We start from the raw sequence: 72,089 nt of genomic DNA on the forward strand, positions 1-72,089 counted from the left end.
ACTGAAATACGAAAAGTTCCAGTATAATTTGCTGGATTATGGAGCTCATGCGTATAAACTTTCAGCATTTTATGTTAGAACTCCAACACATTATGCTGGAAACTCATTTGTAAAAAATTCGAACTCCAGCATATTAAGCTAGAATTTTTGTGAATTTTTAAGAGTCTTTTTGTTCAGATTTTAATCTTACATGAATAAGTAGTTAAATTTGGATTACTTTTAAACTTGTGGCTACTTTTCAATTAGTAGTTGTAAATCAAACTATTCCTGATTTTTTCCTATTTTAGGAGGACTTGGGAACTGTGCATGGGAAATATACTCGTGAAAAAAAGGAAGAGAATCTTACGAAAATATCCAAAATAAGCCCAAACTACCAATCTCTAGCTATTAATCACACACTTACCAAAACTAACCAAGCATATACAAAAATTAAAAATTAGATAAATAAGGATCTTGTTCTCCAAGAATCAAACTCAAATATCTCCTTCCATATTTTTAAGCGTGATCAATAATATTAGATGCAAAACAGAAAGGAATTTTCATAGATGCGGTAGCAAACAAGGTGATGAAACACAAGGAAAAAAAATATACAAGATTCAAATAATCTAAGCAAAAAGGAACATATTTCAATATGTATGGTTGAATTCATTGAAAACACTCAATATACAAAATTTGAGGAAGACTAGATGTGATTTGGACTTATTTGCTATCAAAATTCATAGTTAAATCGAGTTTTAAAAAATGTCTACAACACATGTATCTAAGATGTATCACGCATGTATCCCATACACATGTATACATGGATATACATGTGATACACATTTGATACACATATAATATACATGTAATACATAAATGATACACAGTGTGATATATATATATATATATATATATATATATATATATATATATATATATATATATATATTTCCATGTTTATCTTCTACTTCGAATTTTCAATTCAAACCACCTTAAAACTCTACCAAATCATCCCAAAATCAAGATTCAAACTCCTTAAGATGTATTCAATTTATTCCTACAATACCCGCTCAAATGAAAGCAAAAAGTTTGACCGTTTGTTGGTTACAAATAGCTAATTAGATGATATTAGTAACATTTGATTAATATTGTTAATATTTTATGAATTGGCTAACTTTGATACTAATTTGCTTATGATCTTGCATAATCTGTAGTTTCTCAAAAAGGATTGAGCCAGCCCAAGTCTAACTGTCTTCTTGATGGGTTGAGAAAAACAAAACCTAAACCCTTACAAATAAACCCAATGCTAGTTGAACCTACTTTCACCAAACACAAAACAACCTGCCCCTGTCACTCTTACACAGCGGAATATTAGCTCGCCACCTCGCCGAAATCTCTGCCAAGTCACAGAGCAAGGGCGGCTCCATAAAAGTAGTGGCTAAAGCCAAATTTTAATAAGAGGTTTAATACCTTTTTATTAGTAAATATACACACATATATGCAAAAAAAAAATAACCTTGCCTTTTTTTTCAATACTTGTTGTTTATAGTATATATTCTTAAATGACATATAAGTCCTTAACTTTACATAGTAATATTATTATTTATATTAAAAAGGGGTAATTTAAATTAATGAGATGTTAGACATGTATTTGCAATATGGTACCTTTGATATTGTTGTAAAAAATATATTTACTAATATGAAGATTTAAGTAGTTTAATTTGTAGTTTTAAAAATATTTTACTGTTAAAGAGTAGACATCTTTCTTTCCTTTTTATATTTTTTTGTACTTTTTTTTAAATTTTTTCTATAAATATTAATATTGTGTAACTTGAAATAAAATTATAAACTCCATTATTAAAAAATTTGGGGACATAAATCAAGGCTTTACTAGTCTCCTACTAGAGCCATTTGCCCACCCCTGATTTTCTGAATCAAATTTGTAGAGTCTCAATTAAGATAAGACAACAATGGTAAGAACATTAAAGGCAGTAAGTGTGTCATTCAGTTACCAAATGTGAATGAAGATGGTTGAACAATACGTTCATAGTGGGGCAGTAGTTTATAAATAATTGTTGATCATCAATGAGGGGCGACTCAACAAAACTGGTGGCCCAAAACTAAAATATATTAAAAAGAACCTGAAACTTCTTTTATAAAACCTACATGACTTTGATCTAGTGTTGAGAGCGCAACTCATGATGTATGAGTTAGGCGCACGTCATATGATATTGAATTCTTCCTTTAAGTGAAAATGGTAAAGGGGTGAGCCCATTATTCATCGGGGTTTGAACCCTTGCATCATTTGTCTCGTAGATTTCTTAATTAAAAAAGATGAGACACAAAATAACTTGTTTTCTAGTATATAGATAAATCAAATATGACAAAAAGGAATAGTTAATCTATAGAATTTGAGTTAAAATTAAAAAGTAAAATCGTGAGAAACATGAAAAAAGACTATACATAAAGAATGAAAAATAGAATTGTTGAGAAGGTAAATATATCATTTAATTCAGTGAGAAAAAAATTATCCTATTAACTCACTCAATCCTACTTTCATCAAATTTTAAAAATTATTAAGATTTTGAATTTTTTATTAAATATTATATAAATATAAATTATAAAGTATATGGAGTATTAAGAGGGTGTTTGGCTAAGCTTATAAGCACTTTTTGGCTTATCTATGCGTTTTGGTAAAATTAAAACTGCTTATAAGTTAAGTGCTTATGAGCCAAAAATAAGTCAAAAGTCATAAGTTGGTCTCCCAACATATCAAATTTCAGTTTTTAAGCACTTTAGATTTGACCAAAATATTTACTATTCTATCCCTAAAATATTTCTTTTTAAAATAAAATTCTTCGTATACTCAATTCTTCAGTTGTTTATTATTAATTTCAGCACTTTTATTCAAACACATAACTACTTATTTTTTAAATTAACTTCAGTATTTAAAAGTGCTTTTCTAACACCTAATGTTTATCCGCTACTTCACTAAGCCAAACGGACTCTAAATATAATAATATAGTAGTGCTTCTTATTAAGGGCCTCACTTGCCTTACTACCCTACAGCCGCCCTTGTCACAGAGTAATCGTCGTCCGGACTTGCGTTACCCTAGAGCCGCCCCTGTCACAGAGTAATCGTCGTCCGGTAGAAGATGAGGCCGATATTGATGAAGGGCCACGAAAGGCCATTGACGTTTCTGAAATACAACAGAGACGGGGATCTGCTCTTCTCTTGCGCTAAGGACCATACCCCTACCGTTTGGTTCGCCGATAACGGCGAGCGTCTCGGCACTTACCGTGGTCATAACGGCGCTGTTTGGTGTTGCGACGTTTCCAGTAATTACCCCTAACTGATTTATTTAACATTATATCTTGTTTTGTTTGCTTATTAGCTTTTTTCTAGTATAGGGCCTGTTTGGTTTAGATGTTTGATTGATTCTGATTATTTAGATGAGCGATTATCAGATTATTAAAGTTAGAAATCAATCGCCCTTAGGGATTTGATCTAGTGGCAAGAGCGCAACCCTGATGCCTGGGTTAAGTGCACGGGTTCGAACCCTGTTACAAAAAGCCTCTTATTTAAGAAGGGTAGAGGGCGCGTTGATTATCCACTGATTAGAAAAAAATAAGTTTGAAATCAATTAATTCCCTAGGGTATTACTTAATGGTTGAGGCTAGAAGTAACAACGGCGAGGTTTTATTCAGCTATAGAGGCTCAATTTACCTAGTGGATTAGTAAAGGTGAGAAAAAGGCATCACAGAAACCGCGGCATTCAAAAAAAATTAGTTATTAATCAATTTCGTTGACAAATAGTTGATTATCTCCTATTAAGTGATAATTAGTCTAATAACCAAGCATTGATTTTGGTCAGGTGAAAAAACCAAAGAACATTACCATTTCAAAAAAAAAAAACAAAGAACATTAAGGGCTTGTCCAGGTTGTAAAAGAAACTGAGATGATCATTGTTTGGTTCTCACATATTAAACTCACTTTTGGCTAAACCACTTAGATTTTTCTAATGAATGCGATTACTGTAGAGTTGAATATCCAATAATCATCCTGGGCTTGTCTTACTGATTTACTGCAAAACCAAGTTGCTTCAGTCGCTTAACTTTTGGAAGTCATTTATTTTCTTTTGTTTATGATGGTTTATTGTCCTCTTATCTTTTACTTCTTTCCTTACCCAAGTAGTCTTTTTTCTTAAAGAATATACAGCTTTCTTTCACAGATCTCTTTATTTCTCTACATTATTTTTCTTCATATTTTCTCAATCTAAATACACGGAATTTCTTAGTATTCTCTTTCTGTATTATATCCACTTTGGTCATTGAAAATTTAAAGTACTAAAATAGCTATAGCTCATTAGTTTTGTCAGTTTTTAACTTAAAGAGCTCAGAGGTTCAATACTTGCTGACATGTTTTCTTTTTCTCTCTAAAAAAGTTAATGAATATACAAAGTCACAGAACGAGAGAACAAATGAAACTTTTTTGTTTGTATTTGTGTGTGGTAAAGGTTTACTATACTATGGTAAAATGACTATCTGTGGTTGCTGACTTGTTGCTCGTTTGCTAAAGGGGATTCGGCCAGGCTAATAACAGGAAGCGCGGATCAGAGTGCAAAGCTGTGGGATGTCCAAACTGGTACCCAACTGTTCACATTCAACTTTGATTCCCCTGCTAGGTCTGTTGATTTTTCGGTTGGTGATAAGCTCGCAGTGATCACCACTGATCCTTTTATGGGACTGCCATCTGCTATCCATGTCAAACGCATCAGCAAAGATCCCAGTGACCGTAAGTTTCTGGAACTCTAAGGGTGATCTTCTGTTGTGTTATCTTGTTTAATCGCTGGGTTGTCTTTTTGATAAGTAATTGCAGGAATATATTTGTGATTGTATAGTATGTGTTATCTTTGTTTTCTCTTTTCTTTTTAATGAACTGAATTATTGTGAAAGCACTGAGCGAGCTGTTTTGCTATGAAGTTTCAGGTATCTTGTGCACAGGTATCATGTCTCCACTGTAGCCATTCTTAAGCCCATTGTGTTAACTTTTCAGAGATGTGAAGAGTGGACTCTTTTATGACCTTCAGTCAGAGCTGTACAGATGCATTTTCTATTTGATTATGACTATAAAGCACGGAGCTAATTTTAAATGACTTAGATATATTGTGAATAGTTTCTCAAGTCACCAATAAAGTAGCTATAATAGTTTTGCCGATTCTTAATTAGTTTATCGTGTTGTGTTATCATTGCCATCATTTATCAGGTGTTTTTCTATTTTTTCTTTTGTGCTGATATTTTGGTGGTTGAGATTGTTCCTGGTATGGCTGCAGTGGTTATTAATGTTGAAGAAAGCTTGTCATTATAAATTTCTGCATATGACTATGTGGTTATTCCTTACAAATATCAGCATATGACTAGTTGTTAAAATATGTCGATTTAATGTGCTATTCTATTTCTCACTGACTTGCCAACTCAGGCCACCCGGTTCTATATATGTCTGCCCTGACCCCTGTTCTCAAGCTGAAAACAGAGCGGAGACTTAACCTGCATAAGGTTCCCTCTTGGTACTGATTCTGCCATCAGTGACAGCAGTTTCAAACCCCAACTTCGATACTGGCACCTACTTTATCCATCAATACTTGCCAAAACCAATATTAATGCAGAAATCCCACCATTTCATTTATTCTCTGTGATCAGTGCAACCAGAATACTGGAATAAAACTATGTCCACTCATTATTTTCAAGTTTGGAGTACCTCTACCACTGGCCACTTAGTCCCGTTATCTACTATATGTTGGTTTTGGAGCATGATACAATTGGGTATGTAAAGTGAATTTATTGATGCATGTTGGAAGCTGATGATGTACAGAGCTACTCCCATACTTACTCCACAGAAAGCAGCTTAAAGAAACCAGATCAATTGTCCTGTTACAATTACTTCTCCTTTCAACTGTAGAGTTACTAGTGTTATTTCTGACTTAATAAATAATTTATTGGGGATATGGAACTTGGTGTGGGGTCTTGGGGAGGCAAAACAGATCACATTTATTCTCACTCGCCCCTTTTAAGTTCATTTTTGGATTTAAAAAAATTCCTCTAGTCAGTTTGTATTCCCTCTTTGTTTTCTATCCAATTCATTTATCATTAATATTTGACTAATTAGCTTTTCGTATTTTCCTTTATGCTACGTGAATCAGAACTTGAGAATTGATAACAATTGTCTTGTAAAGAAAGTTATCAAAAGCAAAAATGACCACCATAAAGACGTGTGCGGTTAATGCACAAGTGAATGAATATCAGGGTTTTCCTTCTATTCAATTAATACAAATGAGAAAGGATACGTATCATTAGGGAATGTTTGTTGTCAAGGGTTAAGCCAGATATGCTTCCAGAGTTGTCAACTCTATGATCTAATGCATTGATATGCTTTGGACTTCGAGATGACGATTTATACCTTTTATAGTTTTCTGCTGTTTCCCTGGTGGTTGCTCTCTTGCTGTGACCCACTTTATCTTCCATAATTTGGGCACTTCGTGACTTTCATCTCATGATCTTGACATTCACAGTATCTAATAAGTCATCTTCTTATTATTTTAGAGGTTGGCGAATCAGTGCTCACATTAAAGGGTCCCCAGGGAAGAATCAATAGAGCTGTGTGGGGACCCCTGAATAGAACAATCATAAGTGCCGGTGAAGATGCTGTAATACGTATCTGGGATGTTGAGGTACGTTGGTGCATTTCAGCATCATGGAAAAATATGCTGGCAATATGTGAAGTTCAAAAGATAATTTGTCTTATTACTCTAGATATTTTATTTAAATTTTTTGAACAGTTAGGTTCTTTGGTCAGGTAGGCCTGCTTTTGCTCTATTTACATTGCACTGCCTGCTTTTTTGTTTTGTTTTTCTTTTTTAAATTTTATTTAGTTTTGAGCCGAGGGTCTATCGGAAACAGCCTCTCCACCCCATCGGGTAGAGGTAAGGTCTGCGTACACACTACGCTCCCCAGACCCCACTTGTGGGACTATACTGGGTCGTTGTTGTTGTTGTTTTAAGATAGTTCTGGCTGTTTGTAAGCTATTGTAGTGGTCTGATGGTCTTTCAAAATCTGCAGACAGGAAAGATACTGAAGGAGTCTGACAAGGAAGTTGGTCATAAAAAGGGTATTACATCGCTACAAAAGTCAGTAGATGGTTCGCACTTCATTACTGGTTCCCTTGATAAATCTGCAAAGGTAGCTCCTTATAGCCCTTGGAAGTATGGCCAGTGTTTCATTCTAAGTTCTTGCAACTCACTGGCAATATACTTCCATTTTTTATTTTTAGCTTTGCACGCCCAAATTACACTTTGTTTCTTTCTTTTCATAGTTCCTCTTAGTTACTAATCTCTCTGCTGATTTTCCAGCTTTGGGACATCAGAACTTTAACTCTTATCAAGAACTATACAACTGAACGACCAGTGAATGCTGTCACAATGTCGCCGCTTCTTAATCATGTATGTATTGACACACTCCTTAACTAATACATTGAATGGTTCTACTGTACAAATATCTGTTGTCCCTATGTAGCGTGCTTTGTTGTGCGACGTGTTAAAATTTTCAAATATTCATGTAGTTATCCTGCATCTTTGAAGATAATGTCTGCCAATTGCAGCTCACTTTATGTTAATAGTCAGTGTTCTAAGTCTTTTATGGAGTCTTTTAAGCTCAAATACAATTTTTGGGTGGAGAGTTACAAGTCCACTATCACAAGAGAATGGATAATCTGTTTATCCTGCTGTAGATCTTTAATCCTGGATATTTCTCTTGTGATATCACTGATTAAAAAATACTCACAAAAAACAAAAATGGATGTCTCAATTTGCACCGGTTTGCTTTTGCTTGTCTAAAAATTTGGTACCATGTTTGTACAAGCAACAGTTTCTCCGATGGCTTCTGTAATATTTCTTAAAGTATCTTTCTAATCTAATGCTCCTCATTGTCTATAGGTGGTTTTGGGAGGTGGTCAGGATGCTTCAGCTGTCACAACTACTGATCACCGTGCTGGAAAGTTTGAGGCCAAATTCTATGACAAGGTAAGCAGAGATGCTCTTAGTGTTAGGAATGATCTCCCCCACCCCGATAAAGAGAAAAAGGAGAAAGGGTGAGTTTTATTCGGTTTCGTAACATTTCGGAGTGTTTGTAATTTCTATCTGGAAATGCATCAGATTCTTCAACAAGAGATAGGAGGCGTTAAAGGGCATTTTGGACCAATAAATGCTTTAGCTTTCAATCCTGACGGGAAAAGGTAACTGATCATTCCATGTTCTTGCATCTCATATGTGGATGTGCTCACGTACTTGTGCCCATTTTTTAAGTTGACTTGGAATCACGTGTTCTAGATTTTTAATGCAATACTTTTTCTAAAAATTGTGTTCTTGCCTTTTTCTTTATGGGGTTTTTAAGATATCTTTTCTCGTCTTCTCGGTTCTTTTTGTATTACTGCTACCTCCATATGCCAAAGATGAAGTTGTGCTTTTCAAGAATTAAGTTTAATAAGAATGATAGTGGTTCCTAATCAGTTTTTCTTTGAATCGCATGTATATGGAAAAGTAATGATGAATGAATAAAAAGGTTCCTGTTCAAGAAAAAGGGGGACTTTTCTTAGGACAGCTTGGAAATTTAGGCAACCATTTTTGGACTAGAAGAGTGAAATTTTTTGTTTCAATGTGCCAACTGCCTGTTGGTGCCAGTGTGGCAGTCCTTGATGATTCTCTTTATTTTCTCTCCTTGGACGAAGTAATGAGTTTTGGATCCTTTCAACTAAAAGGTGAAAAGAGGAAAAGAAAGACATCATATTTGATTGGAACTCACTTTTGTTAGGACCATGGTTCCTAATTTTATATTAGGTTAAAATTGAGTTAATTCAATTGTTTTTGCGATCATCTACTTTATATAAAAGCAGTTAGATTTGGATTTGTGTTTGCTTCCATGTTGTACTCTCTGTTCCCCTTTCTTATTTTGATCCTTTTTAATTTTCCTTGAAGTGCTTTTAAGATTTATTTTGATTGAAAAAAAGTTCAGATATTTGTCAGGGACCTTTGCAGTTTTGTTAGAGATTTGTATGTCAGTGTATGGTACTAAGTTTAGTGAATCTCTAGTTTAGACTACCTGTAATTTGTTTTACAAGAAAAATTATTTAGTATTCTAGTGAAATTGGCCTGAATAAAGCTGAACAAATAAAGAGAATTCATGTAATTGATTCTAACTAGTTTGAAATTGAGGTGTAACTGAAAGCACATATTAAGATAAGCTTACAGTAAGGCGAAATCTTGTGTTTGGTGGGGTTTGCAAATTTGATGCCTCCTGTCTTTTGGTAGGAGTTTTTGTATGGTAGGAGTATTATCAAGGAAACTCTAGTTGATGTTTGGTGACTGCATTGTGGTGGGGTTTTGAAAATCTGATGCCCCTGTTGCTATTGTTCGATGCTCGGAGTTTAAAATTTTCATGGTGTATAAATTACTGAGAACTTATGTTGGTGGATGTGTCGAACGGAGCTAAGTTGTCCATGTGATAACGCAGTGCGAATGGTTCTTAGGAACTCCAAAACTCAATCTTGTTTTCTCCAATGTTGGAGAGAGCACAATGGACATTGTTTCCATTAATATCTATTTGATCTTCAGCAAGTTGGTGAAGTGTAGTGCTGCATGAGAAAAGTAATGGAGCAAGTAGTTGTCTTTGGTATTTTTTTAGTTTTGGTTGGTTTGTCACGTCTTTTCTCAGCTGTGGACATTGATAACAAGCGGTGAGCTTGTGGCATCTCTCTTTCCTCACTTTGCAACTTTTAGTATCTCGTAGCTACATCATGCCTGGTGCAAGAATATAGGCTCAAGCATAGTGGACTAGAGTTCTTGACGTTAGCATTTTTTTTGTGCACAACACAAACATATATATCATTTCTCTTGTAGCTTCAAGCTCAACAAGTGCATGTGCGTACTTCTCTTCCATGATCACTAGTGGGTGTCCATCTTATGTTTGATTGGGGTGAGGAGATGATGGGTCGAAAGAGGTGAAGTGAGTGAAGAAGGGTAGAGGTGAAGGAAGTAAAAGATACATAGGAAGGCCATAAAAATGGATCTTTGTTTGATGTTGGACAGATCTTGAAAGAGGTTTCATGTTGTAAAAGAAACACATACACTAGAATATAGAACACTATGTGGGATGATACTGGGGGTATGTTGTTGTTTACACTAGAATCTAGTACAGAAACACAAATGTTTTTTGAGTTCAGAGTAGAACCTCTTTCAGCTTCCTTCCCCTTTTTTGGATAAGGAAAAAAGGATAGGAAAGTGAGGTACTATTCTGGTCCCGAAACGTGTCTGTCACTGTTTACCATCAATCAATTGCATCCTTGAGGATTACAACTTCAATTGGTTAATAAAAACTGAAGCTCAAAATGAGATAGGAGAACATACTACTGCGACCATTATTCTATTGTAGACATTTGAAATCTGCTATGAAAAGAACAATAAAATATGCAGACAGCTCCTTTGAACTTCCTCCTTTGCAGTTGCATCCTAAACCTTGTGGTAGGAAAAATGATATCTTGATGTCATTCTCAGAGGTTCATGTCATGGTCCAGCAAACATGTCTTTATTGTTGTCCTGATCTTATCTTTTATCTGATGTCCGCTAACGCCCCAATGTGTGCTATGCTGCTTTCCGCTTTCATTTTGTCATGTTAAAATGTGTTGTTTCTAATTACCTGTTATATCCTCGTTTACTTCTAGATGGTATAATGTTGATCAATTTCCATGTATTGAAGTATGTTTTAAGCCTTTGTGATGACCAGGTTAATTGATTCTTCCATCTTGAGTGTCATGTGAACTCCCTATTTCATTTTGCAGTTTCTCAAGTGGTGGTGAAGATGGATATGTGAGATTGCATCATTTTGACCATGATTACTTCAATATCAAGATTTAGATTTTGATAAGGTAGGTTTTGGGCAGTTGAGCTTTTTTGGTGTCCAGTAGAGAAGAATGGTGCTTATTGATGTTTCTCTGGAAACATCTTTTAGATTATGTCCAATGAATTTCTTGTATACTGTTATTGTTGCAAGCTATGTTTTTCAGGTTGGAGAAAATAACATTTTCTTTATGGATAAGTTAAGCAAACATATTTTTGTTGGGTTATTCGAGGGGCAATTTTTTCAAGGTTACACTTGCAACTACACAGCTAGGAGGGATCTGTTTATGAAAAATTTCAACCTCAGCAAAATGTCTGAGTTTGCATGATTTAGCTTTATCCCACACTTAACTAAATAGGAACTCTTTATGTAGCTTTTCTCTTCTTTTTCTGCTCCTTTGGTCTACAGCATTTGTTTAGGGTGTAACTTTTATTACTCTTCTCGAGGTCCCCTATTGTTGTGCTTGATATTTCAAAAGTTGGAGATGATGTCCCAAATTCCTTCCCGGTTTTAAGATACCGTTGCATCGATACTTTTCTGATGAATGGAGCATATCCATCTTTACTCTTTTATTTAAAAATTTGTTTTCTTTCATATTAAAGATCTTTCGTTGGTTATTTGTTTATTGTTATGATCATTAAGTCTGAGTAATATTGGAATATATATGAATAAAAGATTGCTGTGAATTTATGCAGCAAATAATGGTCATGTAACGGTGGAATTACTCACAAAAACGTGTTCGTGAATTATAGGTTTGTCCGTTGGTCAATTCTTGTTAAACATCTTGGCATCTACCAAATTATCATAGCTGCAAGCGACCAGACGAGACTGAATTTTTGTTTTAAGTGACCAGAGAAACCTGAAGAACAGAAACAAATAAGAATTGAAACCGAAAAATCTAATTATATGTTTTGATTGATTTTAAAACTGATATACTAGGAGCCTGTTTGAACATACACAATTTTTCCTTTTTTTCTAATTTTTTTTTTGAAAACAATGTTTGGTTATTCTATTCTTACCAATTTTTCCTCTTTCACTTAAAAATCTAAATTTGAAAAATTGGTCCTCACCACTTTTTCAATTGACAATGATAATTTGCTAGTTTTTAGTTTTACAAATTTACTCTATATTTTAAAAATTTTAAAGTGACCCATCAGTCTTTATCTTTGGCGACTAATGATGGAACATCAGTCCTAGTTGATACTTAAACTCTGCCTATTGAAAGTTTGATTATATGGTTATGAGAAATATATGGCTATGCTTGCTTTTGCACCTTCTCTGTGTGTTGGTAGAATTAGAAAATGTGATATTAATTTTGTATCTTCCGTGTATTGCAGTAAAGCAGAATATGATAACAATTAAACAATAGCATTTTGATTGTTTATTTCAAGTAAGATAATCGAATTGTGGTGGTTTTGATATTTTTTACAAATTGTGGGGTATAAATCATGTTTCATAGTTTTGAAAAAAAAAGACATCCAAATATGTTGCAAAAATTATAACCAAACACAACTTCATCTTCAATTCAAATTTTAGTGAAATTCTAAATTTAATTTTTTTTTTTGGAATTCATGTCCAAACGCCTACTAGGATTCGATTATTTTAAGGTAAAAACTCAAAATCCTAAGCTAACTCCTAACTTGAGGTTTATCTAGTCTAGCTCTCAATTCAAATCATTTCCCAATTTAATTGAAAAAGTCGTCCCACTCCAGCTATAACCGTGTACAACTTTTGAAAGCCCTTGTCACAAACTCAACCGCAGTAGAGTTTCTGCAAATATAGCAGCGTAAAGGGTGTGCTTCTGCATAAGCATGTTAGCATCAAATAGATGAGGAACAAAAATAAGACACCATTCACCTGAATATCTGTTAGCATAGATAAGAAACTAAAATAAGACAGCATTGGCGATCAGTCCAAATACTGTGTATCAAGCACCTATTAGTGCCTAACTGGATGATACCAAAACCCGGGTTAAGAGCATTTACATAAAATCAGATCTCGGGTGTACAGATATTACCCACTAAAATATATTCACAGGAAGGGGTGTGCATCTAACAGAGAATCTTGTATTCCTAGTGCCTTGAGAGCAAAGAATGCTTGATAAAATTCCCATTGGTTAATCTACAAATGCAGATCATCTAACAAGTTACTTCTACATGCTAATTCCCCTTCATCCAAGGGTGTAAGACGTATCCTTTTCACATTGTGTTGAGCATCTGCTTCTGAGCCAGGACCACTACCAATGAGCAGCAAACGTTTACAGGCAAGGTTTCCATTCCCATGGATATCATATAGGTTTTCCTGGCAAGAGGTGACAGGACCAGTATCACTGTTATCATGTGTCTCGGCAGAGCATTGTGCCAAAGTGATGTCCAGCAGCTCGCCAGAAGCGGCTTCGCCATCAACCAAACAGTCAATATTATTGACAGATGCAGATTTTGGATGATTAATTTTGTCATCTGAATTCATGTTTTGATCTACTCTGCATGGTTCTACAACCTCAACTTCCAATGGATTTTCAGAATCGTGGACTGAAGTAGTTGGTGATGAGTCTTCCTCGTCCACAGCTTCGACAACTGACACTCCAGGTATCCAGGAAGCTTCAGCAGTCAGAGACCCGGATGAATAGGATAAAGCACAGGGTTCAGATCCACTACCACCCAGATGTTGGAGACCAGTCTCAGTTGATGCATACACAAGGTGCTCTCTAGCTTCTACCTCTTCCTGTTTCAAAAAGATCAACAACTTTGTGACTTCTAGCAGAGTTTCAACACAATAATACTAATTCAATGTGATTTATGGATATAATGCATATAAAATAGAATCAGACCCTTTAGAAAAGTGGAATGATACAACCAAAATCAGTCCATCAGAGATCCAACTTAGATTGGACAACTAGCTAATATCCAAGCAAAAATAAAGCAAGCAGGAGCGGTCAACAAGATGCATTGTAGATTACTCCTTTGATGTCCAAAAGGTGAATCAGTATCATAAATGACCATGATAACAGAACACCGTCCATTTTTAAGGAATTCTCAGAAAAGGGAATCTTTGCAAAAGTTTTATATAAAGACTTGCATTATATATATCTCTCATCCAAGCACGTGTTCAAAAGTAATTCCAAAACTAACACTAAGATTCTTACATACATAAGAAACGATGTCAGGTTGCAAGGCTTAAAAAATAATTCTGATGCCTGTATGATTAACAGAGCTTCCGTTCACCTGCCATCACCTCTCTGTTCCTCGCTTGCACAGCTGTTTCTCCCTCTCCCTCTCCCTCCCTCCCCCTTCTCCCTCCCTCCCTCTCTCTCTCTCTCTCTCTCTCTCTCACACACACACACACACACACACAATTTCTCTCTCACCCACACAGACAAAAACTCAATCAATGGATTCAAGTGCATCTAGGAAGCATTTTTTAAAGCATTCAATCATTATGTTAATGTGTCCTCTAGCTACAGGCGTATCATTTAATGAAAGAGAGGGGCTTGAGGGGAAGAGCTGCAACTTTGAAGAGCTGGTGTTGGTGAGGGTAAATATGGGCCATTAGGAAAATTGGCTTGGGGGCTTGCAAGGGAGAATCAAAAGAACTGACATTTAACATTTCAATTTGCTATTGTGACATGGAAGGCATGATAGTGACAATATAACTGTTAGTTTTGAGATAAGTTTCTGAAAAAATGTCAGTTGGAACTCGGAATCACAGAAAAAATCCTGGAATTTTTTGATAATATCAACTCCAATTTTAACCTTTACGCTGTTTTTGAGACAAACAATTTGTGTTATCAACTTTTACCATTTCAAAAAAAAAATGTTGACAGTTATCAAGTTATTTAAAGCATAAATTGTACAAAGATAAGTTCATTCAAAAGTACCAAAAGATGGCTAAATCACTGGCGCTATTGGAATTGCTGAAAATGGACTCACTCAATTTTACTGTACCTCATCCCACTATGATGGATCCAATTTTCTTTACAAGGAGTTGCACATTATTTCTTTTTGGTGATATTATCATTTTACTGAATTTTGCTGCAAGTGTTTAAACTAATAGTTTTAAATGCCACACATCAAATTTGAAAAAAAATCAAGTAATTATTCAGCCGCGCATAAAAGCAGGTGTTGCTAAGGCCATTTATACACGCACCAGCCCCTAACTCTTGGTATAACATAGGTTAGGTCGTTCGTCTTGCTAAACCGGCAATATAGTGCAGGCACCACGTACACCTCAATGCCCATAACTTGTTCTTAGAGAAGACAACATTAGACAATAATGCATATGACAAGCGACACTAATCGTTAAGGAAAGTTTAGATGAATATATAAGAATATCAGGACAGGAAATTAGAACTTTAGTAGAAGAATAAGTCACCAATTGAATTAGAATCTTCATCTGAATTAAAAAATTTAAAAATGATTTTTGAGCTTGTTTGACATCGCTTTTACTTCATATGTTTCAATTAATTGAATTTTCAATGCCTTCTTCAATATGATTATTATATTTATTCTTACTTTTTAGAGATAACTTTACAAACCTCCCCTGAGATTTCAGCATATAACACATACCCCCTATGGTTTCAGATATTACACAAACCTCCCTTCATTGATATTTAGTGTAATAAAATTATTTTATAACTTAAATAATTTAGTCCTTTATGTGCTAAATTTTTGTTTTCTTCTATTTTGTGTCAAAAATTATACTTGAATTCTTTTCACTGGAGGCATGCATTTAAACCTCCCCTCTTTTAACTTCTATGTAACAAAGCTATCATTAAATTCACAAGTCGCAAAGTTATCCCTTATATTACAATTTACTCTTTTATATAGAGAAAATATGTTAATATACTTTTATTAGATTATAAATCAAACCATATCATTCAGTTTCTTCAAATAATATTTGGCTCGTAAAAGATTAAAAAAATAAGGATTACACATAACACTGATAAAAATTGTAAATTAAAACATAAAAATAAGCTTAAAAAGGAAAAGAAATTTATCGTTCACTAAACCATAAATACCTTTTAGTACCCAAGGATATTCTAAGAACATATTCAATGAAGTAGCTAGCTTTTTCTATGTTATGCATCAATAATCAGTATACTGCTCGTAGAAGATAGCACCACCCTCTTTCTCATTTGAAACCAAAAGGAAAGGGAAAAGTGAAAGGAAATAGGACAATGATGATCTTCATGATCTGAAGATTACATTATAACCATAGGTACTTATTTTTATGTTTATGTCTACCAATTTGAGAACTATTAAAGTAGTTGCCGATATATGACTACATACCTGTATTGGTGGCAATGAACTCCTGAACTCGTTAAAAGATGCTGAGTGACCAAAGCGCATGTCAAGCAATGACTCTTCATCAGATTCAGGCTCAAAAGATTCGTTCAAAACAAGGCCTGAATCACTAGCACAAACACCCCCGAGGGAGGAAGTAGGAAATGGGTTTATCTCATTAGCTTGAGAACATGGTAAATTGTCTGAACTCTTTGATGAACGAAATTGCTCAGATACTAATTCTACAGCATTTTCATCATAATTGCTCGTCTTGAGACCACCTTCAGGAAAGCAACTGTCACTCGCACAAGAGGGAGAATTTTCTAGAGAAAGGTTCTTGAGGAGGTTACTGATTAGTCTTTGAATTGCACTGCGCTTTATAGAAGGCTCATGAGGTTGAAACCAGTTTACACTTAGCTGAATTCAAAAGAAAGTAGAGTAATTATTAGGCATGAAAACTCATCAACTCAAAGAAACAAAATTCCAAAAATAAATTTCCAAATCATACAAGCAAGAATCCAGAAAAGAGTAACAAATGCAAGAAACAAACACATAAACAGCATAATAAAATAATCGAAGTCACTAAAAGAGAACTGAGAAGAATGATGCCAGAGAAGGGAAGAAGAAAGGAAAATTAGTATACCAATCCGAGATCTAAGGATATGGACTTTGCTAACCAGGACGAATGCTAGACTAAGCAAGGTAACCACTATACTATGTCAGCTATGTGGAAGTAGCAGAGAGCTCTGTTTAGACAAGACCAAGTTCCTCAATTTGGAAAAGATCTATTTTCTTCATATTCACAGCAGGGACAGTTCTTTTTCTAGATTCTCCTTTCTTTCCCTGGAGATAGTTCGATTCTCATGGCACAGATGTCTGAAAGATATAAAGAGTACCCATAATCCATTCATAAGTAGTTGCCTCCTTCATCTCTTTCCGGTTGCTCTTTCTTCTCTATAACTTGGGATAATGGGTGGTCTCAGATGGTGCAACCAGTAGCATAGATAAGTCCAGTAAAAAAATTTAATGCTCAGTATACTCTAGTTAAGAGAGAAATTAAGAAGTGCACCAAAGTTTTCATTTAACAATAAAGAGGAAACTCTAAATAACCAGAGTACTATTGTAAGAATGCACAATATCTTCTCAGGGTCACTTGCTCGTGAAAGCAAAATAAGGAAGAAGCAATCTGAAGCAGCAGCACGCTTGATGCAATATAGTACTAATTACTTCCTTACTTTTAGTTAAGTAAATCACCCCACCTTGAGAAAGAAATTGGAGTGGAGTTACTCTCCTACTCCTAGTGGGTTTTGACACACAGGTAATCTCCCACCCATCAAAACCACATTTAAAGAGACAGGACTGATTGCATTTCTGAGCTTGTTTTTGTCACAAATTGGAGAACGGGTTAGTGGCTGTTCAAAAACATAGGGTGGTTATGCACCTATTGCCTGACAAAGGTAATGAGCAGATTCCCATAAGACATAAGAGGGGATAGTACATTATTTATTCACTAACGCAGGGAAACCAAGTTTTTGGGCACCACAAAACAAATATTAACTGCAACCAGTTAATGCCAAATTGTATATCAGGCGCACATACACGCAAAAAAAACACAGTTATTAACGGCTATTAACATGTATCAAATACAAATAAGATAACAGAGATGTAAAGGCAGCTCAACATTTTTGTCTCACATTAATACATATCAGACATAGAATTCTTCCAAGTGGTCTCAAAACTATCTCACTGAAGAAGGTTTCTATTTCTGACTCTACATTTCCCAGACTGGTTAAAAGATTCAACAATTAATACATCTTAGGATAGGCATCAAATCAGAATAGAGGAAATCAAAAAATTAATGTCCATTCATATGCAATAAGTGATTTAAAATTGTGGAAGACAACAAAAATTGAAGAACTTTGAAGAATAACACTGAAGTGCAAATCAAGCACTACACTTACAAATTCATTGTGGTAGTTCTTTATCCTGTATGGACTGATACAAGCAGGATCTTCCGCCAAAAAGTGCTCCACATAGTGTAGTAAAAAGAGACCACAGTCTGATAGATTTTGCTGTTGTGGTAGCTACAATCGGTGAAGAGAAAATGCAAGTAAGGTGGTATTCTCTCCAAAGATGCACTAACAAAGCATAAGAGTCAAGAAATAAATAATTTCTTTGTGAAAGAAACATTAGAGAGCTTAAATTTTTATCAGCTAAGTGACAGGTGAACCAGTAACTTGGGTCCAAGAACCTGCCCATCAACCTCAGATTTCTCTTCACAATTCACACTAAACATGCCCAAATTCTTGATGCCCAAATAGAGGTAGCATGACTCACATCCTATGCCAAAGAGAAAGCATTGGCTCCTTAGTCTACAACAAGACAATCAAAAAATATTGCTTACCACCGGTTTTATAAAATGTAGTCCTATGTCCAAAATTAATAATGATTTAGATTTTTTAGTAGGTGTCTTGTGTTTATCATTCGCAGAATGCATTGAGTGAGGAAAAAGTTACTGACTTAAGAAGCTGTCACACTAAGCGCATTCTGCAAAGATAGGGGAAGTCGTCACATTTGGTACTACCGATGTGAGATATTAGTTTTAATTTGGAAAAGGGACCTACGGGTGATTTATTTTCTTAACAAGCCTTTAAACCCTGGAGTAAAGGTTTCACGTTGAGCAGGACCAAGACACAATACTTGGAGTGCAAGTTTAGTCGTGTGGCTCATGAAGAGGACGTGGATGTGGGGCTTAATACACAAGCCATCTCTTGCAAGAAAGGAAGTTGCAAGTACCTTGGGTCAGTAATCCAAAGAAATGGGGAGATTGACAAAGATGCCACACATCGTATTGGAGCGGGGTAGACGAAATGGAAAGTTGCATCCGGTATTTTGTGTGATAAGAATGTACCATCAAGACTTAAAGGTAAGTTCTACAAAGTAGTGGTTAGACCGACTATGTTGCATGGAGTAGTCTTGACTAGTTAAGAACTTCCATGTTCAGATGATGAAGGTAGCAAAAATGAGGATGTTGAGATGGATGTGCGGGCATACCAGGATAGATAAGATTAGGAAGTGAAGATATTCGGAACAAGGTAGGTGTGGCCCCCGTGGAGGACAAGATGCGGGAAGCGAGATGATTCGGGCATTTGAAGAGGAGAAATACAAAAGGCCCAGTAAGGAGATGTAAGTGGTTGGCCTTGGTGGATCAGAGGAGAGGTAGAGGTAGGCCAAAAAAAGTATTGAGGAGAGGTGATTAAGCAAGACATGGGGTTGCTTCAACTTACAGAGAACATTACCTTGATAGGAGGGTGTGGAGATCGAGATTAGGGTAGAAAGTTCGTAGATAGTCGAGCGTTTTCCTTGCCCATACTAGTAGTACAAGTGTTGGTCTTGTATTTGCTTACTCTTAGATTTCTATTACTACTTGTTATTTCTTTTGCTTCAGTTTTTTTGTTTTTTTTTATGACCGAGAAATCCGTCTGGGGCCGATCCTTTGGACCAACCGCAACCTTCGAAACTCGGTGGATAATGGGTCCGCCCCTCTACCCTTCTCCACTTAAATACCAGGCTTTGCTTTGCATGGTGTGGGGGCTTGAACCTGTGACCTAAGACACAAATCCACCGCCCTTTGCCACTTGAGGTAGGCCCTGGGGGCTCAGCTTTCTTATTATCTTGCTGGTGTTACTTATTGCTACTGCTTCTTTTTTCATCTTTACTTGAACCGAGGGTCTATCAGAAATAGCCTCTCTATCATCTCAAGGTAGGGGTAAGGTTGCATACCCACTACCCTCCCAAAACCCCACTTGTGGGATTACCCTGGGTTTGTTGTTGTTGTTGTATCATCCATTAAATCATTGTGTTCAAAGCACTAACAATGATGACAACTTTAATTACGCAGAGCAGTAATACAAGAACAATTCTCTAAATGCAATTATGTCTGAAGTTGGTAATGAAATCAACTTTTATAATAATTTGAACTTCCACGCAAGAATAATTCTCTATATCCAAGTAGGTCCAAAATAGGGATAAAATCAACTCCTATAATAACTTGAACTTCTGCTCTTCATTTAGAAGTGTATATGATCTTTTTGATACGTAATATGATACAGAAAAAGTTTTGAAGAAAAACGGTAACTTCTCAATTACCTGAAGAAGCAAGCAAGATATCTTAGATCATATGGGACAAAGGGTATTTTCCTAGTAACAAAAAAAGGGTATATGTTGTTTTGTTCAGACTCTTCAATTACATTTCTCCTTTGCAATCTATATATTATTAAAACGAGAGGAAAAAGCATCCACATTAAGCTAAGTGGAAGCCTCACAATAAGCCACTTAACAATTTAAGACAAAGTTAGTTAGTTTCGGTAATAATTAGTTTCTTTTTTAATTTAAATTTTAAAAAATTAATTATGCATTATGTAATGTGAATAATTAGTTACTCTTTTTGAATTAACTATTTCTTTTACGGAAACAGTAATTTTATATATTGAAAATTATTTATTCTGAAACCTATTCAATTTTAAATTGGAAAGTTCCCAAAACAAAATATAACTTCTTCTATTATATAAAAAGAACAATAGTGAAGCATGAAGTCAAGCCAAGTGTCATAGAGAAAATGCTACTTCACACTTTAAAAGCAAAATTTAACTAGATTTTATGACAAAATCTAATTTATATCTATAGTTAGATTTATAGAGATAATTTGTAATGCTAAGAGAAATTGAAAGCTAAAATATAAAATCTTTAATATTCTTATTAGATTATATCATTTCAAGATTTTGTATATATTTGAATTGATATACAAAAATATTTGAATCGAGATAAAACTTATAAAATTGCATCGAGAGACAAAACATATTTGAATTAATTTTAAAAAAATACATTCTTCTCTCTTCCCCTATTTATATTGGTCTCGCAAGTCATTATCAATTCACACAAAATAAAAGATATATAATAATGAAACAATTACAAGCAACATAGTAAACTAAATTAGAACTTTATATTGAAAATAAAATAGAAGAAAAATCTAATTGCTTAAAAAAATATTAAAAATACTTATACATTTTATACAAAATAATAAAAGAGAAGATAGTTTGGATGAAGTAAAAAATTAAAATTAGTTTTAACTATGAATTTTTTTTGAGTCATAGATTATACCGAAAGTAGAAAATTTAAGAAATGAAAAAGTACATAAATAATACTCAATATATCATTGATAAATTCAGAGTCCGTTTGGACATAAGAAATTTTTCCCCTTTTTTCAAAATTTTTTTACTTTTTTTTCGAAATCAGCATTTGTTCATAAAATTTTCAATTTTCACTTGAAGATGCATTTTGGAAATTTTCGAAAATTTGAAAAACTCCAAAAAGTTGTTTTTCAAAATTTTCACTCAAATCACTCACAAAACTTTAAAAACAACCCAAAATTATATTCATGTCCAAACAAACTCTAAATTTCAAATACTATTTTCACTTGAAAAAAAAAATCACCCTGTTTTGGAATTAAACAAGCTTGAAAGTGAATCCAAGTGGTAGTCAAGCTTGATATGAAGATAATATATTAAAAGGATGGTAGTCAAGCTTGATATGAACCAAGTGGCGTATCAAGAAAAAGTAAAAAAATATAAAATGATGAGACTTATTTAAATTTGAGATGAGAAAGTAGTTTTTCATAAAACCAAAATCAAATAATATTGAACAATCAAAGAATTTCAAGTGACTAATAAATAAACTTACTCGCAGGAAAAAAATAAAAATTCATTATAAAATTGTAGAGATGAAACTTATTTAAATTTGAGAGAGAGTATCTTTTGAATTATGATGAGAAAATTCATGCAAATAAAATAACTAAAACCATAATAGATAAGGTCAAAAATAAAAAGATATAGAACAATAAATGAATTTCAAATAAAAGAGTAATAAATTAATAACCAACTTTCTTAGGAGTAAGAAATATATGTTATCTATATTATATTAAAGGAGGTAATAAGCAAGGACATTAAATCTAAAGGCATATTAATAAAAAATTCACATGATAGTGCAATCATACTGAGCAACGAATAAAGCAATAATGATAATCGAGGAACAAAAGGAAAAGAAATGGTATAAAATATTACAAAAAAGATTTATTAGAATTTCAAATCAGAAAGCGTTTTTGAGTTATAATGATAAAAATCATACATATGTAAAATATCACGTAACTCAAATCTTAATAGATAAAGTCAAAAACCAAAAATATTAGGCAATAGAGGAATACCAAGCAATAAAGCATAATTTAAAAGATAGTTGACTTTAACAAATAAATCTTAAAATCAAAATTTTAATAAAAAGTCAAATGAGAAGAAAAACTTAATCTCTAGGCATAGACTACCAATTAGTAAAAAAAATCGGTAGATTTATAACTATTAAAAAAATTAATTTATATTTTGGACAAATTCAGATGAAGGCGTACAATGGAAAAAAAGTTTTAAGAAAAGTTTTAGGAGTAAGAAAATATATATCTATATCTATATTATATTTAAGAAAAGAATTAACAAAAATATTAAGTCAAGAAACAAGCTAAAACGTCATAATAGCAAATGAAATAATACTAAATATAGTAGGTTATGTAACAAAGAAAAGTGAGGAACTGAAAAGTTATTCGATGGCCATATGAATCCTTTTTCTAATTTCATAAGATTTTCTTCTTGGGCATGTTTCACCGGATAAAAAAAGGGAATTGAAATTTAATTCAAGCAATATGATATAATGTGGTCAAACAAATTAGCTCACACAACATAATTTATATTCCCCGCGCATCGCGTGGGTGCTATACTAGTAATGATGATAGGAATATATTCTTGTTTCATCAAAAAGGGGTCAGGTACAAGAGATCCTAAAAAAATACCAATGGAGGATGCATAAGTACCAAAGGTGGAACAGAAAGAAAGACAGATTACCAAAATCATCAACTTGGTTGAACCTTTGTGGACACAAACCCAACTTAATCTAATTTGACAAACAACAACACCTTAAAAGAGGTGCTTGACATTGATAACTTAAAACATAAGGGACTTTTTTTCTTTAGAATAAGTAACACTCTTATCCCAAGTTATCTTAAAGGTCTTAGACACAAAAATATAAAATTACAAATTTAACTCCGATGTCATTTTCTTCTTCGAAGTACAAATTCTTTCAAACCACGGCCTTTGCCATGGTTGGCCATGAACTTGGACAGATAGTAGTAATCCTACAGACGAAAAAACATTGGAACCAAAATTCAATGCATCAAAGTGATTCTCTTCCATTAAATTTGTACAAGTAAAACTCTCCTCCCAAGTTACATTAAAGACCATAGATACACAAATCACAAATTTGGCTCCAATGTAATTTTGGAAGTACAAATTCTTTCAAACCACAGCCTTTGACGCGGTAGGATATGAACGCTTGAACAGATTTTAATGATATTACCGAAAACAGAACTTTGCTACCAAAATTCAATTTCATAGTGATTCTTGTCCAATAAATTGTCATACATCCGATGCACTTTACCATTATACCATTCCCCCTCAATGAATTTTATATCAAAACGTTTATATCAAGGAGTCCATGAGGGTGATGACAACCACAATTCTTAACCAACTAGCATCATAATCAACTAGAGACCATGTCTCTAACACAGAAAGGCAATATCAAAGAAGGTAAAATTACATCATCTCATAAACTTGAAATTTATTTTCTCATACTGAACATTCAAATTCCTCATATGAGACAAGTTTTGTATGGGAATGCAAATAATTTATAAGAATGGGCAACGAAACTTCAGGTTGTACCTCAAGAGAGAGAAATTTCAAATTTCGAAAATTTGAGGAGACAACTTCAGGCGTTTCCTTTGTCCTCTCTTTCCATTCCTCCCAGAGGTAGCTGTTATTAAAAGAGGAAAATAAGGCAGCATTGAAGTCAAATTCAATCAATTTGATGCTATCTACAAGGAAAATAACTGGAAAGTAAGATGGAAATGGCAACACTCATTAGATTCTGCAGCAGCATAGAGTATTGAAGCAGTACGATACAACTTTCAAGTGCCTCTATGCCAGCTAAACTTTGAATTAACTTGTAACATTCAGCCTCTGAGGAAGTAGAAAGATTGCATTGTTTACATAAAACATCTTTCAAGCATCTTTTTTATCATTAAGTCTATCTTCCCCTACTCCTCTTCGGTTCAGGTTGGGTAGCATGAAGACTTAAGTGAGAAGCAGATGATTCTGCAGGGTATATAATTGTTCAGAAAAGTGATTACACTGAGGCACGACTAGAGAGTTCGAGCACGTCGAGGTTCCTATCAAATATCGGTAGAATCAACAAACAACTGATTCTATCTTAATAGTTGCTCTATAAAAAACTCCAAATCCAACTACTCCACACCTGATGAGAAAAAAAAAAACTTTAAAGACAATCTCCTCAAATGACTGCTACTTATTATTATAGAAAAAATATATAGGTATTTTAATTCCAGTCACAACTCTATCTAGTATCACATTCTGAAAGGTACAATTGGGTTCAAGATGATATTAGCTCTAACCACTACCCCTCAGGTGACCAAAGACACCAATCTGCACCGGAATAGCATTGACGCAAAGCAAATGGGGAGAAAGAGTTGAAGTACCACAGATACCTTCTCAACTTCTGTACTTATATATGCTTTTAAATGGTTGTTTTTCCAGGTGAGAAGAAAGAAAAGAAGGCAACATTATCTTTCTTCTTATTTTGTACTCCCCCTTTCACTTTTAATTGTCCACTTTTGACTTTGCACTCCCTCTAAGAAAACATAAATAAAGTATATATTTTACAATTTTACCCATAACAATGAAAGCATTTTCAAAAGTCTTGGGGAATGAGTAGTTAATAATAAGGGTAAAACAGGAAAAAAAAGATTGACTTTCTCTTGATTTAGTATAATGGACAAGTAAAAGTGAAAACATATTTTTAGTATAGTGGACAAGTAAAAATGATTTATTTATTTATCCACATTTCTAAGGTAGTCGATATTGGATCCAATCCAGGGGCGGATGTAGCGTTGAACCAACGGGCTCAACTGAACCCATAACTTTTGATGCGGAGTAAAAATTTGTATGTAAAAATTCATTAAAATTGCAAAAACATTAGATATGAACCCATAACTTTAAAAATATAATAGGTTCAATGCTAAAAACTTTGAATATTGAACCCATAGGATTTAAATCCGGGATCCGCCTCTGATCCAATCAATTCCTTCTTGTTCCAACGAACTGAGAAGACTTTACATGGGAAATTAGCATTGTTTTAATTCAAATAAATGTTACTAAGAATCTCAGGGGTATAATAGTAAACAAATAGTATACCATTCAAAACCAAACACATATTTAAGATTATACATGGTATATACATACATATGCACAAAATAATCTCATGATTGTTAATCTCCATATTACAATCCCAGTATATAATCCCCGTATAACATTCGTTGAACCAAATGATCCCTAAGATGATACAATAGTTATGATTGCCCATTTAATTGAGTACGCTTAGGCTGAGCATGACATATGTACCCCATAAACACCTAGTTTAGTAGAACGCAATTGCCTGTGGTTGCATAATCTCAGGCCCCATATGCACTCATTACTTTCCTAAAGACAAGATAGAAAAAATTGTAGCATCTAAACGTTCAGTTTATAAAAACATCCATAAAAGCTATATAGCTTGGTAGTGAAACGACCAGTGATAATTCAAGCATCACTGCCTACTACCCCTGCTTGTTAGATACTCTTGCATGGTACCCTGGCAAACATTGAAGAACTCTCTCAAATATTAATATCTGGTTAGTAGGAAACTGCTACCTTTGCAGAAGATCTTTGAGACCCACATGACTTCCTCTAAAAGAATCCATGTGCAATATACATGGTACTTTGACTGAGCTAACTGCAGAATCATCATCTAAAAAACACGAAACAATTTATAAGGAAAAACAGTAAGGCAAATGCAAAAGTCAAGCAAAACAGAATGGACTTGCCTGTAAAGTTAGCCACTTCACCAGGATGGCATATGACAATCAGACTCCAGTGATAACTGTCAGTTCACGAGATAAGTTACTTACAACTAACTACAAAAGAGCACCTCTACAGAAAAAAAAACATTAGTTCACATTTCTTACTTGTAATTTACAGGAATGAAAACAAAGTCCTTATCAAATAAGTCCACTTTCCTTGTCCACTTACGGACACGCAAAAAAGCAGCACGACCATCAAATGCACTGGTTGGATCTTTATCCATGTCAGCCAACTTTCGAAAAAAGAAACAGTTAAAGAAATGGTATCGTTGCCTCTTCTCTGGTGGAATTCCATTCTTTAAATACCTGTCAGTATTTTTAGTTTCAATTCATACCAAATGAGAATGGTGGCACAAAGCAAACCAAGAAATTAAGTTTAAAGTCAAAGGAAAAAAAATAGAAATCAAACAGTCCTCACATATTATTCATACAAAAGTTCAATTCTGTGAGAAAAACGAAAAGAAAATGTATGAAGCATCCACTAAGCAAGGTGACTAGCTTCAGAATATTCAATGATTCTTCATTGTAGGCCAAATATTATATGTTGGTATGACATTAAGAGAACTTACTGTATGTAGAAATCAATAATTGTATCATTGACAAATGTTTCTGGTGCCAGAAGATCAAAGTCCCTCTTACTAATGCAAACAGCATCAGGATCTCCTTTAGGATAATAAACTTCTTCAAGCGGCTCACCGTAACTGCAAAGTTTTGAATTTCTTCAGCATCAGATAGTAAGAAAAGAAATCTTGCTTTATATATATATATATATCTAATTACCACTAACACTTCAAATGAGAAAGACCAAATTTTACAAGCCAAAAAGAGTCCCTTTTATAATTCAACATTAATTTTATAAATATTGCACCAAGAAGTCTGTCCTTGAACTACTTCCTAGTGAGGCCCACTAAAAGTACACTGAAAAGGATTAAAATGGCATGACATCCTGAATTTTACCAGATTTACAACCATAGCTTAAAAATGGTTAGTTTGCAAACTGGGAGAACATGTCAGGAGCAGAGCCAAAATTCTATTCCTTAATCCCTACACATAAATGCAGTGCGATGTCACAGTTTTCTTCCAATGAAAGCAATCACAGATATTCTGTAAATATGAATTTAGATTAATAAATATCATGCACATTAAAGGTAATTAGGGATATCAATTACTATCACTGTGTATTATTTCCTAATTTAGAGCATATTAACAAATTATTTGAACCACAACGGCTTGAGGAAATGATCAATCTAGACATAACCAAAATCTTTTAATCATCTTTTCCACCTCTTCTTTCTCCTCCTCTTCTTTTTCCACATGGTATCAAAGCTAGTTAAGTCGCTTCTCCATATCCCCTATCAAATAAAGAAACCCTCTTCTACTCACCGAAAAAATAAAAAAAGAAGAATCCATTATAGAACTCTGACGAACATACTAGAACAAAATCTTCAATTAATCTCTAGTCGAAGATTTTTGAATCGCACCTCTTATATAAACATATAACCCAGCCACAACCTAAACCATCACCCACATCGTGTGTGAGAAAATGTGCTTCTTTTGTTTTATGACCAACAAATCGCCAAGGGCCAACTAGTGCAAGATTCAAAAACAATGGATAATGGGCCTGCCTCTCTATCCTTCTTTACTAAAATACCAAGCCTTTGTCTGCGGCAGGATCCGAACTTGTCACCTGCATCTAACCCCCACATCATGCATTGTGCTCTGCCATTGAACCAAAGCCTTTGAGGCTCACGTGCCTTTTCTCTGTTGTCAATGCCAAGCCATGCACCAGCACATGTCATCTTCACCAACGCCTTACCCTTGATAATGATACAACTCCATCTAGGTAGAACCCACGTCCATTCTACACCATCTCCTTTATTCAAATCTAGTATATAGTTTACAATGGAACAACAATTTTAAGGTTCGAAACTATCTTTTTCTTTAAGTTTCTCTAAAATCCGGCTCGGGATCTTGTGCTCTCTCTCTCTCTCTCTCTCTCTCTCTTCTCTAACCCTTCAAAGTCTTGATCCATTCTTTATCCCTCCTCTTGCAGTTCCTCCTTTGTATCGTACGTCTATCTTGGTTTCGGCTATCGTACGTCGATCTTGGTTTCGGCTAACTTCTTCTTTGACAACTATTATCTTACTTTACAGTATTATTTATATATGATGCTAATTGTGTTCATTGTGAATATGTAATTTGTATAAAATTCATAGATTTCAATAGTAAATAAGTCATTTCTATTAAAGGTGTGAGCTTTGTCAAAAAAAAAAAAAAGAGCCTCTTTTTTGGTGGAATTGATTTTGGCCTTAAACTTGGAAATACAAGATCAAGGGATCAAACATATTCCTTGTAAGAAAGTTAATCTAATACTAATTATTCATATGATGTTAATTTTTCAATAGTGACTATTTAATTTGTATCGAAGTCATAAATTTGAATAGTAATTAAGTTATCTGTACCGAAGGTGTGTATTTTTTCACAAAAAGCTTTTTCTATGTAGTTGGTTGCACCCTTTAAACTTGGAAATACAAGATAAGGGTCATATCTTGAAAGTAGCATCCTAAAGAATACCTTTGTCTTGAGGGATAAGTGGGCTTGGCAGGTCTCGAGCTAAACCGTATACTAGGCCTGTCAGGTTAGGGCTTTTGGGGGGTGGACAGCCTCAGCCCCCTAGGAGCTGAGTCAGGCTGGGTTGGGCCCACCTCAGTGCAGTGAATCTGAGCCTCGAACCTTGGACCGATTTGGGGGGTTAAGTCCTACCGCCCAGGCGCCCACTTGCCAAAGTTTAGTTTATTCCCACTCCAAAAACAGTGCCAAAACCAAATTTAAACTTGGAAATACAAGATAAGGGTCATATCTTGAAAGTAGCATCCTAAAGAATACCTTTGTCTTGAGGGATAAGTGGGCTTGGCAGGTCTCGAGCTAAACCGTATACTAGGCCTGTCAGGTTAGGGCTTTTGGGGGGGTGGACAGCCTCAGCCCCCTAGGAGCTGAGTCAGTCTGGGTTGGGCCCACCACAGTGCAGTGAATCTGAGCCTCGAACCTTGGACCGGTTTGGGGGTTTAAGTCCTACCGCCCAGGCGCCCACTTGCCAAAGTTTAGTTTATTCCCACTCCAAAAACAGTGCCAAAACCAAATTTACTTGGGGGTTTACTATGTATACATTGGTTCTTTTGATTGGTTGATCCTGCATGCTACTCTGATTTTCAGCAACGTATTTACCTTCTTGGGTGATTCTTTTATGTAGTTAGTGGTTTATAACATTTTGAAGATATTCACAATTGCTGCATAAACTTGTTTTTAATCAAAAACAGAATGGGTATTTTCACCCCATTTTTTCTTAGAAGAATTTTCACCCCATTTTGATGATCATTATGTGAAACAATGAACCCCGATGTGTTAAACTCTGCCTTAGAAAAGACACCCACACACATAAGAAACCAGAAAGCCTGCATAAAAAAGCAAAGCAGCACTCAAAATCTCCACATACAAAGGAGAACAAACTGTTTCAATCAACTGGGAGAATATCTTTTAGGCAGCTTAGATATTTCAACATCCAAATTCTCATTGCCTACTGCTACAGGACTAAGCTACCCAGTCAAAGGTAAGAGCTCAATGAATAAATACCATAATAGGAAGGGAAACAAAGAAGAAAGAGGACAACATGGAGGTGCCAAAACATGGATCACCTATTGCATAAGGAATATGGAAAAAGCTAGCTGTTGGACAGAAGTTCAACCATTATAGCTCATCTGCCTAGAGTTTCAGGGAGAAAAGAATCCAAGACAAAGAAACCCTGACCACAAGAATAATTTACCAAGTCAAAGATGGAATGAGAATAAAGAACATCCATAAAATGGAAACCAAATACTGTGTACCAAAGTCATGGCTCTGCATACTGCACATGCACAGAGAAAGGGTAGTGGTTTTACCAAGTTATAAGCATCCGTCAAAGTAATATCACTAAAATCTCATAAGAAAGTATGGATACAAGACAACTATTAACACAAATAAGAAAAGAGGCCCTTCATGTAACAGAATCTAAATCTCCACCTGCAGAGACGGAGAGTATAACAAACTGCCTCACTAACCTTGGAAAATATTTCTTAGATTGCTGATCTGATGTTTCTCCATGTGAATTCTCCCTGCATTCTTCAATCTCATTGCTACATGACCAGGTGATCAAGATTAGAGCAGAATAACACAACTACAACATATAAATAATAAACGAAGAGCTTAAGTCCTAGGTACACAGAGTCGCTGAATCAATCAAGTTCAGTGTCTTGATGGAGCTTGAAGCAATGTTACAGTTCATGCATTTGGAAAGGGCAGTGTCATGATGTCCAATAATAAGCAATTGTGAGCAAATAGATAGAACTGGGACTTATTAAAATATCAAAACAACACTGCACTAAATTCAAAAGGTAGAACCAACTAGCTGAGGATGAAAGTGGAGTAAGAAACCAGGCATTTCAGTCTACAAGAGACTCTAGAACACAGTATAGCAGCCAGATTCATATGTCTCTAGCAGTAACTTTTTTCTCTTAACTAAAGAAGAATGAGAAAATTTTACTCCAAGGAGAATTAGCCCCAGTAATTAGAACTGGTAACAATTCAAAATCCAGCTCAATTGGAAAACATTCCCCGTCATTCAACAAAAACTAGCAAAAACATAAGAGGAATTAATATACACATTAATTCTGCAACCAAAAGCAATAGCACAAGTGAGAAAAAGTGATTGAAAGGACTCACTAATTCCATACTGCTTTGTAGCCATCCAAAGATTGAATTGCTTCACATTTCTCGGACAAGTCAAAATCATTAACAGCAAACTCCACCTCCTCAATACCTTTGACATTAAGCACTTCAGCATTCATTACCAGAGGCAAGATCAAATTTATCATAGGAGACCATAGGAATTTCAAGGAAACAAGCAGCAAACACTAAACCACCTCATACTCTCTTAGACATGTTGCATCAATATATATATATATATATATATATATATATATATATATATATATATATATAACACAATCCTTTCTATTAAGACAAATATAAAACACAAGTGGAGAAAGAAAGAAGAAAAATTAATATATACGGGCCTACCTTGTAGCATGCGTCAAAGGTATAACACTGAGAATATAAGTTGTTTAAAGTTTTTCAGTTTTCTTTTTAAGTTTCTAGAGTTGAAGTTTCCCTACAACCTTAGATCTCTCAACATGTTTGCTCTTAATATGGCAATTAGGCCTTAAGTTCATTTTATTAATCTTTCCTATTTGATTTGCATTTCTAAGTGGAAAAGAAGCCAAGTTATAAAAATTTCCTTACCTGGAACTTGAAATAGTGAAAGATCATGATTACATTCATATGGATTCAAAGTAAGCATTTGTTGCTTCTTTAATTCTTTATTCAGCCTCATCTTTGGGACATTCCTAGGGAATGCACACAGGATTTTCAGAGCTTTCAATCTTATGGTATCCCTCCTAATTTCCAAATCACTGCACGTCGACACACCAACCTAAGCAACTCTAAAAACCTGAATATTTGCCCCTCCAAAATTCAGTGATTTTGCAATATTAAAGGCTCATCAGCCAAGATCTGCTGTCCTCCTGCAGCTGAACTTAGGTTAGAGAAGCTGGTAGAACAACATCACAATATTGCTAACATTTCAGCGCAACATCCGTTCTGAACTCTTAACCAGATTTTAGATTTCTGAAACAGCTCCACATCAATTGGTGGTCATTGCAAGGAATATACAACTTTGAGGGTAAAAGCTGTAGACAGCAAAATAAATGCTCTAATGTTTAACAGAGTAAGCTTGGAAGACTCGAACATAGTTGTCGTAAGTTATGATACCAGATTCTTATACTGCCATATTCTGCTTGAATACTTTAAGAAAAAGATATCCTGCTTTAAAATATCAGTATCCTGCAGTTCTGCAATGTATTGTGTCATGATCACATGATTCATGCGATTCTGCATTTTCTTAGAGGTCACAATGGAGATGTTAATATTATTCTTGGAGATGGAAAGTAAATTCATTTCAATAACTTTTCTATATTTTTTTATTATTCTTTCTAGTAATATCATTTTACATTATAAAAGCATGATTCTTACGAAAAAACATAATTTATTAATGTTGATGAAGAATCAAACAAGGCCAAGGCGTCACGCTATCCTCAAAAAGCAACATCAGAAGTTTTAAAGCAAATAAGAGTCTATACAAGAATGAGTGCTGCCCTTTTGGATGTCATTTGATCCTATCTTCCTGCCTTGTACTATTTCAATGCCAGGAAAACTACTGGGCCCGAAACCAGGACTAGTTTTAACTTCAAATAATGCATTTCACTCAATCCAAATTCATCTCAGAACTGCAAATATAGCATACTCCAACAAAATTTTGCCTTCTGCAATAACTACAAAGCCACAAAATCTCATCAAAAAGAACATATGGTGCCCCCATAATTGCAGATAATGTCCTCGAGACTTCCTTTGCAAAGAGCAGTGCATCGTCTAGTGTGCATGAAACTCATTGCTATGCTTAGTTCTTTACACGTTACACACTAGTTAGAAGAAATAACCATTATTTGCTCTGAATTTGAAGCAAATCACAAGTGTTAGCCTGTCATTCGATACAAACTATGTTAAAGCTTTAGTTTTGGAAGGAGCCTCACTTTTGAAATAAAAGAAGAATAAAATCCAGTGGGTTCCTAAAACAAAGCAGTTAAGAGAAGAGACTTGCAAGTACAAAGGCTTGAAGGTTCTTAAGACCAAACTCTACTATCCGGTGGGGTAGAAGCTAAAATTGTGAAGAGAATCTAGAGAGGACAAGAAGATATTTTGCCTCTCTATCAATGAGATTGCCAAAAAGATGGAAGCTCAAGAAACCAAAACACTTTAGAAGAAACAAAATGACAAGACTGAAGCATTACATACATAAGAAAGGCATTACAGTTGCGAATATACAACAGAGTTTTCAAGAAACCAAAACAATTTTTTTTCGAAAAAACTCAAGAAAACAAAATATTTTAGAAGAAACAAATTGGCGAGACTGAAACACTACGTATATAAGAAAGGCAATACAGATGTGAGCATACAATGGATAAAGTTCAAGAAACCAAATCACATTCTAAGAAACAAAATGACGAGACTGAAGCATTATGTAGATACGAAATGCAACATACACGTGAATATACAATGAGTGAAGGACAGAAGAGTAAACTTGTGCGACAACATAGCTTGATATTGTCTACAACTCTACATTATTGGAAAGTGGTAAGAGACGTGATTTCTTCTACATTATCTTTGTCCAATACGGAATCTGTTACCTATAATTAGTATGTCATCAATATAGAATGGTTTGATTCTTTGCAACAAAGAAAAAAGTAATTTCATTGCGATTTTTATTTTATATAATAGTAATCCCTCCACTATTTTATATGGTGGCATTTGATTGGGCATAGAGTTTTAAGAAAGAAAGAAAGATTGTTGGCACATACCAAAAGTACCCATAGAAATGCCAAGGCCCACGTGGGCTGGGCTAGGTTGGGTTGGGCTGGCCCATTTGACAGCTCTAGCAGGTTATAAGCAACTTCCCAATTCCCATAGCCCTAGGACATCCAAAAGTGAAGTGGCAAAGGGTGGTGGATTTGTGTCTTAGGTCACAGGTTCAAGCCCCCACACCATGCAAAGCAAAGCCTGGTATTTAAGTGGAGAAGGGTAGAGAGGCGGGCCCATTATCCACCGAGTTTCAAAGGCTGTGGTTGGTGCAAAGGATGATCCCCAGACGGATTTCTCGGTCATCAAAAAAAAGGACATCCAAAAGTGAAGAGGTCCACATACAAGAAACTCCAAACAATAAACATATTTTCAATTTATTTTCTATGCTTATGTTCATTACTCAAAAACCATAGAGCGAAAGGGAGAAGGATGGACTGGATACAGAAATCAGACCAAACAGCCTCATTACTGATCCCCACTTACGCATAATAACATAAAAGCTTCAAAACAAGAAGAGCATAGAATTAAGATATAACCAGAGTTTAAACAGAAAATGAATACATCAAAGAAAAAGAGCATGAGTGTAAGCATACCAGAACTCTCGTGAGCATTTTCACCTTGTGTTGTTGATCTTTTATTTACATGAATCTTAAACACAGCCACGTCAAACTGGAAACAAAACAATGAGAGCTTTCAGCCCCATGACATCCGCAAGTATCAGATAACACTCGCTCCAAAATGAATAACTATGAAACTCACCCTCCCTGACAAATGAGATTGAATTTGGAATACGTCTTCAACTCCAAAGCGAATGCAAGATGTCTCTGAATCCCCGTTCAGTGTTGAGCCTTTGACCTCAACACAATTACTGGAAAAGGTTACTGTAGTGTCTGTGACTGCGTAGGATGTTCCTCGATAATAGAGATAATCAGGACAGAAAACAATTGGCTTGTTTTCAAACTGCAAAATAGAAAAATATTGGTAAATAAAGGATAAAATGGAAGAAACTAAACTGCACAAGTCATGCAATAATTTTAATTTCAAATGAGTTCACTACTGTAGACCAATAATTAATTCTAAGAGACTTCAGGCCAAAGAATAGCAGATATCCTTGAAAGTAGAAGTCCTAGCGCATGAATTTTTCAAGATAGATAATATCCAGCATGCGGATACCTGGACCTTCCACTAGTGCTATTGCTCAAAAACTGTATCATTTTTCTTTCTCAGAGTTAAAGGGATAAAAGAGAACAAACAGCAATCCTTATGAAGAGCTTGTACCAAACAGTCCCTGAAAGTCAATATTTCCACAAGTACATCATGATTATTTGCAAAACTTCACCTGGTTTCATATCATTATCGGTTTTGGCATTTATATTTACACATTGAGAATACGATAATCAATGCAAATGCAGTTTGTTTTCAAAATGTAAACGATAGAAATAGAGCATAGACAAAATGATAAGACTTTGGTGCCAGCAACTGTAGATACTTCAATCATTCACTTACTAACTGAGCAGGATTAGCGAGTGTTCATTGCTAGATATTATTTACATTACACTATGAAGGTTTTCATTAATTGAGCAGCTATCATTACCATTCCCCACTGGTCAAACTGATGATTTGATAATGGTCCATCTAAGATGTCTGAAACAAACACAAGAAGCTACGTAAGCAGATGACACAATATTTGAATTGTTGTGATATTGGTGTAAAAGAATGACCCAGGCAATAAGAACACACCATGATTGTCTGGGGTGGCAGATGAGTATGATGCTGATTCATCACTTCTGCTTTCATCAACATCAGAATCCGTGCCAACTGATTCATCCTGCACATATTCCATCTTTGAAATGGCCCTTTTTAGAGAAAAGTCTATCAAAATGATAAAGCTAATAAGAAAAAACATGGAATGTCATTATATTTTGGAAGGAGATCCATAGAAAATCACCTGAAAAGCTGTTCCAGTATATGAACTGCCTTCCAAGAAACTTCCATCTATACAATTGTTAGGTTCCCTATCAGGATATAACCTTGGTTTTGTCGAAGTAATTGTTGGAATGCCCCCCAATCTCAGCATTCTCTCATCACTACAATCTTCTGCATCCAGACTTGAGGGAGCACTTTTACCATTAAAATCACCGTCAGCTGCTTCCATATCTACAGTAGGTTCATCACCAGTCTCCTTTGAGTTTATATTGGTTCCTCGTGCACCTTAAATGAATATTGATAAACAAATTTATATAAAAAATGTCAAACCAAAATTAATATAAGATGAATTCACAAATACAAAGGACTGATCTTCTATTACTTTTTTTTCAGCAGAACCAGGCAGTAGGAACCGGCTTAATTTATCACAAATTAGGTATGTAGACCAATAGAACCTCAAGTATCTCACAATGGGCCCTTCTATTTAGGAAACAGACAACCAGGGTTTACAGAATAATCTAACTAGTCACTGCAAATTGCCTAATGACCAATAACCCATAATCAAATAGAGGTGGAAGAATGCATAAATGGATAGTCGACAAAAATATTGAACCAACCAAATGCGCCCATCAATTCATTTGACCAAAGCACCAATCAAGACTAATGAGTAACACAACTCTCGAACAACAACTACACAAAATCCAGATTGCGCAGTAAATGTTACTATCTAATTGATAAATATGCTCCTATACTAACATACATTGTAATTCACTTCACCCCAGAGAAAACCCTATTTTCCACTTCTTTAACAGCTTAGGTAAGAGGAACAAACCAGTCAAGTCATTCTCCCAAATTCGATCATGCAGTTAATCCTTATTAGAATTGCATCTACCCTTTCTTGTTAAATGAGAAGTGCACAACAACACCAAAAGCATAAACGAGCTCAACGCAAGAAATAGTATGTCTACTCATTATTTTGATACAGTAATAAATTTTATTAAAAGGGGGCAATAAAATGCCCATATACAAGATTTGTACCTAAAAAGCAGTATTTTTCAATGCGAGAAGTGCGATAAAGAAACAAAGGCCCTAGGGCTTTAAGCGAGAAGAAGCGAAATGCTGCTTCATTGAAGTGAAGCGCAATTTTAAAAGAATATCAAAATGGCATTGCACAAATAAATAAAATAACTAAACAATCAAAAAGTCAACAAAAAAATACTCCTATTAGCAAATTTTAAATGCTAAATGCCATTGAAATTGTTATTAGGAAGAGAAGACATTAATCAATTTATAATTGCAAATATCAGCTGAGTTTTTACTATTAGCAAAAGATTAGAAGAACTAGAGAAAGTACCAAACACTAATTAGCTACTAAACAGGGGAAAAAAGCTTTATTAGCTTTATCAATGCAAATATAAGCTGTTTTTTTACTATTAAACAAGAGATTAGCAGAAACAGAGAAACTGAGAAAGTACATACATACCCAAGAGAAACTGAGAAAGTATTAAATACTAATTTGTTATTAACAGTCTTCTTCTTTGTTTTTTGGATTTCTTTTTTGCTTGTACAAACTGGGAAACAGAGAAAGAAGAAACAAAAAGAAGCGGCAGCAACTCCGTTAAAGGGATGAAACTGAAAAAGTATAAAACCTTACAAAAAAGATATGATTTTCTACAAATGACACTCAATCTTTTTTACATAGGAACCTGCGGCCCAATTTATGTGATGTCTGACTGGGCACAAAATTTAAGCAGGGAAGAAAAACTTTGAGACTTTAAAACAAGGCACAGATAATTGTGTGACAACAAATCATTCAGTAGGCGTAAAATGTGATGTTAAAAGCTAAATTGTCTCAAAATAAAAAAAAACATCATCCCTTTGGGATAGACTAAAAAAGGAAAGAGTATTACATAAATTGGGACGGACGAACCAAAGGATAAGAAGGTATTCCTCAAGTGTGCAAATCCTTCTCTACTCCATAAAACCCTCTCCTACTTCTCTCTCTCCATGCTGTCCACATAAGTGCTAAAGGAGGTAAACATTGTTCATTTTATAGTGCTTGACATCATCATCTGAAGTCCAAACCACCTCAGAATTTTCCACCACAAACAAAATGCAATTTGACAATGTAAAAAGAGATCATTCCCCTCTTCTCCTGAACTTTTACACATGAAGCACCAATTGATAAAAGTAATTTTTTTTTTTTGATAAGTTTGATACAAGTAATTTTCCTCTTCCTCAAATTCTCCATTGTCAAGATCAAACCTCTCGTAGCTAGTCAAGTGAAAGAGCACACCTTTCGCAGTATCCAAGGGGCCCATACTGAGACATGTGAAAAAGTCGACTTCTCCCTATTCGAATGCTTCTCATAGTCGGACTTAACAGAAAAAACTCTGTTATCCCCAGCCCCCATCTCCATACATCATGGCTATCCAGTATAGTTTCTAGTTTGTGAAGCAATTCGACCAACAACAACAACAACCCAGTGTAATCCCACAAGTGGGGCGTGAAGCAATTCGACCAAACTAAAAAATTCGGTAATCTCCAAATTTTGTAAGTTCCTCATAAACCTCAAAATCCGATGCACTTCTCCCGTTGAAAACTCCATATCTTTGAGATTGGCATCTCCTTTTGGGCTTTGGCAGCAGATTCTATACATATTTGGAAATATGATTCACAAAATGTTGTTCTTGCACCAACAAGGTCCCCAAAAACTTACCTTACTCCCATAATCCACCCATAATGATATGTTCTCATTAAAAACCTTAAGATATTTCTCCATAGCTTACACCCGTAGGGGAGTGAGAAATTTTTAGAACTTCCTCCCCTTCCAAGACCCCATACTTCTCCGCAATCATCCCTCCAAAAAGCATTCTCCTCTATCCCAGGTCTCTATAACCAATTTCCCAATAGTGCGTCATTAAATACCCTTAGTTATTTGACCCCAAATCCACCCCAACACTTTGATGTGGTGACAGTCTCCCAATTTACCAAGTCAACCAATTAATATGACTAGTGGGGTATAATAATAATTAGGAAATAATCGAGTAAGCATTGCAGCTATGAGTGCTACAAACGGTCTAACGAGAGGAACAGATAGTAGAAGTGATTGAGACAGGAGCTCCTAGTTCTGGTCAGTGAAATGACACTGAGACGAATTTTTAATGTGCTCACAGAACCTGTTGATAATTTGGGGCTTGTAGGTGCTAGTACAACATCTCCTATTCATAGATCAGCCCCCACATTTATATAGATACAAAATTATCTATTTTTGAAACGTGGATGTAAAGGCTTTGATGCCACTTGGGAAAAATAAAGAAGGAATAAAATAAACTAAAATAAAATAAATAGATAACTTGACAATAAATGATATTAAATAGATGTGAAGATACAGCTAAAATTTTACATTTGACCATTCAGGGGCTAACTTTACTCTAATACTTACCACGAACTCTAACATTCTATCAAGCAAACTCTTGATCTAAGAAAAATATACTAGTGTGTTCCATCTACCAGAGTTCATGAGTTTGATTTATACTCAAACGGGAACAGAATCCAACTCAACAAAAGTGCTGAAAAAACAAATCTTTTTTAAGATTTGCATGTCAATAGAGAATTTAAAGAACCTTCAATGTTATCGGGTTCCAAATATTGAGAGTCGGAATGAAACAATATCCAAATGAAGGGAAATGAAAATTGAGAATTCATATAAATGACCCCCAACTAGCTTGTGATTGAAGTAGTTGTTGTTACACAATAAAATACACAACCTAAATGTTCAGAGCAGAGCTTAATAACACATGATACTTGCTGAGGGGGAAATACAGAACCCAAACGTTCATAAAAGAGTTTTAAAAGACATGATACTTTCTGAAGGAAAAATACAGAAGCAAGTTACAATATAAAAAGTTACCCACACATCTTGGAACTAAAAAGTTAAACAGTTAAATATAATTACAATAAATACAAAAAAAAACAATTCATAAAATTAGAAGTTACTACACACCCATGAACCAAAAAGTAAAAAATAAAAATATAAACAGTTCAGAAACCATGGTTAAATTCTACAACAACAAAAATTTACAAAGCTGAAAATTACCATTTTGGGTGAATGTATACTTGCTGCAAAACCTATTAGCTTCGATTTCCGAAGGCTGCTCCTCAAGTTTGAACTCAAAAACGTCCGTAGGATTCTTCATTCCAAAAACGATATAAAAAGGAGAATTTTAACGAGGATCAAAAGCTACGAGCTCTAGGGTTTGCAGAATTGGGGGTTAAAGTAGCATTTATCACATTAGGGTTTTCTAGATCGTACGATTTTTGGGAGAGATAGAGCAAGAGAATTGGGGGAAATTGAATTGTTTAACGCTTTGGAAAGGTTTTAATAGTATTAAATGGGTATCATCGATCAAGCGTGTGACTTTTGGTAAGAGAGGATAGTATATTATATTTGCTCCGACAATGAACGCCAATAGAAACTCGGTTTTCAAGTAGACAATTTTTTCCGTTTCTAAAATAAACTTGATATGATTTGGAATTTTGGATTTAGCCTTTGTTTTTTGGATAGAGAGAAGGTAAAAAGTTGGAAAGTGAAAATGAATTTATATTCTTACTTTTGTTTAGATTTTAAAAAAAAAAGAGAAATTCTCTTTACTTGCTTGGTTTGACATAGGAAAAAGGATGAAGGTCTTATCATCTAGCAATGGATTGAGGTGAGAATTTAGGATTGACAATAATAATTTTCTTAGCTCGTTTGGGTGTACGACAAAAGGAATTAAATTTCACACTAACCTAATTTATCGCATTTTGCTATCTCCGTCATGTCCTTGACTACTAGCTGTCACGCCTCCTTTTTCAGTTGCACCCCCGCTAAGAAGCAGTGTAGAAGGGAGTTTTTCCAATTAAAGGACAATCGAAACGAGATTTTATTTAAAGATTCAGAGTCGCCACTTGGGAGATTTGTGGTATCCCAAGTCACCGGTTGAATCCTGAATCGAGGAAAAGAATGACTCTGTTTAACAGTCTGCGCACCAGAAATCCGGATAAGGAATTATGTTAACCCGGGAGAAGGTATTAGGCATTTCCGAGTTCCGTAGTTCTAGCACGGTCGCTCAACTGTCATATTCGCTTGTTTATCTGATTTTTAATACATGTTGAATCTGTGTGCAAATTTTAACTGTGTACCACTTTTATTATTTTTATTTTTACCGAGAATTGTAACATCGTGAAAATACATCTCGAACCACGTCACATCAATGCACCCGTGGTTATTGACACATTTCGACTCTGTTGAGATTTGGATTTGGGTCACATAAATGTGCACCCGAGTTTAAGAAGATAACATTATTAAATACGCGCCTAAAGCGACTAGCGTATCATTATTTTAGGTAAGGCCGCGAAATTTGCTAAACGGTCCATCCTGAAGTCTAAGTAATTTTACCAACATGTGTAGAGGTTTGCATCTTGTGTACTTTTGTTTATCGAGGCTCGTCTCATTCATTTTTTTTAAAAGGAATTTGCAATGTCGTGGAAATGCATCTCGAACCACGTCACAATCAATGTACCCGTGATTAGCGACACATTTCGACTTCGTTGAGATTTGGATTTGGGTCACATAAATGTGCACCCAAGTTTATGAAAATAACTTTATTAAAACATCGCCCTAAAAAGCCACTACGCGTTTTTAACTTTGCGCAGCCATGGAAAATTCACTAAATGGTACACCTTGATTTCTAAAGGATTAAAGTTAATTAAGGGAGGGCCATAATTGTTGTCCTGGCTAATATAGCACATCTTAAACCAATTGAAAGAGTCTGATTAATTAAGGTGAGCTTAAAGGAATTCTAATTATTTTTAGGCTAATGTTCAAACTAACTTAATAACTATTGGGTTTGTGTTAAATTGAAGCTAAGCGTGCAGCTGAAATGGCATTGGGTTGGCAGCTGGCCCAAATGAGTTGCAAGGTTATACATTCCTTATTTCATAATGGCCTTGTGGCTTAAACAATTATCGAAATGACTCATTAACAGAATAATTCATAACCAATATCAGCACAACCAAACAAATATTATATGACATCATTCAAAATCTCAAGTTGGTTCGCCTCTGTTTTCGTCGCTTTAGACATAAGCCCTTTTTTTTGTAACAATAACAAACTAGTATTCAAGCATGAAGAAATGGGTTGTTATATTTCCTTTTAATGAATTTTGTTGCCCGGACTCCTGGAAAGAACATGGTATAGACATAAAAAAAACAATAGAGTGTACCCTTTGTCAATTAGCAGTAAACAATAAATCACAAACATATTTCAATCAGTCACCAAGGTGGAGCCATAATAGGAATCAAACTTCCAACTAATCCAGAAGGCCAATAAAACTTTATAACAATTGAGTTCTACCTTAAGCCTACCAACAAACAGATACGCTAACCAATGGCTGAATACGTTCTAGTGCCAACAATCACAAAATCATCCTTTAAGTAAGCTTACTCCTAAAATACTGGTGCAGCAGTTATAACCACAAACTCTAGCTCAAATCATGTTTAGGTAAGGCACACTGACAACCTAGTAGCTCAAAGTTATAAACTAATAGCATATCAACATGAGCCTAGCAGTTCAAATTTGTAAATTAAAAGCATGTCAACATGAACATAGCAGTTTAGTTAGCTCTTAATTACAATCCGTATATCTCCATTGTTCACATAATACAAAACGCATAGCCAATATTGACTAGATATAACTGACTAACAATTCATCCAATTATAAACAACAAATAGCCTACTAATGAACACAAATCTATGAATATTTCCATTTTTTGTGAACTTCAAGGAACTACATCAAAGGAGTTCGAAGCATGCACCTGATATTGTCAATACAAGAAGAAGAAGAAGAAGAGAGTCAGCAGCAGTAGTAGCAAACAGAAATGGCAACCAACAGTGTAGCCACAAATAGCCAACAACTATATACTTCCCCAAGTATAGAGCAGAAGTAAAAGGAAGAAAGTTCTAACTAATTTCAGATCCTAAACCAGACAAATAATGAAAATAGCTATTCTTTTTCATCTTTTTCCAGCTTTCAGAATTCAATTTTTTTTTCTAGTCCCCTTCTATAGACCTCCCTCTGCCTTCTTATACTTACTGCCTTACCCCCTCCCTTTCACTAAAAATCTGAATTTTCCACTTAAAATCCCACTAAGGAAAACTTTTCCTTATTTTTATTCCCCCTCATTCCCTTTTGTTCCCCATTACCATATTAATCTAAAGACATTAATATCCCACTAACAAAACACTAACATTAAAATATTATCCTAATTGTTTCATTCCCAAATCACCCCTGAAACCCCTTAACATTATTGCCCCTAATATAATTATTCAACTATATTAAAACTTTTAATTCTAAAATCTGCTCAACTAGCAATTATCTAAAACTAATTTGATTAACAGCTATAACCAATTTTCCTAACGATATGAATGATTAAGGTAGAGTTTCCCTTGAATACCATGGACTGAATTTAAATCACAACACAGAACTCAGCAGAATTATTTAAATTGAAATTGAAAATTGACTCAAAAATGAACATGAATGCAGGTAACATGAATGCAGGTTCATTGTCAGCCTATTGACAATGCCCTAAAGCTAAATGTCCACAGATCAAGCACACACAAAATTCGACCTTAAATCATTTTACTAAACTACTGATAAAACTTGACTTAATCGATGATAACTGATTTAAACGATTGTCTACAACAATTGATAGCAATTACTCAGAAATAGATAATCAGGCCATTCAAGTAACAATGACAAGAACATGGATTTATAATAAAGCTAAATTAATCGACGAACTTATTCGAATTGACTACACAACCTATAATTAACAACAAACAGAAACAAATTCGACCAAATAAAAAGGTCTGATGGAGAAGGAAAGAATAATCGACAAAACTGAAAAATTAATATAACAATACCAAACACATAAACAGACACTTAAAACATCAGAAAATAGAAAAAAAGAAAAAAAGGAAAAATACCTTAGATAGAACAAAGAACAGACGGACTTGAATCGACTCGAATTTGAACTTCTTTTGAGGTCAAACGGACCTTAATCGAGTGTTCTCAACTGAGAACACTTCGACTAAGGTCAGTTAAACACCCAAAACCTCTTATGATTCGAACAGAAACCAGTTTTGGTTTTTCTAGGGTTCTGTTTGTTTCGATTTGGGGTTCGAGTGTTTCTAGACAGATTCGAACCAAACCAACGGTGGTTTGGTCATGAAGGAGGTAAAGGGGTGCCAGGGTGTGAGTTCAAGGTAGATTGGGGTAGGTCCAGGTTTTGCTCGAATCTTCGATTGAAGATTCGAGAAGCTGGAGTCTGATTCGAGCAAAACGGTTAACAGATCCATAACGAGGGTGGTCAGGGGTGCCTTGGTGTGAGTTTGGGACTGGTTGGGGTGGGTTTCAAGTTTGCTCGAATCTTCGATTGAAGATTCAAGAAGCTGGAGTCTGATTCGAGCAAAACGGTTAAGTGATTTGTGGAGAGGGTGGTTAGGAGGTTCAGGGGTGTTATTTTGGTGGTCACCAGCGTTGTTGCCGCCGGCTTTCAAATGAAGGGGTTTCAGGGCGGCTAGGGTTTGGGAGGGTTGCTTGGGGTTCGTATCTGAAAGAGACGATGAACAGGGTATGGCTTAGGGGGTGTGGGGAGATGGGTTAAGTTTATATACGGAAGGGATGGTCTAATCCTGGCCATTGGATCAGGCACGATCAATGGCCTGGATTAGTTCATCACCTGGAGACGGTGTCATTTTGGGGTAGTGCTGGGGCGGGTGTGGTTCGGGATAAGCGGGTCAGGGTCGGGTTTGACCAAAGCTTTGGGACCGTTTGATCGGCTGAGATCAATGGTCCAGATTGAAACGTGTCCAAACGACGTCGTTTGGTTCTGGTGGGGGTGGACCAGGTATGGTAGACAGGTCTGGGCTGGTTTGGCGTGGGTTTGGACGAATTTTGTTTGGGCTTGAGTATCTTTTGGCCCAAATTTGATTTCCTCTTTTATTAACTCCTTTATCTTTTCTATTCCTCTCAAAAATTAAAACTCAAAATCTTAAATTAAATTATAAAACACCAAATTAACTTAAAAATACTAATTAACTCTAACTAATAATTATCACAAATAATTAAATGACAAATTAAAAGAGAATCACACAATTTTAACTAAAATTACAAAAATATGTTATTATTATTTTTTGAATTTTCATTTTTGTAAAACGCCTAATTATTAATTAACTCCAAAAATATAAAAATTCAATCCTAAATGCAAATGCTATATATATATTTTTTATTTTTTTAATGCATTAATAAAATTAAACATGCACACAAATCTATGCAAATAAACAGGAAAATCGCACAACATTTCCTAAAAATAACACATAATTAAAGAAAAGACCTAATTTTTGGAATTATTTTGGAGTAATTCGTATGAGGCAAAAATCACGTGCTCACAGCTGCCCCTCTTTGTCCGGAAACACGAAAAGTTTTTGTGCAAAGATAAAGTGAGCGGATACGAGCGATTTTTGCCCGTTTGAATACTCCGTGGGAAACATTTTTTGAAAGATTTGACCGAACCTCTGCTTCAAAGGTTTCCTACATATCCTTGTCTATAAAGGAATCAGGTCAATGTAGTTCGGGAAGTTTTGGGTAGCTGAGACTACCCTGGGACTGCCTTTTGATGTTACTGCTGATGTTACCGCTTACTGACCTCCTTATTACACTTTGACGAAAGATAAAGAAGTTATACTAAGCTATGATCTATGAATTACAAAGATTTATTCTCGAGCTTGGTCATGTGACTGTTGTTGCCTTGTTGCCTTGTGTTTCCTCTGGTATTTCTTTACTTCTAATTTGACTTGTATTCTCCCTTGATCGCCGATCTCGAACTGTTTATTTCCTTCTAGCGAGCTTCGCATTATTTTCCTTTCGAATCTTGAACTGCCCTCCTCTGCTGGGGATTTTTGTTGTTTCCCGTTGGGGATTTTTTGTTGTATTCCTCCGCTTTAGTGACTTCAATTCCAATTACTTCTTAAAATATAACACCTTCATTCTCCAGGCGGGCTCCTGACTTCAACAACTTCTTAAAAATTTTAACACCTCCATTCTCCAGGCGGGCTCCTGACTTCATCAACAACTTTGAAAATAAACCAGCCTCCATTCTCCAGGCGGGCTCCTGACTTCATCAACAACTTTGAAAATAAATCAGCCTCCATTCTCCAGGCAGGCTCCTCACTTCATCAACAACTTTGAAAATAAATCAGCCTCCATTCTCCTGGCGGGCTCCTAACTTCAGCAACTTCTTAAAATTTCAGCCTCCATTCTCCAGGCGGGCTCCTGACTTCAACAATTCCTTAAAATATAACACCTTCATTCTCCAGGCGGGCTCCTAACTTCAACAATTTCTTAAAATGTAACACCTCCATTCTCCAGGCGGGCTCCTGACTTCATCAACAACTTTGAAAATAAACCAGCCTCTATTCTCCAGGCGGACTCCTGACTTCATCAACAACTTTGAAAATAAATCAGCCTTCATTCTCCAGGCCGGGCTCCTCACTTAATCAACAACTTTGAAAATAAATCAACCTCCATTCTCCAGGCGGGCTCCTGACTTCAGCAACTTCTTAAAATTTCAGCCTCCATTCTCCAGGCGGGCTCCTGACTTCAACAATTCCTTAAAATACAACACCTCCATTCTCTAGGCGGGATCCTGACTTCAACAATTTCTTAAAATGTAACACCTCCATTCTCCAGGCGGGCTCCTGACTTCAACAATTTCTTAAAATGTAACACCTCCATTCTCCAGGCGGGCTCCTGACTTCAACAACTTTTCAAAATATAACACCTCCATTCTCCAGGCGGGCTCCTGACTTCAACTATTTCTTAAAACATAACACCTCCATTCTCCAGGCGGGCTCCTGACTTCAACTATTTCTTAAAACATAACACCTCCATTTTCCAGGCGGGCTCCTGACTTCAACAACTTCTTAAAAATTTTAACACCTCCATTCTCCAGGCGGGCTCCTAACTTCAACTATTTCTTAAAACATAACACCTTCATTCTCCAGGCGGGCTCCTGACTTCAACATCAACTTTGAAAATAATTCAGCCTCCATTCTCCAGGTGGGCTCCTCACTTCAATAGCTTCTTAAACATGTAACACCTCCATTCTCCAGGCCGGCTCCTGACTCCTCAACTTGAATCATCTTCTTTCAACTGCTTCCCTCAAAACTGGTGTCTTATTCCTCCAAAAACTGCTGGGGACAACGCCGGTGTTTTATTCACAACTATGTTATTTTCCTTCTTCACAGACTACTTCCTTTAAAGCTGGTGCCTTCCTTCCACTTGGAACTACTTTCCTCAAGCTGGTGTTTTCACTTCTTTGAAACCTGCCGGGGATAACACTGCTGGGGAATTATTTTCCTTCTTTAAGACTAGTTACTTTACTCCCTTTAACAATGGTGGGGATGATACTGATTCAAAGACCAATACCCTTGAAACTTGGCTTATCTTGCTTCTTCCAATATTGCTTTCTTTAAAACTTGTATCACTTTCTCTCGTATACTGATGGGGATTTCACTTCCTTCAAAACTCGTGTTATCTTCCCTCTTCCCTAAGTGGCTATCTGATTTCAAGAAAATTTTCGTAATGAGAGAAAATTTCTGCCCCAGTTTGATAATCTTCTTTGTGGCCATGTCTTCCCGCTATCAATAACATTTCATTTACCTGCTTCAAATCAAAGAAAAATTTGTTAGTTTAAAACATGGTGAGTGGTCGTGCCACTCCTGCCGGGGATGGTTTTCCCTTCTCCCTTTCCCTGCTTTGCGTTTTATTACAAAAACTTGTTGGGGATAATATTATTCGTTGGGGATGATATTCCTGCTGGGGATGGTTTTTCTTTTTCCTTCCCTCCCCGCTCTATGTTGTCCGACCATCGCGGAACTTGGTCGATAATCTGTCGGAGTTGTTCCTACATCTCGCAAATCTGCTGGGGATCCTCTTGGATTTTGATCCATAACTTTTCCACTGTTGTTTTTTCTGTTTTTCTCCAATTTCCCCTGGAATCCTAGACCAATCCATCATTTGGTCTTGCAATGAACGTCTTTCTCGTTCCATTGCATTATCTTTGGCCCGTCCTATCCACATTGTGCTTTTGTACCATCTTGGCAACTGGTAATAAGCTCTGAAAATCCTTTTCAAAAACAAACTGCTAGGGAGGTAAAGTCTTTAAACCAACAAATGAAAAAGTGATGATTTCAAAAAATAGAAAAAGAAGAAGTCTTTCTGAACAAATGCTGGGGAAAAAGAAAGAAAAGAACTTATCTGAATTATATAACAGATCCCAACGATGATGTCGTGCATTCCAGACTAATCAACCCAGTCTATTTGTATCAATCAATCTTTCGGACGATTTCATCTTGCTGGGGATAAACAAACACTCAACTCATTGCCAAATGTGGACCATTTCCGTCAATCTTGCCTTGTCGCCTCATAGTGTCCTTCGAGGGGTTTTCACTAATAAGACTCTCTCATTTCTCTCAACTCCCGTCGCCTTATGGTGCCTGTGAAGGTTTTCACCGATAAGACTCTCTCGTTTTATTTTATTTTTCAGCTGGGGATTGGAGTGCTGCCGATATGACTCTCTCTGTTGGGGATTCTTTCCGGCTATCAATACATTTCCAGTCCATGATCCTCTTCTCTGCCGGGAATCGGGGTGCTATCCCCGACTTCCGTTTGCATGACTTGGCACTTCTCGAATATTAATCGGGAGGTCTTTTTTTTGGACATCAATATGGGTTTTCGTGGTGGGTAAAACAGTACAACTCTTGGAATCGAACTTTCTTTCCAAAATTACAAACACAAACTTCTGCCCCAGTTTTTTCTTACTTGGGGATTTTTATTTTTTGTTACATTATGTTACATTATGCATACTATGTTACACTATGTTATACTATGACCGAGCCGTGAGGCGCCTACGTATCCTTCTTTGAGGAATCAGGTCAAACGTAGTTCCCAATTCCTTTATTTTTCTTGTGACTTTCTTTGGTCTTTATGGTCATTATTTTCTCTTCTCTTTTTCTTTAATTTTAATTATTGATTCCAAAAGAGGGATATGAAAGAATAACTAAGGCTCAAAAGGGGAAGCAAATGTTAAAGTGTTTGGATAAAAGAAAGAATTGCCTCCGTCATTTCATTCTCCGATAAATGCCAAGTACAAACAACAACAATTACAATTAAAAGAAATCATACATAATATCTCTTAACTGCGTCAGAATTGATAGCCATGTCGATGCATTTCCCTTCGACATCAGTTAAACATAAAGCGCCATTGGACAACACTCTGGTTATGATGAATGGTCCTTGCCAATTCGGGGCAAGCTTTCCTTTTGCTTCGGCCTGATATGGCAGGATTTGTTTCAACAGGATTCTCAGCCAAGTGATCGGCCAGTGCTTGGGCTTTCATGGCCGTCCTCGTCACATGGACGATGTCGAACTCCATGAGTAATATTTGCCATTTCGCTAACCTCCCTGTGGGCATAGGCTTCTGGAAAATATATTTCAGTGGATCCAAGCGTGAAATGAGATAAGTAGTATATGATAACAGATAATGCTTCAATTTCTGGGCCACCCAAGTTAGGGCGTAACATATCTTCTCGAGTTGAGTGTACTTAACCTCATATACTGTAAGCTTCTTGCAGAGATAATAGATGGCTTGCTCCTTCCTTCCTGTAATGTCATGTTGTCCTAATACACAACCAAATGAATTCTCCAGGACCTTTAGATAAAGAATTAACGGTCTTCCCGGCTCAGAGGGAACCAACACAGGTGGATTTGATAAATATCCTTTGATTTGGTCAAATGCCTCCTGACATTCTGCCGTCCATTCTGTCGCAGCATCTTTCTTCAGTAGCCGAAAAATGGGTTCACAAGTTGCTGTGAGTTGAGCAATAAATATGTTGATATAATTCAACCTTCCCAACAGACTCATTACTTCTATCTTGTTCTTCGGCGATGGCAAATCTTGGATAGATTTGATCTTTGATGGGTCCAACTCAATACCTCGCCGACTGACGATGAATCCCAACAGCTTTCCAGATGGAACTCCAAATGCACATTTGGCCGGGTTAAGCTTAATATCGTACCTTCGAAGTCTTTGGAAAAACTTCCTTAGGTCTGCTATGCGGTTTTCCTGATGCTTGTATTTTATGATCACATCGTCCACGTACACCTCAATCTCTTTGTGTATCATGTCATGAAACACAGTAGTCATTGCTCTCATGTACGTTGCTCCAGCATTCTTCAAGCCAAATGGCATTACCCGGTAGCAATAAGTCCCCCACGGCATAATGAATGCCGTCTTTTCCGCATCTTCTTCATCCATCAGAATCTGATGATACGCAGCATGTAATCCACAAAGGATCCGATCTCACGTCCGGCACAATTATCGATCAAGATATGGATGTTGGGTAATGGAAAGTTATCTTTTGGGCTTTCCCTATTTAGATTGCGGTAATCGACGCACACCCTGATCTTCCCATCTTTCTTTGGCACTGGCACCACATTAGCCAACCAATCAGGATATCGAGTGACCCGAATAACCTTTGCTTGCAACTGCTTGGTTACTTCTTCTTTAATCTCACACTCATGTCTGTCTTGAACTTCCTTAATTTCTTCTTGACGGGAGGGCATGCCGGGGTGGGAAATTTATGAACCACTAAATCAGTGCTTAATCCCGGCATGTCATCGTACGACCATGCAAAAATGTCTTTGAATTCAATGAGTGCTTTGACTAGTTCTTCCCTGATATTTGGTTCAATGTGGATGCTTATTTTAGTTTCTTGATATCGTCTGTATCCCCTAAATTGATGGCTTCTGTGTCATTTAAGTTGGGCTTGGGTTTTTTTTTCGAACTGGCTTAATTCTCTGTTTATCTCTTCAAAGGCTTCATCCTCATCGTATTCCGATTCGTCATCATAATCGACCTCTTGTATAATTAGTTCGGAATCAGATTGATCTTTTAGACTAGGTTGAAGATCCGTTGTGCATGTCATGTCATTAAGACCAGTATAAAGAGAACTATTCAGAAAAAGAAAAAAAGAAAACAAAATTAAAAATAAAAAATAAAATAAGGAATAAAGAAGAAACTTTTTATTTTATTGAATTATGGGATAACAAGGTTTCACACTTTGATGAACGCAATAAAAATAAAAAGGAATCTGGAATACAACCCTGGAATAATCCAGAAAACAAGAAGGAAAATTAGAGCGAACTACCAGGACTCCCTCTGAGTAGGAAGAGGAGTAGTTGTCCAATTGTTGACATTGGCCCTAGGCCCCACAAGTTGTATGTCTACCTTACTGGAACCTTCTCTAGCTTCTATCATGTTGACATCAGCGAACAGCCTTTCAAAGCCCTCATTCAAATCTTCATCTGGCCCGATTAGTGATCCGAGAACTTTCGGGACCGACAACTTTCTGAAACCTACTCTGACAAATGATTTGGATAGGCGCGTGATTGGCTTAGGAAGGACCCAGACTCTTTTCTTCAACTTGCGGGCCCGCTTTACATCCGATGCGGTAGGCTTGAATCCTAACCCAAAAGTATCCAGGTTCTTGGGCAAGGAAACTGGCTGGACAATACCCTGCAGATCAACCCCCAAACCTTTTCCTGGTACAAATCCGTTGTTTAACATTTTCGAGGCTATCATGAAGGTCGCAGCTGCGATTCTGGGAAGTGGAAGGCCCCCGCCCTCAGGAATTTTGTCTACTGAGACTGCATCAAAAACCTGATAAACCCATCGGCCCTTGTCATCGTCGGTTTCTATGAAGGGTACAATGGCATCACTAACGGCATATGTACCGTCATCCCCGTGTACCATAATCTCTTGTCTATCCCATTCAAATTTGACCATCTGATGCAGTATAGAAGGCACTACTTTGGCTGCGTGGATCCATGGTCGCCCCAACAGAAGATTATAGGACACCGCCATATCTATCACTTGAAATTCCATGGTGAATTCGACTGGACCAATGGTTAATTCTAGTATGATATCACCCACTGTGTCAGTACCGCCCCCATCAAAACCTCGGACGCAGACGCTGTTCATCATCAACCTTTAGTTTATTCAGGGTGGCCAAAGGACAAATATTGGCACTGGACCCATTATCAATCAGTACTCGAGTGACCACCGAGTCTTCGCATTTCATAGTCAGGTAGAGTGCTCTGTTGTGTTCTGTACCCTCTACTGGCAACTCATCATCAAAAAATGTCACTCGGTTTACCTCGAAGATTTTGTGCACTATTTTCTCCAAATGGTTCACTGAGAGCTTGTCCGGAACATGGGCTTCGTTCAGAATCTTCATTAATGCTTGTCAATGATCGCTTGAATGGATCAACAAGGATAACAACGAAATCTGGGTCGGGGTCTTCCTCAACTGCTCTATAATGGAATAGTCATGTGCCCTCATCTTCTTCAAAAACTTCTTTGCTTCCTCCTGCGTCACTGGCTTCTTTATTGTTACAGGATTGGCCCTTCTCAATTATGCGGGAGCAAAACACCTTCCTGAACGGGTTAATCCCTGGGCCTCACATACTTCTTCCACAACCTCCTTCCCCTTATGCATCACCGTCACTTGACTGTAGCTCCAGGGCACAACTTTCTTACTTGTTATCGGCAACTGCATTACTGGCCTGATAACAACTGGTTCTATGCGGGCCCCCTTCACTACCAACACTGGTGTGCTTGATACTCCCTGCAGCACTACCCTGACTGACTCTGGCTTCTTCGCAGCAATAGACGAACCTTTCCCCACTACCACAAATGGCTTGTCATCTACCTTTCCCAACTGTACCACTGCCTTTCCACTGGTTGGCTTTTCGCTTGGACTGGCACGAATCATCATTACCGTTTGTGAGGGTTTCTTGGGCTTCCTTCGTGCACTAGCTCTATCATGTGGGCCTCATGGTGCACCGGTAACAGGTTCTCATTGATGTTGGGTGACTCTGGTGCCTGAACCTCGATCCTATTTGTGTCAATAAGATCTTGTACGACAGTCTTCAACTTCCAACACTTCTCAGTATCATGCCCGGGAGCCCCCGAACAATATTCATAGCTTACTGAGTGGTCTAGATTTTTGGGAAGGGGATTTGGCAATTTGGGCTCAACAAGACTTAATAGGCCTAACAACCTCAACTTATGGAACAAAGTAGCATAGGTTTCTCCCATTGGAGTGAATGTTCTCGGCCTCTGCACCCTTTCGTTCCTGAAAGCCTGATTTTCGCGGAAGCTTGGCCCTGAAGGATTCCGGTAGGCCCTTGGTGGTGGATATGTGTTTTGTGGAGGTGGATATGTGTTTTGTGGAGCCAGCGCACGCCATTGCGGGCGAGCCGGAGGCTGGGTGTAAGTTTGGGTGTGATGGACGGAGAAATGTGGCTCTTGTGGTGGATAATAGGGTTGTGGAGGGTTGTATGGAGTGTGTGGATAATTTGGGTAAGGGGGTCTGGTTTGGTAACGAGGGGAAGGGCCTCTGGATCTGGACCAAGTACCTGTTTCGACTGTTGTGACCTCCTCTCTCTTCTTTTTCCCGAGCACACCTCCCGTGCCGCCTTGGATAGCCTGAGTTGTGGCCTTGATTGCCGAATAGCTCATTATCTTGTTGGACCTGAGTCCCTATTCAACCATACCGCCCATTTTCACTACTTCATTGTAAGATTTACCAACTGACATCACCAGGTGACCAAAGTAAGTTGGCTCCAAAGTTTTTAAGAAGTAGTCCACCATTTCACCTTCCCTCATTGGTGGATCAACTCTTGCTGCTTGTTCTCTCCAACGGAATCCGAATTCCCTAAAGCTCTCTCCAGGCTTTTTCTCAAGTTTTAACAGTGTGAGACGGTCGGGGACGATCTCAAGGTTATACTGGAAATGACCTGCAAATGCTTGTGCTAGATCGTCCCAGATATACCACTTGCTAGGATCTTGCCTCGTGTACCATTCCAGTGCAGACCCGCTTAAACTTTGACCAAAATAAGCTATCATCAGCTCATCCTTTCCACCTGCCCCTTTCATCTTACTACAGAAACCCCGTAGATGTGCCATGGGATCACCATGTCCCACATATAGATCAAACTTTGGCATCTTAAAACCTGCCGACAATTGAACATCGGGGAAGGGACACAGATCTTTATAGGCCACACTAACTTGGCTGCCCAATCCATGCATATTCCTGAAGGATTGCTCCAGGCTTTTCACTTTACGAAGCACTTCGTCCTGCTCCAGATTCTTAGCCGGCCTCTCAGTTTCTGCCGGAAGTTGAAGGTGAGGGGTGTAAGTATATGGCTCGGGTGCTTTGAAGGTGAGTTCAGGAGGATAGTATTGGTTGTCGTGAACCTGAAACACTGGTTCATCGGATGATTATTGCAATGTGGCAGGTGGAGGTGCCACAAAAACAAGAACAGTTGGTGGAGGAGGGTTTTGTTTGGGTGGTGGAGCTTGGGGATTATAGGAAGTTTCCCCTGATAGTATTGGGTAATGGGGAAGCTCGTTGATGGACCAGTGGAAGGGTGTTCCGGAGTCCGAGCTGGTGAAAGGGTAGGAGTAGGGGGAAGTATGGGTGATATTTGTCCCCTAGCCCAGGCTAGGTGCATCCCAACTATCTCTTGTCTCAACCTGTCTACTTCTTCCTTCATCATTTGCATCTCCGTCTTTTCCTCCTCAACACTTTTGTCCGAACCAGACATACTTTTCAGAATGGGCCCTTTAGATTTTGTGTGGTAATGGTAATCTGCCAGAACGTTCTAACGAGCTAACTGTTTCGAAATCTCTGGATCAACAACAAACTTGTTAGCGTTAGAGCTTAACACATATTGCAATTTCACGTTGGGGGTGCAATGTTCCTAAGCAGTATAACCATTTCTATCATGTCTTTGCTTCGACCGCATGCGTCATTCCGACTTACTTTCTTTATCTCTCTTTTTATGTCCTTTTTTCCTTTCTTTTACTCACTTTGCCTTTTCTCTTTTTTTTTTCTTTCTTTCTTTTAGGAGTGGTTGAATCCTATGTGGATTGCCTATGTATTATGTCCCCGCATGAATCAGACCGGGCGTAGTTCTGCCACATAAATATGAAAGCAAATTTTGGGAATTCTTTTTTTTCTTTACTGAAACTTTATAATACAAACTTAAACAATTTTTGGAAAGGAGAACAACCTGAAGTAAAACCAATTACGGACAAAAAAACTACTAACACGTTTTGATGAAAAAGAGAATATACAGACAACAGACTCTAAAAACGAAAGTACTGACTTGAACTACAAATACATTAAAGCTCCAAAAGTTGGTGCTCGCGAGGTATCGTTCGGCCTTGCCGCGGGCTTAGGTGCGAGATCCCTTTCAAGTTGCTCCAGTTCGTACATTGTCCGTTTGACAAAATCATTACTGCTGACATGAAGGTAGTGTAGGTCATGTCTTCACACTCCCGACATTTCCTGGTGATAGCGCGAGCAATAGTCAGAATCTTGTTCCTGGTTTGATTTTTCTCTAGGAGTAGGCGTTCTATCTGATCCCCTCTAGCCTTCATAACCCGAGAATCATGCAGATGTTGTTTCCGTAACTGTTGTATTTCACCTTCTATTGAGGCCATCAGATTACAACAATGTTTACTCTCGGTTTCAAAAGCCCTGGCTTGTTTAGCCGCCTTGCTCTCGAGGGTGGTCACATTCCTTTTTAGACCGACAATGGTCTTTTCGTAATCTTTCCTTGCCTGATGTAGGTACAGTGTGTGCTCTTCCGTTCTCTTTGCCCATTGTACCTGGAGTTGTGATATGGTACCCTCAGATTTCTTCAAATCATCTCGGCATTCACCGATTTCCTTCTTTAGTCCGTAAATCAATCTTTCATCCGACCGACTCCTTTGTTGATTGTCAGCATCTATCATCATTTGTCAGATCTGAGCCTTGAGAGCCTCATTTGCTTGGGCTAACCTGTTCTTCTCTCCCTCATCGGCAGCAACTTGCACCTTGTTCTCAAATTTCAGATCCTTGATCTGTTGTTTCAGCTTGCCTACTTCGGCCCGGTATTCGCGCTCTTTGGCCAACCAGTCCCACGGTTCTTGTGATGCCTCAACGAACTCTTGAATATGAGGTTTTTTGGTTGGCCTTTCGTGCTCAAGTTCTCTTATGTACCAAGCAAGGTATCCTGGCGCCACTTCGCCCTTGGCCTGATCCTGCACGCAAGTATCTGCTTTTAAATATTGGCATTCACTCTAGATCTGACGAACTCTTGCTTCAGGGAATTGTCCATAAGGGCTAATCTCAATTACTTTAGCACTAAGATCTTCTTCCTGAGGCACTGTCTCGCATCTCCCGAGCTGTCTCAAAACCCGATATGCTACGTAAGGCTAAAGGCTCTTGAGCCCCATCAATAGAAAGTGGGCCCTAGCTGCCGGCATATGGATGATCTCATCCACGGGCAACCATCCTAGTGTCTACTGTATTTGGCTGGCGGTGAGGGCCCGAAAGAATAATGTCCATGCTGTAACTCCCTTGGGTAGACTAGCCCACTGGATTCTTGTGTAGAACTCTTCTATACAAGTTTTCTTCGAGGAACCATAACTCAAGAGCTGGGAACGGTGGCAGAGATGCTCAGTCATCCATATTTGTAGCAACAAGTTACACCCCTCGAAGAAACTTCCTCTGGCTTTGCAGGCCGTGAGAGCTCTGAAGATATTAGATACTATCATAGGCGCAAGAGTGCTTTTGTCTTGAATGAGAAAAGTACTGACGACCCCGGCTATTTTCCGATCAATGTTTCCGTTTTTCCTTGGGAATACCAAAAGGCCCCAAAAGGTTACCATAAAAGCCACTCGTCTATGCTCGTCCCACTTCTGATGGTTACCCTTGTTGCATAACTTGATATTCGGGTTGTTGAATCCTCCGACATGACCGTATCTGTCGTATATGAAGCGCGGATTACAAAAACCTGCGGCCAAATCTGGGTTGTGGACCGTCCTAGGTATCTTTAACGAATCTAAGAACCGATGCACAGTGACAACTCTTGGAGCAACTAGGTATATTTGCCTCAACGGAACTTCAGCATTTCCGATGTACCTGGCTATTTCCTCCAAAGTCGGGGTGAGTTTAAAATCGGAGAAGTGGAAGACATTGTGCGCCGGGTCCTAGTAGGTGACCAAAGCTCTTATGATATCCCCCCGAGGCTGGATTTCCAATAAACTCGTAAGACCTTTCAGATATTTCTTGACCTCATCTTGCCCTTCACCACCTAAATCATCCCACCATAATCGCAACTTGAAAGAGGTTTTAGTCATTATTGAAAAAGGTTCATTTTGCATTGTGCTCATCCTGCACATTTATTTAGGTGATTAAGAGATGAAATTTATTTGACTCAACACACTGACTGAAAGGAAGATCCGGTTCCGCACACGGCTTTTCAGCATTTCGGGAACGAAGATTTTAAAGTTGGGTGAGTCAGCCGGTCAAAAATCCAAAATGACTAAAAGTGGTCGTTTATGCAAAGTCAGCCTTCCGGCGTCCCTTTCGGGAACATTCGGCTATTCCTGCCCAAACGGCATCACCTGATTTATTTATGTTGACAATTAAAATTTTGACAATTTTTTGGCTATTTTTGCAAAAGGGGAGGTTGGACCCGATGAGGGTTGCCTACGTATCCCGCACTCTGTGAGAATCAAAACGGCGTAGTTCGGGCAGATAAAACAAACTTCTTTTGAAAACAAGACTCTTTTCAATGAAAAAACTTTTCATAAACAAAACCTTTTTTTTCTTTTTTTTTTCTTTTTTTCTTTCTTTTTTTTTCTCAAAAATTCGGCAGAGTTTACTACTAGTTTTCAAAACATGCGATTTAACTCTTTTTAATTCTCGTACCTCTATCTCTCTTTCCTCAAAATATTCAAAAGTCGGTCAGCACGCAAGTCCGAAGCAAATAAATGCACAAGTAGAAGCAAGTAAGATGCATCAGGATGGTCATTTTCATTTTTTGGTACACTGTCCTAGATAGACCCAACCCCTGTGTTGAGCCTCCAAAGTCAAATGCACATGATACAAACAAACGCTCCTACTAGGGATCCGACATGAAGTTGAGTTATTCTAGGTTCGTAACCTGGGTATTTGTTCTAGAATGTGTACCCGAGCGGACAACTCGAGTCGAGGAGGGGGTTGCATACTCGGGACCCGCGGGGTCATCCGGCTTTGTAACTTGTCCTACCTCTTTCTTATTTCAAGGTATGACACTAACAGAATAGGGAGTCTCGACCAGCAAGCTCCTCCCCGGAGGTAAGAAGAGAAGGGTTTCGGCACAATTTATATACAGTTCAGATAATATCAAAGCGGTAAAAGCATCATTTGGCACATTATGCCCAAACAGGTAACAAAATCAGATAAAGCCAAATATAACAATTTATCTAAGCTCGAATTTTGAACCCTGAACCAGAAGTTCTGGGTTCTTATCCCCAGCAAAGTCACCAGAGCTGTCACACCTCCTTTTTCAGCTGCACCCCCCGCTAAGAAGGGGTGTAGAAGGGAGTTTTTCCAATTAAAGGACAATCGAAACGAGATTTTATTTAAAGATTCAGAGTCGCCACTTGGGAGATTTGTGGTGTCCCAAGTCACTGGTTGAATCCCGAATCGAGGAAAAGAATGAATCTGTTTAACAGTCTGCGCACCAGAAATCCGGATAAGAAATTCTGTTAACCCGGGAGAAGGTGTTAGGCATTCCCGAGTTCCGTGGTTCTAGCACGGTCGCTCAACTGTCATATTCAGCTTGTTTATCTGATTTTTAATACATGTTGAATATGTGTGCAAATTTTTACTGTGTACCGCTTTTATTATTTTTATTTTTACAGAGAATTGTAACATCGTGAAAATACATCTCGAACCACGTCACATCAATGCACCCGTGGTTATTGATACATTTCGACTCTGTTGAGATTTGGATTTAGGTCACATAAATGTGCACCCGAGTTTAAGAAGATAACATTATTAAATATGCGCCTAAAGCGACTAGCGTATCATTATTTTAGGTAAGGCCGCGAAATTTTGCTAAACGGTCCATCCCGAAGTCTAAGTAATTTTACCAACACGTGTAGAGGTTTGCATCTTGTGTACTTTTGTTTATCGAGGCTCGTCTCATTCATTTTTTTAAAAGGAATTTGCAATGTCGTGGAAATGCATCTCGAACCACGTCACAATCAATGTACTCGTGATTAGCGACATATTTCGACTTCGTTGAGATTTGGATTTGGGTCACATAAATGTGCACCCAAGTTTATGAAAATAACTTTATTAAAATATCGCCCTAAAAAGCCACTACGCGTTTTTAACTTTGCGCAACCATGGAAATTCACTAAATGGTACGCCTTGATTTCTAAAGGATTAAAGTTAATTAAGGGAGGGCCATAATTGTTGGCCTGGCTAATATAGCACATCTTAAACCAATTGAAAGAGTCTGATTAATTAAGGTGAGCTTAAAGGAATTCTAATTATTATTAGGTTAATGTTCAAACTAACTTAATAACTATTGGGTTTGTGTTAAATTGAAGCTAAGCGTGCAGCTGAAATGGCATTGGGCTGGCAGCTGGCCCAAATGAGTTGCAAGGCTATACATTCCTTATTTCATAATGGACTTGTGTCTTAAACAATTATCGAAATGACTCATTAACAGAATAATTCAGAACCAATATCAGCACAACCAAATAAATATTATATGACATCATTCAAAATCTCAAGTTCGTTCGCCTCTGTTTTCATCGCTTTAGACATAAGCCCTTTTTTTTGTAACAATAACAAACTAGTATTCAAGCATGAAGAAATGGGTTGTTATATTTCCTATTAATGAATTTTGTTGCCCGGACTCCTGGAAAGAACATGGTATAGACATAAAAAAACAATAGAGTGTACCCTTTGTCAATTAGCCGTAAACAATAAATCACAAACATATTTCAATCAGTCACCAAGGTGGAGCCATAATAGGAATCAAACTTCCAACTAATCCAGAAGACCAATAAAACTTTATAACAATTGAGTTCTACCTTAAGCCTACCAATAAACAGATACGCTAACCAATGGCTGAATACGTTCTAGTGCCAACAATCACAAAATCATACTTTAAGTAAGCTTACTCCTAAAATACTGGTGCAACAGTTATAACCACAAACTCTAGCTCAAATCATGTTTAGGTAAGGCACACTGACAACCTAGTAGCTCAAAGTTATAAACTAATAGCATATCAACATGAGCCTAGCAGTTCAAATTTGTAAATTAAAAGCATGTCAACATGAATATAGCAGTTTAGTTAGCTCTTAATTACAATCCGTATGTTTCCATTGTTCACATAATACAAAACGCATAGCCAATATTGACTAGGTAAAACGCATAGCCAATATTGACTAGGTATAACTGACTAACAATTCATCCAATTATAAACAACCAACAGCCTACTAATAAACACAAATCTATGAATATTTCCATTTTTTGTGAACTTCAAGGAACTACATCAAAGGAGTTCGAAGCATGCACCTGGTATTGTCAATACAAGAACAAGAAGAAGAAGAGAGTCAGCAGCAGTAGTAGCAAACAGAAATGGCAACCAGCAGTGTAGCCACAAATAGCCAGCAACTATATACTTCCCCAAGTATAGAGCAGAAGTAAAAGGAAGAAAGTTCTAACTAATTTCAGATCCTAAACCAGACAAATAATGAAAATAGCTATTCTTTTTCAACTTTTTCCAGCTTTCAGAATTCAATTTTTTTTCCAGTCCCCTTCTATAAGCCTCTCTCTGCCTTCTTATACTTACTGCCTTACCCCCTCCCTTTCACTAAAAATCTGAATTTTCCACTTAAAATCCCACTAAGGAAAACTTTTCCTTATTTTTAGCCCCCCATTCCCTTTTGTTCCCCATTACCATATTAATCTAAAGACATTAATATCCCACTAACAAAACACTAACATTTAAATATTATCCTAACTGTTTCATTCCCAAATCACCCCTGAAAACCCTTAATATTACTGCCCCTAATATAATTATTCAACTATATTAAAACTTTTAATTCTAAAATCTGCTCAATTAGCAATTATCTAAAACTAATTTGATTAACAACTATAACCAATTCTCCTAACGATCTGAATGATTAAGGTGGAGTTCCCCTTGAATGCCATGGACTGAATTTAAATCACAACACAGAACTCAGCAGAATTATTTAAACTGAAATTGAAAATTGACTCAAAAATGAACATGAATCCAGGTAACATGAATGCAGGTTTATTGTCAGCCTATTGACAATGTGCTGTAGCTAAATGTCCACAGATCAAGCACACACAACATTCGACCTTAAATCATTTTACTAAACTACTGATAAAACTTGACTTAATCGATGATAACTGATTTAAATGATTGCCTACAACAATTGACAGCAATTACTCAGAAATAGATAATCAGGCCATTCAAGTAACAATGACAAGAACATGGATTTATAATAAAGCTAAATTAATCGTCGAACTTATTCGAATTGACTACACAGCCTATAATTAACAGCGAACAGAAACAAATTCGACCAAATAAAAAGGTGTGATGGAGAAGGAAAGAATAATCGACAAAACTGAAAAATTAATATAACAATACCAAACACATAAACAGACACTTAAAACATTAGAAAATAGAATAAAAGACAAAAAGGAAAAATACCTTAGATAGAACTAAGAACAGACGGACTTGAATCGACTCGAATTTGAACTTCTTTTGAGGTCAAACGGACCTTAATCGAGTGTTCTCAAAAGGTCAGTTAAACACCCAAAACCTCTTATGATTCGGACAGAAACCAGTTTTGGTTTTTTTAGGGTTCTGTTTGTTTCGATTTGGGGTTCGAGTGTTTCTAGCCAGATTCGAACCCAACCAACGGTGGTTTGGTCATGAGGGAGGTAAAGGGGTGCCAGGGTGTGAGTTCAAGGTAGATTGGGGTAGGTCCAGGTTTTGCTCGAGTCTTCGATTGAAGATTCGAGAAGCTGGAGTCTGATTCGAGCAAAACGGTTAACAGATCCATAACGAGGGTGGTCAGGGGGTGCCTTGGTATGAGTTTGGGATTGGTTGGGGTGGGTTTCAAGTTTGCTCGAATCTTCTATTGAAGATTCGAGAAGCTGGAGTCTGATTCGAGCAAAACAGTTAAGTGATTTGTGGAGAGGGTGGTTAGGAGGTTCAGAGGTGTTATTTTGGTGGTCATCGGCGTTGTTGCCGCCGGCTTTCAAACGAAGGGGTTTCAGGGCGGCTAGGGTTTGGGAGGGTTGCTTGGGGTCCGTCTCTGAAAGAGACGATGAACAGGGTATGGCTTAGGGGGGTGTGAGGAGAGGGGTTAAGTTTATACACGGAAGGGATGGTCTAATCCTGGCCGTTTGATCAGGCACGATCAATGGCCTGGATTAGTTCATCACCTGGAGATGGTGTCGTTTTGGGGTAGTGCTGGGGCAGGTGTGGTTTAGGGTAAGCGGGTCGGGGTCGGGTTTGGCCAAAGCTTTGGGACCGTTTGATCGGCTGAGATCAACGGTCCAGTTTGAAACATATCCAAACGACGTCGTTTGGTTCTGGTAGGGGTGGACCAGGTATGGTAGATGGGTCTGGGCTGGTTTGGCGTGGGTTTGGACGGATTTTGTTTGGGCTTGAGTATCTTCTAGCCCAAATTTGATTTCCTCTTTTATTAACTCCTTTTCTTTTCTATTCCTCTCAAAAATTAACTCAAAATATTAAATTAAATAATAAAACACCAAATTAACTTAAAAATACTAATTAACTCTAACTAATAATTATCACAAATAATTAAATGACAAATTAAAAGAAAATCACACAATTTTAACTAAAATTACAAAAATATATTATTATTATTTTTTGAATTTTTATTTTTGTAAAACGCCTAATTATTAATTAATTCCAAAAATATAAAAATCCAATCCTAAATGCAAATGCTATATATATTTTTTTATTTTTTTAATGTATTAATAAAATTAAACATGCACACAAATCTATGCAAATAAACAGGAAAATCGCACAATATTTCCTAAAAATAACACATAATTAAAGAAAAGACCTAATTTTGGGAATTATTTTGGAGTAATTCGTATGAGGCAAAGATCACGTGCTCACACTAGCAATTTTGATATGTTTTAGACGGTAATTTTGATAAATGAACCTCCAATGTATGAAAAATTACTCATATCGGTTAATTGATTAATAGGAGCTAATTATGTCAAATAGCTGACAAAATAGTTGTGTTGGCTATTGGTCAAATATTGATCGGGTAGTGGCCATTTTTTATCGAGATCCTAATAAATTACACCATATAATATTTAATTAAGTATTGTCTAAAAGACTTATAGTATGTTTGGCCAAGTTTTTTTTTTTTTGGATAAGTAAAATCTTATTATATATATATATATATATATATATATATATATATATATATATATATATATTAAAGCATAGTGTTTATATTGGTAGCATTGTCCGAAGGACCATTACTTACTAAGCTATTACAGTTATTACTAATGTCACGAATGATATTTTTATTTCCAAATGATGCAAGCCTATCGCATGCATCTTTGCTAATGTTCTTGACTGCGGGGTAGACCCATCATAGTCGTTTGATAAGACAGTGGTTACAAAAGATGGTGGATGATACATAATTGTCAGATCCCTGCTGATGCCTTCCTGAGTAGCATATTTAGCCAGCTTGTGAGCTAGCTTGTTCGCCTATTTACGAATGTCATTAGTTGCTTAGAAAATGGCAACACTTCTCTTAATAATATTATACATGATTGCAGGTCTTTGATGCACCAAGTGAAGGTCCAAACAATTCAGCAGTGCTTTTTTTTATCAAAAGTGCTTTTTCTAAAATTAAGGTGTTTGGCCAAGCTTTTGAAAGGAAAAAAGTGTTTTTGAGGAGAAACAGAAAAAATAGTTTCTCTCGAGAAGCACTTTTTTTAAAAGCACTTTTGAGAAAAATACACTTAGAAGCAGCTTTTTAAACTTGACCAAACACTAATTGATGCTCAAAAATACTTTTCAAATTAATTAGTCAAATACAAACTGCTTCTCACCAAAATTACTTTTAAGAAAAGTACTTTTGAAAAAAAGCACTTCTCAGAATAAGCTGATTTTTGCAGCTTGGAAAAACGGGTTATTAGACTAGTTTTAAAAAATAATTTGTTTGACTAGCACCAAAGTAATACTTATTATGCACTTAATGGGAAAATTGTTGTTTAACCCAGAAACTGGTTTTGAGATAAAACAATCAAATTTGTATTTTTCAAGGGCCACTAGCAATCTGTTTGCCTCGATGCAATTATAAAAAATAAAGAAAGATAAACCGGAAATAGTGAAATAATGCGATAGAGAAAATTCTTCTTTATTTCTAGTCCCGAGCGATCTATGCTCACTAGTATGACTGAATTACAATGCCTAGTTAGAAAAAGTCTAGCGCAAGATAGTGTTTTTGTTACAGAGAGTTTTTCTGTGTGTATTCGACGATCCTCCTTTTGAGCGTAGGAGTAGCTTTTATAGTCGCGAGAAGAAAAATGTCCTTCCAAGTTTTGAGCCAGCACGCCATTGGATTAGGTAGTGGATAGCGGGATCCTCGATAGTGGCTTCCATTCCGGCATAACATAGGTGGCTTCCATTGGATAAGGTTGACTAAGTCTCCAAACTTATTTGACCACCTCTCGAATACTTGACCCTTCTATGACCATAACCCTAGAATCTTCTGAATTCGACAACGGATCCCGTCACTTGATTTCTAGGTCTTAATTTTCACATTGAACTTTTCAGTCAAGATGCGTGGAGAGGGTAATTTTTACCCATATAGTCAGTTCCCAACTTATTAGGCGACTCGATGACGAATGCTCAATAATAAGTGGTAGTCTTCTTTTCTTGGTAGGAGTCGATTTTGCAGAGGTTTCTTCCTTTGCAAGAAAAAGTCTCATCGAAGTTCAATCTTCATGATTGACGCGACTCATGCGCAATCCGAAATTAATACACAAGAACACATGACCATTTTTTATTGGACTTCTCACCTATTATGGTTTAAAGGTAATGACGGCTACTTATGATAGGGAATCTTTCCTGATTTTGGCAGTTATAAAAGGAGAATTTTCCCACCTATATATATTGGGTTGCAACTCAGTAGAACCCTCTTTGAAAACGCTCTCTCCCCGAAACGCTCTCTCTCCGAACGCTCACTGCCAACGGTAACATAAGAGCTCAACAACGACTAGTTCAGTCGCCGGCGACCATTCCCCACCCATGTAAGTCCCCGCGCCCCTCTCTCCTCCCCATCATCCAACACCCCTCTCCCTCTCTGCCCATCTCTCTCACCCCGCCTCTCCTTCATCCCCGTCTTGTCTTCTCCCCTCTTACTCCAGCGAGACACGGATCAGTCGCCGGCGAGCGGGGACAACCACAGTCAGGTTTAAGGCCCGGTTTCGTTGTCATGGTGACACATAAACCAGACCTATCTTTAAGCCAGAGGTGCGGATTCTTTTCCGGCCAGGTCAAGCTATTTTCAGGTGGGTACAGATTTCCGGCAGGTCTCATAAATTCCGGCGACTCCCGAACAACTTTCCAACATAACACAACAAGACTTGCCTGACAGTATCAGTTTGGATCGGTGGCTTGGGGCGGCGAGGACGGGCACGTGCAAACGGTGAAGAACAACCTGAGTATCAGCGAGGAACGATAGGAGCTGGACGCGAACGAGCTAGGTGGACGCAATATAGTCGAGTCTACTAAGACAATTCCCATGTTATACTCACGGGAATTGGTACCTCCTGTTTGCCTATTTCTTTCTATTGTGTTAGTAAAATTGTTGTCTTTTTAGTTCTTATTAGTTTAGTCACTATATTAGGGCACTTGTAGTGACATCTTGTCTTATTCTAGTTTGTTCTGTGGTGTCTGTTAGAGATTACCCCTAGTCCGCTGTAGTTATAGTGGCTGCAGTCTGGGATGATCAAGTGAGTTCATATCCTCGGGGCGTGTGGGGGGTGGGTCGGGAGGTAGAGCAGGGGCTAGTAGGTGGGTTGGGATGTAATGGAGGTAAAGGGAACAAGGGTGTCCATCGATTGAGAATTGGGTCATGGAACGTAGGTTCATTGATAGGCAAATCTATAGAGCTGGCGAAGATCCTCAAGAAGAGGAGGGTCAATATAGCGTGTGTCCAGGAGACAAGGTGGGTAGGGTCGAGTGCGAGGGAGGCGGATGGGTATAAACTTTGGAACTCCCCAGAAGGGTAAGAATGAAATGGGTATATTGGTGGATAGGGAACTTAGAGAGTATGTTGTTGAGGTTAGACGAGTGAATGATAGATTGATGAGTATTAAGTTGGTGGTTGGTCAGTGCACCGTAAACGTCGTTAGTGCCTATGCGCCTCATATGGGCCTCGATAAGGAGGTTAAACGATGCTTTTGAGAGGGGTTGGATGAGATTATACATCAGGTACCACCTAATGAGAAGTTATTCATAGGAGGGGATTTCAATGGCCATATTGGGTCGAACGCAAGAGTGTATGACGAAGTGCATAGAGGCTTCGGTTTTGGGGAGATGAACGAAGGAGGAACCTCGTTACTGGACTTCGCTAAGGCTTTTGGGTTGGTGGTTGCTAACTCTTGCTTTCTGAAGAGGGAGGGGCATTTGGTTACTTTTCAAAATACGGTGGCGAAGGCTCAAATTGACTATCTCCTCCTTAGGAGGCGCGACAGAGGCTTATGCAAGGACTGCAAGGTGATTCCAGGTGAGATACTAGTGACGCGACATATGCTCTTGGTGATGGACGTTGGTATTATGGTGAAGAAGAGGAAAATGTCGGCTCGAGGAAGACCGAGAATCAGGTGGGGAGCCTTAACTAAGGACAAAGCTCAAGAGTTGGAAGGGAGGTTGTCGGTTATGGGAGCTTGGAGGAGCAGTGGTGACGCAAACTCTATGTGGTCAACGACAGCAAACTGTATAAGAGAGGTGTTAGGGGTCTCAACGGGTGTCTCCGGCAGGCACAAAGGAGAATAGTGGTGGAATGAAGTGGTACAAGGTAAAGTGGAAGCCAAAAAGGAGGCGTACCGGGTGTTAGGGGGGAGCATAGGTGAAGGGGAGAGGCGAGCGTGCATGGAGAGGTATAAGGTAGCTAGGAAGGAAGCGAAGATGGCGGTCACGGAGGCTAAGACTGCGGCTTATAGTCGTATGTACAAGGAACTAGGGAAAAAGGAGGGGAGAATAAGTTATTTAGGCTGGCCAAGCTGAGAGAGAGGAAAGCTCGAGATTTAGACCGAGTGATATGCATCAAGGACGACGATGGGAGAGTATTGATGGAAGATTCCCAGATTAAGAGGAGATGGCAGACTTACTTTCAGAAACTTCTTAATGAAGTAGGGGATCAGGATATTGTGCTCGGTGAATTGGAGCATTCCGAGAGTCACGCTGACTCTGGGTACTGCAGGCGCATCAAGGTTGAGGAGGTCGTGGGAGCTATGAGTAAGATGAGTAGAGGCAAAGCGACCGAGCCTGACGAGATTCCGGTAAATTTTAAAAGTGTGTGGGGAAAACAGGTTTGGAGTGGTTGACTAGGTTGTTGAATGTTATTTTCAATGCGAAGAGGATGCCAGATGAGTGGAAGTGGAGTATGGTGGTCTCACTATATAAGAACAAAGGTGATATCCAGAGCTGTAACAATTATAGGGGTATCAAATTACTAAGTCATACTATAAAAGTATGGGAGAGGGTAGTTGAAGCAAGGTTGAGGATGACGGTATCCATCTTCGACAACCAATTTGGTTTCATGTTGGGTCGTTCTACTACAAAAGCTATACACCTTGTTAGGAGGTTGGTTGAACAGTACAGAGATAAGAAGAAAGATTTGCACATGGTGTTTATTGACCTAGAAAAAGCATATGGCAAGGTTCCTAGAGAAGTTCTCTGGAGAAGCTTGAAGGCAAAAGGCGTGTTAGTTCCCTACATTATGGCGATTAAGGACATGTATGATGGGGCAAAGACTCGGGTTAGGATAGTGGGAGGCGACTCTGAGGATTTTCCGGTTGTTCTGGGGTTACACCAAGGTTCTGCGCTCAGTCCGTTCCTATTCGCCCTGGTGATGGATGCGTTAACACATCACATTCAAGGGGATGTGCCATGGTGCATGCTATTCACTGATGACATAGTTCTAATTGATGAGACGCGAACCAGTGTTAACGAGAAGCTGGAGTTTGGAGACAAGCTTTTGAATCTAAGGGTTTCAAGCTTAGCAGGACAAAGACGGAATACCTAGAGTGTAAGTTCAATGCTGAGCAGAGGGAAGTGGGCGTGGATGTGAGGCTTGAATCACAGGTCATCCAAAGTAGAGACAGCTTCAAGTACCTTGGGTCAGTTATCCAAGGGGGAGGGGAGATCGACGAGGATGTTACGCACCGTATCGGGGTAGTATGGATGAAGTGGAGGTTAGCATTTGGAGTATTGTGTGACAAAAGAGTGCCACTGACACTCAAAGGTAAGTTCTATAAAGCGGTGGTTAGACCGGCCATGATGTATGGGGCTGAGTGTTGGCCGATTAAGAAATCACATATCCAAAAGATGAAGGTAGCAGAAATGAGGATGTTGAGGTGGATGTGCGGGCATAGTAGGATGGATAAGATTAGGAATGATGATATTTGAGAGAAGGTGTGCGTGGCTCTCATTGATGACAAGATGCGGGAAGCAAGGCTCAGGTGGTTCGGGCACGTTCAAAGGAGAAGCCCAGATGCTCCGGTAAGGAGGTGTGAACGGCTGGTTGTGGAGGGCTCAAGAAGAGGTAGAGGGCGGCCTAAGAAGTATTGGGGGAAGGTGATTAGGCATGATATGGCGATGCTTCAGATTTCTGAGGACATGACACTTGATAGGAATATGTGGAGGTCGAGTATTGAGGTTGTATGCTAGAGGTAGCTGAGTATTGTCTTATGTCATAACTTTGGGGGACTAGTTTGGTAAGGATACTATTTTGCTTTTGCTTGGTATCATTCCTCTTGATTTCATAATGTTTATATATATATTTCTTTCATATTGTTTCTGTGGTGTTACTAATATTGTTTTCTTTTGTCCTTTTGTCTTATTGAGCCGAGGGTCTTTCGAAAACAACCTCTCTACTCCTTCGGGGTAGGGGTAAGGTCTGCGTACACACTATCCTCCTTAGACCCCACTAGTGGGATTACACTGGGTTGTTGTTGTTGTATATATTGGGTTGTAGGCCTTTCCATTAACGCAAACTCCATTTGTTGATTTTCTTCTCTGCTGTTCTTGTTTTCCTTATTTTTTGATCAACTCTTCCTTCTTCTATCCCCCTGTTTGTAACTCACATGGATCCCCAAGGCTTTGGCTTCTCTTCGAGAGATAACCATCCTTCTACGCCTTTGTCCAGTGGTGCTTCTTTACCTTCGCCAAAAAATGTCCCATCTTCTGCATTTATCGCTTCAATGGAGGCTTCACTTGCTGGTCCTTCTGGTAAAAAAGCTCCCAAATCTCACAAAGACAAAAAAAAATGAAACAGTCCTCTGAGTCTACAATTTTGGAGGTACTTACCAGAAGCTAGGATTATGAGGAAGTAATTGAAGTGTGGAACAAGGCAGTAGTGCAATGTGGGAGTTCACATGTTAATAACATAGATTTCCTCGTCTGTGAAGAACGTGTTTCCCTGATCCTTCGTGATTGTCAATGGGGTGATTGTGTCGCCATTCACGTCCCTCAGGCGAAGAATTTCCGATCACATACCGGGTTTCTCCTTTATCTACACTTATCCGTTCACCTTTTGGTTCGACGATGGATCATGTGATCTTTGACTTTTATCGCCATTTCAATGTATGCTTAGGCCAAGTTGGGCCAAATGTATGAAGGCTCGTGCGTGCTTCTATTTCTTAGTAAGTGTAGCTGACATTCCATTCTCTCTCTTGCACCTTCAACATTTGTTTTCCCCCAATTCGCTCAGGGGAAAAATATTTTGATGCTAGTCGAGGTACTCGGACCCTTGTGGATGACTAGGATGACCACAATAAGGGGTGGTTTGATAGTTTTATTACAGTCCCCACTCATAAGTTGGTCAAGCCCGAGAATGGGCTTATTTCGGAGAGGTGGAATGACAAACGTAACCATAGTTCCTTTGATTGTACCAACATTCCTCATTTTCCTTTCCCCTTTTCTTTAATTGCTCTGATCTTCTTTGTCTTTGTATGGCATCCACGTTAGTAGCCCTAGAAGCATTCAGAATATTAAAGAGTCGGTAGGAAAGATTTTGGCGTCTTCTTAGATAGCGGAGAGGTCTTGGAGATTCCTATATGAGTTTTTAGAGTGGCGAGCCAATGATCATGGTAAGTATTCATACCAACTATATTTCAATTGTTCGAGCTTTTTAACCTAACGTTTTTTTTATTCCTTTCTAGGCATCCCTATGAGGAAAACAACTCTGCACATGTTGATAAAGCTTCCCACCTCCATTGACTCTGCTCGAAAAAGGGACATGCAAAATTCTGCCTTGAAAAAAGAACCCAACCCTCCAATTTTTATTCCAGCAAGTCTCCCTAAAAAAAGAACAAGGTCAATTTTCTGATAGGTACTGATGTTGTTCAGGGTTTTCTCAGAACTATCTCCCGATCCGAGCATCCTCGAGACACCAGTCCAGTTGAGTTGGAGGACGTGGGGTCGGAGTCCCCAGTTTTGAGCCATTGAAAGAAGTTTTCGGAGACCAAGATTTGGAGTCCCCTGCTTTAGAGCCAGCGGTAGGGCAACCTTCTTCCCTATATCAGGAAAGGGGTAATTATGGCCAAGCCCTCTAAGGGACCTTCTCGTCTTCTGATAATGGGTGAAAAATGCATGTTTTGAGTGTGTTTGTGTATTAATTTGTGTGTGAGTTGTGGGAGTTCATACTAATTTTGAAGTTAAAATATGCTCATTACGTGTTTCTTATGTGTAGGAACTAATTTGCACGGAAACATATCAAATAGGAGCAAAATTGGTGAAAGAAAAGCTGAAGACAAAAATCTGGGACATCGAGAGATACACTTAGCCAGACCGGGACCGGAGCAAAAAAAATCATTCGAATTAAGAGAAGCCAAATTCTCCCCAACTGAACCCTTAAGCATATAAATATGATAGTTAGCCACTTTTTGAAGGGAGAGAAGACTTTAGGGAGGCAGAACACACTTGGAAGCAGAGAAAAGCCATAACATAGTTCGAAAACCATGGAATTCATCTTGAGTTCTGTTTTTTCCCTTCTATTATTGATTTTTATGTATTCTTGATAATTAATTGAGATTTCTACCATGACTATGTGTGGCTAAACTCGTTTATTCTGGGTTATGGTTTACATGAATGTTGATATTCAGAGATTGATTTGATGATTTAATTAATCATATTGGATTGTTTATTCATATCCTGATCGTGATTATTTTAATGCCTAGCTAATAATTAAATACTATATATGAATCTTGAGTTGAAATTGAAAGAGGTAATTCTTGGTTGCAATAGGATTGAATAGAGTACGATCTTGAACCTAGTGATTGAGGAATTAATTTGCGAATACGGATAGAAATATACCTATTTAACGTGCTTAGCCAATTGTGCAAGAAATTGTTAATGCGTTCTTTTTATCTCTAATCTCATAGAAATATAGGGTTTAGAATAAATCAAATAGGCGAGTAAAAATTATCAAATTTCTATGAGTATTACTGTCCTTGTAGGTTAATAACTCTGCTAAATTGATAAGTCATGTTGATTGAAGAATTCAATATGATTATTATCCAACCATGACCCCTAAATATTATTCTTAGTGAATTCAACCTTTCGTGTTAAGTGTGCTAGTTAGTTAATTCTTTTTCTATTCGCAACTATAGTTAGTAGAATTAATCAAAACATAAATCACTTTGTGTTTTTGACTCGATAAATTAGAATTTGCTTGATTTAGTTGATAATGGATCACAAGTCCTCGTGGGAACGATACTCTACTCACTCTTTATTACTTGATTGACCGTGTATACTTGTGTGTGCGATTTAGGGCAACAACTTCTTATTGCATCCTTCTGCTCCATACCACCGCCTTATCAGCTTGTAACACCCCATACATTTGGACTAGGTGTGGATATGTTAAATGGGTATTATTTAATATTTTAGACATATGAAGTCCTATAGGGATGATTATTGGTGAAAATAGTTGTTCCGGAATCAAGATGGAGAGTGAGATGCATAAGATTCGACAAAATCGACTAAGTTTACAAAATGTTCGTCTTCCAACAGCAGTTAGTGAAAATGTGTAAGGTATTTGAGAAAACTCAAAGGATAAAAGTTG

General features: G+C 37.3%; 3 protein-coding genes across 4 annotated transcripts; 2 read left to right on the forward strand and 1 right to left on the reverse strand.

Moving 5' to 3' along the window:
• The first annotated feature begins 3,020 nt into the window (after positions 1-3,020).
• LOC104227179 (eukaryotic translation initiation factor 3 subunit I-like) lies at positions 3,021-11,170 on the forward strand. The gene is made up of 8 exons (XM_009779364.2): positions 3,021-3,318; positions 4,559-4,774; positions 6,580-6,707; positions 7,096-7,215; positions 7,386-7,475; positions 7,968-8,054; positions 8,187-8,266; positions 10,865-11,170. Exons 1-8 carry the CDS (start codon positions 3,135-3,137, stop codon positions 10,938-10,940), a joined length of 981 nt encoding a protein of 326 aa, XP_009777666.1. The 5' UTR covers positions 3,021-3,134; the 3' UTR covers positions 10,941-11,170.
• Positions 11,171-12,752: 1,582 nt separating this feature from the next.
• On the reverse strand, positions 12,753-40,197 carry LOC104227180 (probable ubiquitin-like-specific protease 2B). Of its 2 annotated transcripts, none has more exons than XM_070172151.1 (16): positions 39,803-40,197; positions 35,726-35,988; positions 35,518-35,605; positions 35,372-35,421; positions 34,537-34,737; positions 34,371-34,446; positions 31,027-31,123; positions 30,366-30,440; positions 26,841-26,972; positions 26,377-26,577; positions 26,236-26,291; positions 26,063-26,159; positions 24,020-24,110; positions 18,167-18,289; positions 16,212-16,622; positions 12,753-13,647 (listed from the first exon to the last, which is right to left on the reverse strand). In XM_070172151.1, exons 1-16 carry the CDS (start codon positions 39,900-39,902, stop codon positions 13,045-13,047), a joined length of 2,664 nt encoding a protein of 887 aa, XP_070028252.1. In that variant the 5' UTR covers positions 39,903-40,197; the 3' UTR covers positions 12,753-13,044. The 2 variants fall into 2 exon arrangements, with proteins under 2 accessions (XP_070028252.1, XP_070028251.1); XM_070172150.1 differs by having other exon boundaries at positions 35,518-35,620.
• A 25,801-nt stretch (positions 40,198-65,998) lies between these two features.
• LOC104227185 (uncharacterized) lies at positions 65,999-66,799 on the forward strand. Its single transcript, XM_070173293.1, has 2 exons — positions 65,999-66,190; positions 66,236-66,799. The coding sequence occupies exons 1-2, from the start codon at positions 65,999-66,001 to the stop codon at positions 66,797-66,799; spliced, it is 756 nt and encodes a 251-aa protein (XP_070029394.1).
• The last annotated feature ends 5,290 nt before the right edge of the window (positions 66,800-72,089 follow it).

Source organism: Nicotiana sylvestris, chromosome 4, assembly GCF_000393655.2.
Source record: "Nicotiana sylvestris chromosome 4, ASM39365v2, whole genome shotgun sequence".
In the NCBI taxonomy this organism is placed as follows: domain Eukaryota; kingdom Viridiplantae; phylum Streptophyta; class Magnoliopsida; order Solanales; family Solanaceae; genus Nicotiana; species Nicotiana sylvestris.

Bases quoted from the DNA above. Each gene is read 5' to 3' on its own strand.
- LOC104227179 (XM_009779364.2), top strand. From the start codon at position 3,135: ATGAGGCCGATATTGATGAAGGGCCACGAAAGGCCATTGACGTTTCTG. The intron at 4,775-6,579 runs GTAAGTTTCTGG...TTATTATTTTAG, and splicing joins CAGCAAAGATCCCAGTGACC to AGGTTGGCGAATCAGTGCTC. The intron at 8,267-10,864 runs GTAACTGATCAT...TTCATTTTGCAG, and splicing joins TTCAATCCTGACGGGAAAAG to TTTCTCAAGTGGTGGTGAAG.
- LOC104227180 (XM_070172150.1), bottom strand. From the start codon at position 39,902: ATGAAGAATCCTACGGACGTTTTTGAGTTCAAACTTGAGGAGCAGCCT. The intron at 35,989-39,802 runs GTAATTTTCAGC...TATTCATTTAAG, and splicing joins GTATACATTCACCCAAAATG to GTGCACGAGGAACCAATATA. The intron at 18,290-24,019 runs GTACAACCTGAA...CACCGATTGTAG, and splicing joins TGAAATTTCTCTCTCTTGAG to CTACCACAACAGCAAAATCT.
- LOC104227185 (XM_070173293.1), top strand. From the start codon at position 65,999: ATGGGTATAAACTTTGGAACTCCCCAGAAGGGTAAGAATGAAATGGGT. The intron at 66,191-66,235 runs GTTAAACGATGC...ATTATACATCAG, and splicing joins ATATGGGCCTCGATAAGGAG to GTACCACCTAATGAGAAGTT.